Source organism: Ochlerotatus camptorhynchus, unplaced genomic scaffold (genome assembly GCF_037179485.1).
Source record: "Ochlerotatus camptorhynchus isolate MF236.1 unplaced genomic scaffold, CSIRO-AGI_Acam_v1.1 ptg000274l, whole genome shotgun sequence".
NCBI lineage: Eukaryota > Metazoa > Arthropoda > Insecta > Diptera > Culicidae > Ochlerotatus > Ochlerotatus camptorhynchus.
Genome location: NW_027040763.1, coordinates 2290797 through 2362885, shown reverse-complemented (window position 1 = coordinate 2362885; position 72089 = coordinate 2290797). Strand labels below are relative to the sequence as shown.

Genomic DNA, 72089 nt, shown 5'->3' with positions numbered 1-72089 from the left:
GGAAGATCAGAGAACTTCAATGCTGATGTTACAATAAATTCAAGAAAATTGTGAGAACACTTAGAAGATTTCGTAATATTCAAGAAAGTCCAGAGACCTTCAAAGATGATTAGAGATATTTCGGTAATCTTATTATAATCAGGGAAGTTCCGAGCGCTTCGAGGATGACCAGAGAACTTTACAAGAACTTTTAAGGAATTTCGAGGAATAATGGAATATTTAAGGAATGTTCCGAAAACTTCAGAGAAATTGCGGAGTCTTCGAGAATGCTTTATGAATATCAGGAAAATTTCTGGATCATTAGAACATCCCCCAGTAATCTCTTTCTCCCGGAATTATGTCCTTGTTTCTTTCGACTGTTCCAATTAATTCTCCCAGAAATATCATTCGTCTTCTTCTGGAAGTTTGACCATAAACCAAAGGTATTTTTGATCGACTTCTATTGGAAGGTTTCTCCGAGCATCTTCTGGCTTTCCCTGGAAATGGCTTCCTTTGTATGTGACATCCGATTTTTTTTCCGATAGTTTACTTAAATTTTCGCCACAAGTTTCTCAATTCGTGTTTTGGAAGTTTCCCGGATGTTTTTCCAGTTCTTATCGAACTTTATTCAGGAGAGCTTCTTTCGTCTTTCTCTGGATGTTTTTTCAGCTCCATTCAGAAGCTTATTCAAACATTCCCCGGAGTTTCTTCCCAAATTTTCCGATCATAGTTCAAAAACTTTGCTTTGATTAACGGCTTTCTCAGTCTTAAAACACTGCAACGACTACGATATAATCTGCTGGACATTTCGGCCACAACCCATGGCTTTTTTCAAAGGAAAATATTGTTTGTCGTTGTTGTGGCTGATTTTCCATATTTTGGTTTCATTTAATGATATTTAATTGAAAAAAAAACTTGCTTGGTCACAGTTTTGATCACCACTTGAGGACAACGATAGTTTTAAAAATAAAATTAAAAAAATAAGGAATGTTTTAAAACTGAAAAAAATCCGTCAAACAAAGCAATTCCCCTCAAATTCCAGTTGTCACCATCGTTAAAATTTTCGCTTTCATAAACGGCAAAGTATAAAATTAAATAAACAGAAAATACCGATAAATACCGATTTTTCAATACGTTTGATACCGATAAGCTTTAAAACAATCTGGCAATGCTGTTTGGCATCACACATGGTGAAACAAAAAGTTGGTTTTCCATAAAGAAATACCGTTGCGGCGGTGAAGGACAATCCCTTCGTTTACGTCATGTGGCGACATCTACTATTTGCAAGTGGCTACGTGAAACTAAGGTTATCTGTCACCTTGCCGGGGACTTGGTTGAACTATTTAGTGTCAAATATTGAAAATTTAAAAATTGATTTAAAAATCGTGATGAATGTCTATGGGATCGATGTATAAAAACCGGTTTGTTTTTCAAAATTAAGCAACCCAATTAAGGATTTACCAACCGGTGGAAACTAACGATTTTAAATTGGCTCACTACTTGCCTACAAGGTTGCAAAGACTCATTTCAGCTAAAACAATGTTTTTCTAAATTATGAAATAATTAGATGCCATGATCAAATTTTGAATTGGTAGGATACAAGAAGAGGTTGCAAAGAATATGTTTGACATATTAAACCTGTTTATTTCACTTCATGAGAGTCACAATCATCGATTTTTCACAAACTCACTCACTCACTCACTCACTCACTCAGTGATCAGCAAATCGCTGATTGTGACTCATAGAAAGCAAAATTTACAGGTTTTATGTTTCCAACGCATACTTTGTAACCTCTTCTTGTAAGTTACAAGTAAAACATGCCATCATACCATCTTTTGGTTTTATTATTCCGAAAAACATTATTTTAGCTGAAATGAGTCTTTGCAACCTTGCTTGCCTAGTCTATTGGCCCCAAGCAAATCGCTTAACGTACCCCATTCTAGTCTTAATTCTAGTACTACACTAGGTTTGTTTTGATTCGTTATGAAAGTTTGACAGATAAAATGAGGGGTTCGTGGATTTTCCTATGTTTCGAGGGGTGCATCGATTAGCTTGCGACCGAAGAGAGTGCCAGAGCTGAGCCAAAACAGTTGAGCACGTTTCTTCGGGACCTTCTGGTCTCAGAGTTACCTCTATGGATGTACATTCTTCTTTAATAATTTTCGGGAAACATACGTTTGTCTGGTGACATCACACTTCCCGGATTTCCATTGCACAGAATGCCATTTCCGGAAAGTAACAATCCCATTTCCATACACAAACGATATCATAGATCATACCGCATAGAATTGGGATGATATCCAAGAATGTTTCATTTCCTGAAATGCAATTCTCCGGAACGTACCATTTTTTGGAATATACCAAGTCCAATATTTTGATAAAGAAGGGATTATTTCATTCTTCGAATATTTCAATTGAGGGGGTTAGAATTCAGCTGCAAACATATTCCTTGATTCGTGTGCCATTCTGGATGCCAGATGAGAACCTCCTTTACCCTAGCAGCACGCTTGTCACTGAAAAATTGTGGTTACTTGTGTGCAACCCATTCCAGTCACAATCAAGTTGCAGCAACTTATTCCGAAGGAAGTATGCTGCTTGGGTATCAAACTATGTGGCAGAAATAGCGCAAAATCTGTTTATAAAGCTGTGGCTATCAAAAGAGAAAGTCGATTATGAGAATCGATCAAAGTCACTTACACCCCTTTCCTTCTACTCCCCTCAAATAAGAAGGGAATAAGGACTGTTCAAATTATAAAACGGACATCAAAAATTTTCTGTAACATTTTCATTTTTCATTGTATCCGTATAGATTATTCAGGATATATAGATTATGATCCAAGCAAAAATGCAATGCTTGAATTTATGATAATTAAAGGCATAACTTTAGAGTGAACCATTTAAGGGGTTACGCCTACCTGCAAACTTTAAAAAAATCGATTTTTTTTTATATTCCTAATCGAAAGTATATAAAGTCTAGAATATTTCCTCAAAAGATCAAGTTAATCCGATGAAAATTGTGAAAGTTATGCGACGTACAAAAATATTCACTTATAGTGGACTAAACCCAACTTGAAACTTTAAACGCGGTTATCTCGGAATCATATTTTCAAAACAGGTGCCAAAAATTTCTCGAAATGTATACATTCGATTCGTCCGATTCGTTTTGATTTCTGTTCAGTACTTTTTTGTGCAGTCCACGATCGTTCGGATTTCGTCTATCATTTAATTTCGGTTTTTTAAAGCCGATCAAAGACAAATTTTAAGGATCAACAATCGGCACTTCAACTTTGCAAGGCCGCCATTTTGTCAAAAAAATTAAAAAAGAACCGAACGATCAAGGACTAGTTTAACACATGTTTAACGATTTGGCATGTTTTTTTTTTTTTTTATTTCAGATGATTACATAACAAACCGCAGTTGGCACCGCAAAAAGCGTTTTTTAGAACATCGTCCACGGGAAGCAGCCGTGCGGGGCACCAGGATCTCGTTTTTACAGCATCGACTGATAAATGTACCATTTAATGTGTGTTCAATAAACGGCAGAAAACCGATTTTCAATATGTTGCGTCGTTTTCGAGAAAAAAAATCCAAACTTTCGCTTTTTTTTTCGGTCTTGCAGGTAGGCGTAACCCCTTAAGCAAGTATTCTAAAAAAATGCACTTGAAAAATACTATAAAAGTAAATTCAACATTTCCATTTTTTGCTTTCTCGCGTAAACAAAGTTAATTTTTTTGACGTAGAACAACGTCTTTGTCGACTATACTGGGGTGCAAATTAAAAAAATATGTGTGATGAAATAGTGTTAGGTTTTTAACGCTTGTTACTTTGCCATTTATTGATGAAAATAAAATCCAAATACACCAATCGATTGGATATTACATTACGAATCTGCTGAAATAAATGTTCTTTTTTTTTAATGTTCCATTAAAAAACATTTTACAAATGTATAAATGATAATTTTATCTCTGTTTTAATGAAATAAACATTTTTTCCCAAACCCAGTCATCAGAACACAACCCTTAATTTTTTTCTTCTTTGGAATCCTCTTTAAACACTTACGTATAAGCCTTAAGGTAAAAAACCTTACTCTTTTCACATTTGTCACCAGACATGGAAAATCATTTGCATTCATTTCGTGCATTCATTTACATTCATTTGTCCCTAACTTTTTTCAACAACAGAATTCCGCAAAATAATGTTTGAAGTTTTTGTAGGTTTTGTTATTAACTACAACTTTTGTTAACAACTTAAATCAGTATTCATTATGCATGACGAACCAGAGCGAACCGAAGCCACTACTGTTTTTCAGTGAATGTATTTTACATTCACTGAAAAACAGTGACAAGTTCTGCCCGCTCTAGTTAGTGATGCATGAGAGATACAGATTTGAGTTATGGGCAAAAGTTGTAGCTAATAACAAAACCTACAAAAGTTCTGTACATCATTTTGTAGAATGCTGTTGATGAAAAAAGTTAGAGGCAAATGAATGTAAATGAACGCATGAAATGAATGTAAATGATTTTCCATGCCTGTTTGTCACATCGTTTAATTAGAACAAAATATTGCAAAAAGTGTGTTGGTGAATAGTTAGAGCGATATTTTTTTGTATTTCAAATGTGTGTATTCAATTCAAGTCAAATTTAATGAAAACTGTCATTGAATAGCTTAAACCTACGGCATAAGAAAGAATTAGGATTTTAGAGACATTATTGTCAATTTTCCAAAGTTGTAAACGTGGGACGAAAAATGATACCGAAAATTATACAAAATCGTACAAACACTTTGTTCTACGTGTGTATCATCTATAAGAAGAGAGATCCTGGTGTTTTATAATCTATCGACATGAGTATAAAAATGGCATTAATTGCACATTTGATTTGAAATTTCGTAAAAATTACAAAGGAGAAATGGAGTAATGTCGGCCTAAATGCCCCTAATTTGGGCCCCATACATAATTTCAGCAATCGACTAAATTTTCAATAGTGACCAGAAATATCCATTAGTACCGTCCCATCTGGATAAAATTGATAAATAGCAGATTTTTAGCGATGGGTCCAATCTTCGATCCACATGCCAACATTAGAGCCATTTCCCCTATTAAATGTATTTCCGATACAGCCCTCAGAAATGAAGTGTTGTTTCATATTTATTAATTTAAATTGGTTGATCAAAGTAACAAACAAACTGGTGTTCGATTGCTAGAAAAAGAAAAATGTGCAGAGTATTCAGTAATATCTAAAGACGACAGCAGGAAGTAAAAATAAATCAATCAGACAATTTCAAAACAATAAGCCATGGTGTTTAAGTATACAAATGTCTTCTAAAGATATTACTGAATACTCTGAATAAATCACTTTACTTATATTTGACTCAGTATTCCCATCCAGCAAGTATTTGTAGATAAATTTTCAAATTTCTTTGAAGAACTCCTCTTTGAAGTAAAAATCAATCAAACAATTTACAAAACAATTAACCAAGATGTCTTAATGTTTAAATGTCTTGTTTAGATATTCTAGAATATTCTAGGCGAAGAACTGGAATGATTTGTCACTGGTTTTCCCACCATACATGGTTAAATTATATGTAATATCATTAATGGTTGTAAATTTTGATTTAAAAGTTAATTTAGCACAATTCAAGAGCAAATTTTCATTATGTCGTAAGTAACATTTGCACCAATCCGAGAAAAATTAAGTTTTGTTTTGATGACCGAAAAGTTATTCCTATTTCCAAGTAAACACATATAATCTCATAGTGATAGCAATGTTTAACATATTTAGCAGGGTTTTAATCATACAAATGCAAATCGCTAGCTTTCATGCTAAAAATACTGGTTTTTGAGTCAAAAGTTATTATACGTCGTTTGGTGGCCCCTATTGTTACTTAAGTCAAAGTGAATTTACCAGGATATTCGGGAGAATTATCAATTACGTCTCCTTACGTGCAGCCCATTCATCATTTTAGGACCACCGAAATCATCTTAGCAACAAACAGTTCGATTTATTCACTTTAATAATGAGAAAGCGAAACGACGAACGTACACTTTTCACGGGTTTCTGAGCGCTGTTACTTAAGTCAAACGGCATCTCCATAGAAATTGGGTGACTTAAGTAACATCGAAAACTATTTTGATCGGAAGGTGATTACGTCAAAAAGCAATTTGACTGGTAAATAAATTTAAAAATGGGATTTGATCCTATATTCGGACAGTATATAGTGTAATAGCAGGAGAATCGATTGACACTGATAGCTCGACTTTGTTTACCTTTGTTACATTCGACGTAATGAAAATTTGCTCTTGAATTGCTCCATTTACGCCGTATGCAATAGTTGATTTATGATGCATTCTGGATGATATGGTACTGCATGACTTCCTGTACTACAAATTAGTACATGCTGGATGGTATGGTACTGGATAACTTCAGTGACATCTATCATACTGAAAACATGTGCTAAGCGTCATCCAGATTGAAGATACACTCATAAAATAAATCACATAACCAGTGGAAAATATCCATGTGAATTTCACATAACTTTTATGTGATCCCATAATTGGAAATTGCACCACTAAATCACATGAACGTTATGTGTCCGATGAAATCTATATGATTTCTCATATAGAATTTCTAATGCTATGTGATATTCAGGTAAAAATCATTGTTTTTGTTTTTGGAAAAATACTATGTGCGTTCCTAATAGAAACAAAGTGAAAACTTTTTTCAGTTTAGTCTAGTAGTGACCGACCGTTTTGGCGTAGAATCGGTTAGCACAGCCTTGGTTAATTGCTCCTAGCGAAAAATTCACAAGTTTTATGGACTACTTAGAGGTAATTTTTTTAATTCGTACTGTTATTCGCTATATGGCGTGGATTTTCTCCAGTATCGTAACATTTTAAACACATCTAGCTTAAAACAAAAATATTCAACATGATATAAAATTCTGGCTTCCAAGAACTCTGGTACTGAAGATTTAAAAAAATGCTAAATTGATTGCTACATGGCCAAGTTAGGAGCTGTCTTTGCAAAAGTAAGAAATTTTTCAGTAAATAGGGGAATTTACGTATTCTCGGCAACCTAAGCAGCGACCTTCTTTCTATAGCCTTTTTCTATAAGGAACGCACACATATGCAGTATTGGTTTGTTTACAATCTTTTGCTGCCAGCTGCTCTAACAATTTCAGTTGAAAGAATTGTCAAAAACTGTTTTGAAACGCTTTTACAAAGCTCCAATCTTCTCTAGTGAGAGCGAGTATTGTCGGCAACCAGTTTTTCTTCGGCAACCGTTCCATTTGAACTGCATGTAAATCTGTTGTTCTATTATCGGCAACTCGAAATCAGCTACAATTTGTAGTGCGTGTGTTGCATTTCAAGAAAACCTTGCTAGATTGCTTTTTCTCAGTGGTAAAAATATAGTCAAATTGAAGCTGAAAGCACAAAGAATCGTTTGCATGCATTCAGCGAAGTGTTTTCGTAAGAAAATCCAGTGAAAATAGTGTTTCAATTTGGGTTGCCGAAAATAGTCTGTCATGCCGAAGCCGTCATTTCCCCTACTAATTTAAGCAATATAAAAACTTTTGAATTGTTTATCAGTATGTTTTTCGTGGTAGTTAACAATTTACGAACACGCTATACATTTCTCACAATGCAATCTTCGTCTCATAAACTAGTTCACAGTTCCCTACCAAAAATACAAACAACTGCTAAAAGAATGGCCAAAGTGCACTGAACCAAAATTAACGCTTTGCTCGATATGTTTATTGTTTTTCGGACAGTAAAACCATTACGAGCCACCTACCACCTACAGTAGCCTTTGAGCACCTTATTGCTGCAGTTAATAAACAAACATAACTCCATAAACATTCTCCCATCATCCGTCACTAAAAAATAACAGCACCATCATAAACAAGTCAAGGTCCGCTTCGTGTCCCGTTGAAGCAAATCAGGTACACCAACCATATTCACCTTCACCTTAATTGCAGTGGATCTCCGCACACAGACAGATTTTCGTTTGATCCTTCGACAAATACATGGACTCTGAAGGCCGCCTCCACTATTTGTTATGACCCCGCGTTGTTAATCTCTCAACTTGTTGTACAAATACGGAATGGCAATTGTAGTTGATATGGCTCATTAAACAATGTGATCGTTTAGCTGAATTGCTGTCACACTTCTTGAAGGACAATCATGACCAACGCACAGGGCGGGCGTTTGAGCTCATTAGTCGAAAATTCTCTGAATCGATTGCAGTGAAGGTTGTAAAAAATTAGGTGGAACCTCATTTAGGAAAGCTACCTTGGAGGATTGTTGAGACAGGTCGAAAATTTATGAGTTAAGCGTGGCAGTGCGTCATCTTGGTACTTCCAAAATCATGTCACGATTTAACCTTAAATGTTTGTTGCTCAATCAAGTCGGAACTGCCTCTCCGATTAACCGTTTCCGATAAATCCATAACAAATCGAGCAAGTCCTGAGCAGACCATCCGATCATTTCACTTCTCGGTATCGAATTGCATATCTGGCAGAGCTTTGATTCACACCGCACCCGAGCAAAACAGAAAAGCTCTTCCCACAAAGGAGACCGTCCATCCCCCCCCCCTCCCCCCACCAGTCCACAGTGCTGTGCGTGTAGACGGCGGCCAATACAAGAGTGGAGGAGCAAAATGTTTTAATGTTATCTGAAAGCCATTATTTCATGCCTCCCTTTGCTGGGTCGTCTGGTTTTATAATAAAGGGATTATTTTCCCCCGGTTATTAATAATAATCTGCACAATAGCAGCAACAATGACGAACGGCACAGAAAGAGGGACGCAATTTGTGTTGGGTTGTGGTAATGGGAAATTGAAGTAAATGAAGAAATAATTTAATCACTATTTAACCTCGGTTTGAGTTGCTCAATTTTCAGAAGGAGTGTCAATTTTTGTTTAGTATGATTCAAATCAAATATGCGTCATACCACATGATGCATGGATCATACGAAGTAATGCTCTGTGGCTTGAAATATTTCAAATTATGATTTAAAGTACACATCAAATGTATACAACTTACAAACAATATTACTCTAAAAATGCTTAGAAAATGGATCAGAAGACACCGATGTTGCTTTACAGAATGGTGTCTAGCGTTTGCCGAATGCCATAGGCCGAATTTGGTTGAATTCCGTTTGACTGAATACATGAGAAGAATTCATCCATTTTCGATCAACAAATACCTGATTTGAAATATGAAATTGACAAAATCGACATTGCAAAATGTTAAATATGGTGTATTGACTTGGTATTACATTTCTTGCATTACAGATTTTTTTCCTATTTCTGATGATATTTCAACCACACCAGTAAGGAAATTTACAATTTAAGTAAAGTTCCACCTACTGGAGTGCAAATTGAACACTCCTTTCGTGACACCTCTTCGTTACTTTTTAGTACAGAAAGCGAACGTTACGAACTATTTCAAATTTCAACCTGAACATGTTTACCAGGTGCACTAGCTATTTCTAATTTTCACCCAAACTTGTCAACCAGGGGTGCAAGCCACTTGAAATTTGAAATTTTTATTTTTTTTTATCGCAACTTGTCTACTAGGGGCGCTAGCTATTTAAAATTTTAATTTATTTAAAGATTTTCCAGATTCAAATTTTTTTTTAAATTTTTCCCTGAACCTATATTACTATATTAAGGGCGCTATCCTCTTTAAACTGAATGGTTTTAATCATTTTAATCCTGCTTACCAGGGGCGCAAGTCATTTCAAATATATCCTTTTTAAATGTTTTTCAGAACGTGTTTATCAGGGGCGCAACACATTTCAAATTTTACGATTTTGATATTTTTTCTCTGAACTTGTCTACCAGGGACGCTTGCCATTTCAAATTGACTGATTTTTAAACTTCCTTGTACATGTATATCTGACGCTATTTTTTTTTCTTATTTAATTATTTTTCAAAGTTTTTCATTGAAGTTTATTGGGGGCGCAAGTGTTCAAGGGGACTGACTTGGGTGCAGTGTTTTTTTTTTAATATTTAACATTTGCGGTGAGATTTTGCTCTATTTGGATTGCTATATTTTACCTATTTTGAAAACATTTTTTTTCGGTTTGCAGCTAAGTAATCGTCAATTACCCGCGACTACCTACAACAACAGCACTAGGTATTCCACTAAGTCACCCACATTCATCAGGATTAGATCATGCAGTTAACTGATCGTCCAGCAAAACTTTCAGGGCTGCTCTTTGTTCAGTAAAAATTGCTTGTACTGGAAGCAGTTCAGTAATCCATTTTGCTGGAACTGGAATTCAATTTTTGGTATGTACTAATCGTCATTATGAACTGCTACAATTATGCGTTCCATTGCTCCAGAATGGCGTTGACATTCTTCTCACACTCCTTAAGATTTCTTACGATTTCTGTCCGGAACTCCCTGAGAATTCTCCTCATAACTGCCATGGAATTTTGTTTTGAATTCTCCTCTGAATTTCCATGGAATGCTCCTAAATGTATCTTTAATTTCCTTCGTTTCAGTGGAACAGTCTAGAAATTTAAATTCATTTTTAATTCTTCAGGAAATTGCCTTGGACCTCTAATCCAAATTTCTTTGAATTTTCTCCGGAATTATCAATAAATTTTATTTGTAATTTCGGTTGCACTTTTAAAGATGAAAATATTTTTGTTTGTTTATTATAGAGGTTTTAAACCTGATAACAGGAGGAAATAAAACTCATCTTCTCGTAATTCAAATTCGAGTTTGTTTTCCAAGCAATATTTTACTTTGCTTCTCGTAATCCAAATTATATTTTGCTTCTCCAAGTAAAATTTGGGTTTGCTTCTCGAAATCCCAATTCGATTGCGCTTTTCCAAGTAAAATTCAACTGAGTTTTTTCAAGTAAAATTTGACTACACTTCTCGAAATCCAAATTCGATTGCACTTTTCCAAGTTAAATTTAACTTCGCTTCTCGTAATCCGAAATCGAATGCGTTTTTCTCATCAAAATTGACTTGGCTTCTCGCAACCCAAATTCAACTGCGCTTTTCCAAGTAAAATTTGACTTCGCTTATCGTAATCTAAATTTGATTGCGGTTTTCCAGGGGAAGTTTAATTTCGCTTCTCGTAATTTAAATTCGATTACACTTTTCCAAGTAAAATTTGCTTCGCTTCTGGTAATCCAGATTCGATTGCGCCTTGGCAAATAAAATTCAATTTTGCTTTTTCAAATAATATTTAACATCGCTTCTCGTAACCAAAGTTCGATTGCGCATTCCCAGGCTAAATTTGATTTCGCTTTTAGTAATCAAAATTCTACTGCCCTTTTCCATGTAAAATTTGACTTCACCTCTAATATCCGAATTATGCGCTTTTCCTAGCAAAATTTAACTTCGCTACTCAAAATCCAAATTCGCTTGCGCTTTCCCAGTTAACATTTAACTTCGCTTAGTATCCATCATACAGACGATAATTTATTTCATGTGAAATTTGTTTCCATCATTATTTTTTATCAATAACTGACAAAATATCAAGTAATTTTATTTAATTGACTTTGACTGTGCAATGCTTGGTTCAACAGTTATGATTTTTTGAAGTTGGTTGTGTCCGAGAAAATCGAAAAACTTTAACCAAGGTTTTCCGGAAAAATTGACAACACTGATTTTTTTGAAATTTTAATTTTGTAAATGGATATGGATGATGGAACTCTATCTATGAGCGAAGTTTCATAAAAATTGAAGAACCTTCGGCCCAAACCTGTTCGATAATTTAAAATATCATTACTTACTTACTTACTTAACGATCCTGCGCGACTCCAGGGGTGCAAAGGGCCTTTGTGAAAGATTTCCAGCCTGAGCGATTACTAGCTTTGGCCTTGACCTGTGCCCAAGTCAAATTTCGGTCAACGTTCTTAATTTCACTGTTTAGGCTCCGCCACCATGAGCCTATGGGTCTGCCTCTGCTGCGATGTCCTGCTGGATTCCAGTCCAGTGCTTGCTTGCAGATTTCGTTTCCGCTCCGTCGTAGTGTGTGGCCGACCCACCTCCACTTCCGTTCACGAATTTCTGTCTCTATCGGCTTCTGATGGCACAAACGATGAAGCTCGGAATTTGAGATGCAATTGTGGGGCCACCAGACACGAATTATGTACCGCAGGCATCGTTTGATAAACACCTGCAGCTTCTGAGTGTTCTCCGCTGATACACACCATGTTTCACCGGCGTATAACAGCACAGACTTCACGTTCGAGTTAAAAATTCGGATTTTGGTGTGTCAACTGATCTGATTCGCTCTCCATACAGTTCGCAAACTAGCAAAAGCAGCCCTAGCCTTCTTAATCCGTGCACCTATGTCGCTCTTTGTGCCACCGTCCGACGCTATCTGGCAGCCAAGATATTGGAAGCTTTCGACTTTCTCCACTGCCTGCTTAGCTACCGTGAAATTGGGACGCTTTTCCATGTTGACATCCAACGATTTGGTCTTGTTGCGTTCCACAAGGTCGTCGAGCTTACTCTGCATGTCAGAGCGCCGTTGTGTTGATAACGCAACATCATCAGCCAAATCGAAGTCGTTGAGATGCTCCATGGTAATAGGCTGCCACAGCAACCCACGGTTCGGTACACGGTCAACGGCTCCAACCATGATCTCGTCGATTACGATGAGGAACAGTAGCGGTGATAATATACATCTTTGCCTCAAACCCGCGATTACCCGAATAGGGTCAGACAAAGCTCCGTTGTGCAACACTCTGCATGAGAAAGCCTCGTACTGCGCTTAGATGAGGTTGACGATCTTATCAGGGACTCCCTTGCGTCTCAGAGCGCCCCACAAGTTTTCGTGGTTTAGTCGGCGAAAGCTTTGACAATATGGTCCACACAGGATCTTCCAGCACGGAATCCTTCCTGCTGTCGTCGGAGAGTCGCGTCGATCTTCTCCTGTATCCGATTGAGGATAACTTTACACAAAACTTTGAGAACAATACACAGTAACATGATGCCTCGCCAGTTGTCGCATACAGTTGGATCTTGGGGATTTTTACCAAGTGGCCCTGCATGCAGTCAGCCGGAAAAGTCGCGGTGTCCCAGATATTGACGAATAGTTGATGCAGCATTTATGAGGTTAGCATGGGGTCAGCTTTGAGCATCTCTGCTGATATGCGATCGACCCCCGGGGCTTTGTTGGACTTCATATTTCGGATGGCTGCTTCTATCTCCTGCAATGATGGATCTTCAGTGTTGAACTAAATTGGAATTCGCATCTAGAGCAAGTCATTAGTAAAGCAACAAATGCTCTTTGGATAGGTAAAAACACTTTTGGTAGGAAATGGGGACTAAAACCTAAAATGATCCACTGGATTTATTTGACGATTGTAAGACCCAGAATAACCTATGCATCATTGGTTTGGTGGCGTAAAACCAAATGAAAAATCAGCTCAGAAAAAGCTGGGGAGGCTGCAAAGACTAGCTACTCTCTCAATAACTGGTGCAATGAGTAGCACACCAAGTATGGCACTAGATGATCTACTTTATCTGCTTTTTTGCATCAATTTATTCAATTAGAAGCCGAAAGGAGTGCATTAAGGATCTGACGGTCACATCACTTCTTTGAAGGTCATCTTAGAGGACATATGAGCATCCTAAAAATGTTCAATATTGATTCTGTTATGTTACAAAATGAAGATTTTTTTTTTTTTTTTTTTTTCCTTTGGTTTGTTTTTTCCGTCGATCTTGTTTCCCTTGCTGAGCACCAATGCTACCGACGTGCCAGGAAGGCAGCTCCCACACCTGGACCCTACCTATCGACCCATCAACTCATGACCCGGGGACCAACGGCTTTACTTCCCATCCGAAGGAAGGCGTGATCAGAGATGTTATGGCTCAGAACATCCCGGCGGCGCCGACTGGGATTGAACCCAGGCCTGCTGGGGTGAGAGGTAATCACGCTTACCACTACACCACCGGCGCCGTTGAAAATGAAGATTGGATGAAGAAAAAATATCACTTCGATCGTATTTACAATGTAGCAGATGCGGATCACGATTTGTGGGACAATGGGGAACGAAACATTCGTCCAGGATCAATTATCTTTTATACAGACGGCTCTAAATTGAATAATCGTGTAGGAGCAGGGGTTACAGGTCCAGGTATAAATATCTCAATATCTATGGGCTACTGGCCTACCGTGTTCCAAGCAGAAGTCCAAGCAATTCTTGAATGTTCTAAAATGTCTACGCAAAAATTATAGACATTCGAATATCTGCATTATGTCTGATAGCCAAGCTTTGAAAATTGGCAAAAATTGGCCTGCCAAAACCAAGTGAACCTATTTTGGGTTCCTGGTCACTGTGGAATTCAAGGGAATGAGAAAGCCGACACACTAGCTAGGCTTGGATCATCTCAACAATTTATAGGACCAGAACCATTCTGTGGAGTTTCTGCTTGCTCTTTTAGAATGGAGTTCAAGAAATGGGAAAAAAATGAAAGTGGAGACCAATTGGAACAACACTCTCATTGCTAGGCAGTCGAAACGGTATATTAATCCGAGCATTTCAATGACTAGCAAAATTCTTGAGCTATCAAAGAAAGATCTCAGTATGTACACTGGTTTAATAACAGGGCACTGTTCATGTAAATATCACTTGAAGCTAATAGGAAAACTTCAAGATGACATGTGTCGATTATGTGGCATAGAAAAAGAAGACTCTGAACACCTGCTATGCTCTTGTACAGCAATCTTCAATGAGAGGCGTATTTTTCAGGATAAGGGGCTGACAGAACCCTTTGATATTTGGAATTCAGTTCCCAGCCAAGTAGTGCAATTCATTCGAAATGTAATACCTGACTGGGAAAATGCTTTCGGTCAGTCTATGTCGGTCGCTTCATAAAATGGTGTTACGACATGCTGATAAAGCAATATTAAAACGGGGAATATATCGCAATAAATCTAAGTACTGGTCGCAGTGATCAAAATACCCAACACGGAGAAAAAAAAACACCAACACAGTGAGTTCTTCCATAATTTTTCTTGTCTATATGATATACGTTTCACATCGAAGATGCGTCACACATACCAAAACGGCCATACGTCATTTAAAGGGGCAGGATAATTAAAAAAAAAACACGGGTCTGTTTAAATCAAAGATTTAAACGCGATGCTTCAGAATCAAATAAATGGATACAACGTAGACATCTCCTACCGTACGTTCCGTTTTTGTTAATTATATGATTGATTGGTCGTTGAAAGCATCTAGACTAGAAAGGTTAAGCGATGCTCCATTTTCCTATGACAGCATGAGCATTAACTCCAGACCAACAATTGAAATACGCGGAACAACCAAACGTAAACAATGGCTTTAAACACAAAATTCTCGAGAATCAAAACACTCCCACGCAAACTAACAATGCCATTCGATGAAGGAAGTTTGCTCGATCAGATGATGGTGTTAGGTTGCATGGATGTGCTTTGATTCTCGAGGAATTTGCGTTTAAAGCCATTGTTTACGTTTGGTTGTTCCGCCTATTTCAATTGTTGATCTAGAACTCTTGTCCAGGGTTGCTTCCACTCACTTGCTATAAAAAAATATTTTTGGGAATTATACAATCATTAGATGTTATAATGCTATGTTGCACTTGTAATTAACAAGAAGAGGGTGTAAAGTATGTGTTTGACCCATAAAACCTGTCAATTTCGCTTTGAGAGCGTCACAATCAGCGATCTTATGATTCGTGAGCGTTCACTCAGAGTGAGCACTCACGAGTTGTAAAATCGCTATTTGTGGCACACTGAAAGCAATATTGACAGATTTTATGTGTCAAACATATACTTCATGACCTCTTCTTGTAGCTTACAAGTACTAAACTATTTCATGATTACATAATTCAGAAAAAAACATTTTTTTATAGCAAGTGAGTGGAAGTAACCCTGCTCTTGTCCTAGCCTTTGATGGTTAATGGTTATAGCACCATTACTCACTTGCTTGAAATTCTCCTCAGAATCTTATGAAATTATCCTTAGGATTCCCATGAAAATGTCTATGATTTCCTATTGAATTATCTTTAATAATATAATCTCACTCTCAATCTCCTCAGGATTCAAAATTTGTGCTTCCTAAATTTTCTTGAATTCTTCTCAGAATATAGAGCTTGTCGTAAACCGACGAGACTTTCGTGCCAGATCACACATTAAACAAACGTTTTCTTTTCTTTTACACTCCATCACTACACATCTCTACAGTCTATTCGCTTCAATAAATATTATCAGACTGATCGAATTATTCAAAAGCGCACAAGCCGAAGCTAAGCCCAGTGTTGCCACATTTTTTTAACGATTTCAATCTGTATTTTTACCGAAAAACATCTTTTTAATCATCTGGCTGACAAAAATCTGTAAAATAATCTGTATAATTTCTTTATTATGATCTTAGTGTGGATTTTCGTAAAACTCCCTTCAAAAGTTCAGAAAGAGTTTTTCCAAAGTTTCAAAGTCACAAACTGTCTTAATCAATTTGTGGGTTGTTAAACCGGTTGTTCGTTAAATAAAAAAAAAATGAATTAACTATAGTAGCTTTGACTACTTGAATGAAAATCTAACATCCCTTCAATCAGAATTGTAAATCAAAACATGTGAACATCATCAGAATTCCGTTCAACATTTAAATAATATTATATTTAGTGAAAAATGCTATTTGAGTTTGGTAGCTGCTCAAAAGTAAGATACGATTATTTATCGGAATGCATAAATATAATCAAGAGTTGTTAAAAATATATTTCGCTTATTTGAAAAAAATCCAAGCGGGACAAAACTAGTGAAATCGGTGAATTTCAATAATTATTTCTTTTTTGTATTGATTCGATAATCTTGAATGTGTTAAAACTATCGAGCACCGTGCTGATAAAATTTTTAGAGTGTATACGTTAACTGTCACTTTTTAAGCATCTGGATCTAAAACAAGCATGGTTTGTGATTGTTTCATGTTTCCAATCATGGAAATAATATCTCAAATTTATTGATATAGGTCGTCTAAATTACTGGGCCAATTCCAACGTAATATGTACGCGGAGGGTGGGCTTACAGAATTGACGACCGAACCATTGACGCTGATTTTCACTGGATGCCTGAGCTACTGTGCAAATCTGTTGAGTAGGTGTTTGAAATGTTCGTTTATGTCCTGGAGATTTCCAAGAATATTGATTCGGGACTGGCTAAAGAAGATTGCTTGCACTTGGTTGCAAATTGTATAAAAAATGACATTAAGTGGAAAAAATGTTTGCACAACGTTTTTCGAGAAGATTTTGCCATGTTCCTATCGTTCCTATAATCAAAAGGTGGCCATATTGTTTTGCAATGTCATATAGAACATGTCCAGAGTGTGACGTTTACACATCCTTACTTCAGAACTGCGGGAGAATGAAAGAGATGACTAATTCACGTTCCTAGTCCAGTTCTCCAATATCGATAAAATGGATTTGTTCTAATAAAAATCATTTAATAATTTTTGGAAATAATTATTAAATCTGGGACTCGGAAATTTTATCCTTCTCGGAAAAATCAGTATATTTTCAAAAAATCTGTAATCTGTATATACAGATATGTGTTTAATCTATATCAAAATATTGAAAAAAAAAATTGATTACAGATAAATCTGTATATGTGGCATCACTGGTCAAGCCTCGATCCAATGCTTGTGTGAGTGTTGCGCTTTTCGTTTTTTGCAGGACTTCATATCCGCCATGTGTGAGTGTGCGTTCATTTAGATGACACAACACGCTGATTTCGTTTCACTCAAGTTGATTGTAGGATGACTTAAAAAATATTTATACATGTCAACATTATTTATATGCTTGTGATTTATTTTCAGAACTAGGAAATATTCAAAATATTCCATGTAATTACGGGAGAAGTTTTCTGGTATTTTTCAACCCCCGTCCTGCAAATATATTACTAAAAAACCGAACCCACGTCACCCATAAAAAGATCTTACATTGAATATTTATATGTTTTGCACAGTGTCGACAAAATCATCAATTAATGATATTTTTAAGATCTCATACCCTTTCAATATCACGCGTGATATTGGAACAAAACATTATGCTTGATATTGATTTTCCAAACCTCTTTGATATTGCGATACTATTTCTATCAATCTTTTCTGTTCACCGATGGTAGACACGAAGCTACTGCTGCCCAATAAGGTACAGAAAGAGGTGAAGCAGATCGTGAAATATGATTGTATTAGTAATCCAAAAAATCTACGTAAACGCAAGTAGTGACGTCACTAATTGCTTGTATCGTACAGGGGTTTTACTCACACAACATAACCGATTGCTTCACCTCGGTAATCCAGCTCATTGACTGCTGCCAGCAGTGACGGTAGTTTCTTGTCGCGTTTGGATGTAAACAAATCACGAAACTCAAACTCACCACGGTTTGGTTAGAATAGTAGCTGGTGAGTTTTGTTTGCTTTATATTCCAAGCTACACAGTTGCTTGCTTGTTGATTTTTGGCTACAAAATCAATCGTGATCAAGGGCATTACTTAAATTTGATTTTTTTTTCTCAACACTGGTTCTGCATATGATTCATTCATGCTTACGTTAAATATTTCTCAGACCTCCTCCATCGCTTGTAAGATAACGTTAAAAAATATCAAACAGCCCCACCGTCCTCTAAATGCTTTCGTAATTATTTAATAACCCCTACCCTATCCTTTAATATTAAGTATAAGCTTGCATTTCTTCAGGCACAGAAAGCATTCTGAATATTACTTATGATGTAAACATCGATGCAAATAAACTTGTTTTTCATTCCATGCAAACTACGAGCTTGCAGAAAACGTTGCATACAAAATTTGACAATTTCATGCAATATTTGATATATGTTATAAAATTTCTCATATCATTACATAATATATAATGTAAATTTGGGTTATTTATAATGCTCCATTTATGATCATCATGTTTAACAGAAATTCACACTACTTTTTCTACACAGATAAAAATTCTGAATTTTAATTGTGATGTAAACATTCATTCACGTAAACTTAAATTTAATTTCACACAACTGAGCAACTTATAAACAATGTTGTTTACAAAGATGGGCTTTTGTATACAATATTTGCTACATTGCATGAATTGTGCTAGAACTTTACATGATATATAATGTAAACTTATATGATATATGACGCTCCATTTATGTGCATCATATTGAACAGAAATTTACACTACTTTTCGAACTGTGTAGCTGTGTGGATTATATCAGTATTTATTTTCCAAGGATTGTGAATAATGCAATCATTTTAATATCCGGAGCCTTTGTTTTTTTTCTTTTTTTTCTTGAAGTTCGACATCTTAAAAACATATCCTTGCCCCAGAATATTGATAAATTCTTTAAAAAAAAATCCCAAAGTAGTCCCAGAATCTGAAAAATCAAATTTAAAACCGCAGGATCTTGAAAATTTCATTAAGTTACACACTGTTCGAAAAAGTAGTGTAAGTTTCTGCGTCAAATATCATATAAGTTTACATTATAAACCGTGTAAAGAACTGAGACTTTTTCTTGAAATGTTTCAAATTTTGTATACAAAAGCCCATCTTTGTAAACAACATTGCTGCCAAGTTGTTTGTTTGCGTGAAATGAAATACAAGTTTACGTGAATGAATATGTACATCACAATTAAAATTCAGAATTTTTTGCTGTGCAGTATCATAAAAATGTTCTTAATAATTTTCAAAAATTATCTATGCCGGAATTTTGGAAATTTGTTCGTAGCATATATACACAGATCTAAAAAGTAGTGTAAAAATCTGTTCAATATGATGCACATAAATGGAGCGTCACATATCATACAACACCGAAAAAAATCTGAATTTTACTGGTGATGTAAACATTCATGCATGTAAACTTCCTTTTCACGTAAATTATCAGCTTGCAAGAAATGTTGCAAACAAAGGTGGACAATTGCATACAATATATGGAATATTTCATGACATGTCTCATAAATGTACACGATCTATAGGGTTAACTACCCCATTTCCGGCCTATTAAGCATAACCCGCACTTAGTCTTTCTTAATGTAGCGCAGTTTAGCACCAAACGGAATGTTATTATTAAAGATTGCTTTCAAATTTATTTACCTTTCCGTAAGATTTTATAGAGAGAAACCAATCGTTGAGATATTTTCAAAAGTCTAACACTGATTTTTACGCCAAAAATTGATTCGGTCGGTGCAAACCTTCATACCACGCGTTCTCATTGACTTTGTTCCGTAGTTTATTAACTAAAGTATCGTACCAAACGCATAATTAACTTTATATTAAATGGGCGAATAGGCCGAAGTAGTTCTCTACCCTAATGTTAACTTGAATGATATTTGACGCTCCATTTATGTGCATAATAGTAACGTAAATTTACAATACATTTTTTAGCTGTGAAGCTTACATTAAAACCGTGTAAAGTTTAGGGTTATTTCATAAAAAGTTGCAAATATTGTGTGTAACCGTCGATCTTTGCAAGCAACATTTATTGAAAGTTACTAGCTTTTGTGAAATGAAATACAAGTTAACAGTTACACGCATGAATTTTGAGATTTTATTTTCTGTGTATTTTCATCAAGTTAAAAAAAAGTTTAAAAGAATTCGACCCAATGGCTTTAAATATAATGTTCATTTTTCAGTAACTAAGATAATATCCAAATTATCAGTTTATAATTTAGCGTGTGTTTATTGAGGGCTTAATATGTTTTCTCTATTCCAGTTTTGTCTTATTGAACTCTGAAAATGTATAGCCATGCACTTAGAAAGCGCCTCCGTCGGACGCTAGGATCACCAAAAACCATCATTGCGGCACAATCTAAAGAGGTGAAATCAATCAACTTTCTTCCATCATCGGACAACAGCATACTCCTAGAGGCCTCTCAAATTGACCAGTTCGACGGGATCATAAATTAGATTTACCACCCCATAAATCCTAGCATTAATTCGTGGGACACAAAACATCACAGCAAATTGACCGCCCAACCCAATCACAGTTGACAAACGTGTTTTATTTTTCAACTAGCATATTAGTGAACAGTTTTGACGACAAAAAAGAACAGTTTCAACTAATTGATCATTCAGCCCGCGGCACGCGAAAAGCCTTGACCATCAATCGAAATCACGATGGCGTCGATCTTCCTTTGCCGCCAGTCAGCCAGTCACACTCGCACACTATAATTAGCATATATGCAGATAATGATTTAATAAATTGACGACCAACGGCGCTGTCTCTCGCAATCGTCCGTCCTTTTCGGTTGTGCTTGGTTTCTTCTTCTTTTTTAGTCACTCGCAAATGACAGCTTAATCAGATTTTTTCGCCCCTTCAAATATGCATGCACTTCAAAATGTGTGATTAGTTTTTGACAGGTTGACTGTTTGTTTCTTGTTCCGACTAATTGAATGTAAAAATGTGGCCGACCTACCGCAGTTGCCTGGTGGCGCGCTCAGCAGACCAACACACAGTCATGTATATTTTTATTCACATCGAGTGGTTAATTTTGAAATTATACAATTATAAAAATAACATCTCGATTTGGTGGGTTTTGGATGGCAAGAAGCCCGCCGCGTACGTACGGGCTACGTCAACATGGGTGGTCTACCGATCGCAAAGGATTGTACCTACACGTTCTCTTTCCGGGAGGGGGTGGGGTTTCGAGAGAAAGAGTGTGAGACGAGCGCTCATCGGTGATCGCGATCAACGGCGAGCGAAATCGAGAGAATGGGCCCAGAAAAATTTCAATTGAATAATAAAGTTGTATTAAGGTGCACGGCGACCACATACCAATCTCGGCAGCATGCTCGATTGTGTGTACGAAGCGAAAGAGTGGAGGGAAAAGAGAAACAAAACCGCATACTCAATCGATGTAAGCTGGTGTTGGTGCGATGAAACAAGTTAATTCTCTTCGATTCGCTCATTGCACTGCGTTTGGACGGGCGTGTCCAGCGTGCCACGCCTACTGCGCAAGGGAATGCACCAATACTTGCAAAGGGTAATTAGCTTGGAAATATGTTTGTGTTGATGAATTTATTTGCGCTCGGTCTCGCTTCCACATGCAGGGGTGACATAAGAGGGTCCCGTTTTAGCATGTCTGATTGAGTTGGAGATTTCATGGTGTGCGTTGTGTAAACTAATCATCTTGATTAGTGCCTACGGGTTGGAATGGGAAAGAGCTATACGGGATGTGATGTGGAAGGGAGAAAGACTGAGAGTTAATAGAGATACCAGGAGAATCAGCAGCCGCAGCAAAAAACAAACCAGTCAGTTTGGTTGAGCTCTCACTCAGCTGTCAGTCACAGAGCCTCAGATCACAGGTGACATTTGACTATGTCACATCACAATTTATAATAGAGGATAGAGCTCTCTCTCGGGCTAGCGCGCGCGCGATCGGATCATTGGTCGTAGATAGTGTTCATCGCATTCTTTCTTCGGTGGTTAATTGTGACGAGGTTTAGGGCCAGGAAAGATTCCATCATTGCGGTGGGATCAGCCGGGCGCGTGTTTGTTTTTCCATTGACCGGGTAGTGATTTTTCTCGGACACTACACACCCTTCGTCACACTTCGTCGGTGTCGGTCCTCGTGGAAGCACATGAGTCCGCTCCCTCCTTCTATTGACGTGTGCGCATTCGACTGTGAAGTGAAGTGAATAATGAATGACAAGTCCCCAAGTGACGATTGATAAGCGTGAAGGTGTGCAAAAGATTTTCAGGAAATAATTCAAGTGAAAATCAAAACAATTTTGTAAACAATCTGATAACCTTGAAGTGAAGTGAAGAGTGCGAATATTTTTGTTTTAAGGAGACATTCGCAACATCAGCAAGCATGGCATTGGAAGATCGTTGCAGTCCTCAGAGTGCACCCAGTCCGCCGCATCACCATCATCATCACCACAGCCAGAGTCCGGTCAATTCTGCCACCGCAACGATGATGACCCAGCCCGCAACGGGAACTACGCGAGTTTCGCCTACTACCGAAGAGATGTCGCCACTGGTACCGATCTCTCCGTTGCACATCAAGCAGGAGGTCACTGATCAGATACCTCCGCCTCCAGCACAGCACCAACCCAGCATTACGTTTTCGATCCATAACATCCTGAGTGATAACTTTGGTAAAATTCCGGTTCCACCCACTGCCACCCAGCAACCACCCAGTCCCATGGCCAGTCCTCCATGCAGTTCAGACTCAAACAGCCCTAACGGAGCATCTGTGCACCATCGGAGAGACAGTCTATTCCGGCCGTATGAAATCAGCAAGTCCCCTCGATTATGTTCCAGTAATGGTAGCAGTAGCCACAACCCTTACCACACGGACAGCGAGTCACAGGACTCGACCTGTTATGAACCCCAAACTACTACATCAACTGCCACCAGCATGCTCATGTTCAACAATAACCACTACCACCCGCGAATTCCAACTCTGTACGACTTCAGCACCAAAACCATGCCCAGCATAGATCCTCGGGCAGCGCTTCTGAACGGCTTCAGTGCAACCAGTTATCCAAAGCTCCATGAGGAGATCATCAACAGCCACCGGAAGTTCCAGGCGAAGCTCCTCGAGAGCCAGGCCAAAGCTGCAGCAGCAGCCGTCATCCATCCTCACTCGATGCCTCCACTGGGATCTCTGTGCAAGACCGTCTCGCAAATCGGGCAGCATGTGGCCTCCAACCCGGCACCGATGACGATAGGCTCGACCAACGGAAGCACCGCAGGAACCCCAAACAGTTGCATCAGCAGCAATACGTCCAGCGCCAGTCCAAAGTCGATTCCGAAACCGACGGCCACGGTGGCGTCCAGTTTACCGGGGAACAACGGCAGTGATAGAAGCCATGGAGACGGAAGTGGAATGGCGAATGGCAGTCACAACAACAACAACAACAACAATGACGGTGGAATGTCCTCGGATGATGCCCGGTCGGAAACGGGCAGCAGTAAGGATGGCGAGGGTGGCGGAAATCTGTGGCCGGCCTGGGTGTACTGCACCCGGTACAGCGATCGACCGAGTTCGGGTGAGTTTTCTGATGATTGTTTTTTTAATTGATGATGGAAGTGAGGTTAAGAGTGAGGGGAACGGTGTTGCTGGGGTGAATTGATATTGTGGAATTATTAGAACACTGATATGAAGGAAATAAGCATGTGGTGGTCAATGTGTCGAGTAGAAATAGGTATGGGGCTACATTTTTAATTGATTTTTTTTTTAAGCAAGTTGCACTAAATTTGGAAGACATTTGAAATCAAATGATCAAAAATACATACGAAATAAATCAGAATTGAGGGTCATATCACATCACATTAATTATAAAATATGATGCATTAATCTAAAGTACTGTTAATGCATTATATTTTATAATTAATGTGATATGATGTGACACTCATTTCATTCACCCTAACCCTAATCGACCATTGATTTGTTTGTTTGTTTGAAGAGTCGATTGAAAGAAATTGATTCCATTTTTGGAAAAAAAAAATCAATATTTATAATGATTAGGAATTTAAGCACAATAGAAAATTAATAATTTATTTGTATACTCACATATCGCTGTAATCTCCTTGATTATTACCACTACTTTTGTTCAAGGAGAAGTTTACTACTCAGGAAAAAATAATTACGTTTTGATTTATCTAAAAATATTGGAAAAAAGATATCAAATATCTAAACAAATCCGTTTTTTCCTATTTTGCTAAAGATTTGCAAAAACCATTTTTTGTCGTCATAGCATTAGGTTGGTCGACCTTTGTTCAGTTTTGTAGATGGTGTAATTTTTTTTTTCCACGTTGAGATAGAAAAACATATTTTTTACATGTTGATTTTCGTAGAAATATAAGGAAAAAGTGATGGATTTTTGATCTGTGTTTTTTTTTTTTTTTTTAATTAAATAGACTTTTAGCCTTGCGCTGGATTTTTGATATCATTTTCCAATATTTTTAAACAAATCAAAACACACAAAACCATTTTATTACATTGTTCTATTGAATTCTTTAAACTTTATTACTTGGGGGATCCATCCAGAGCGTTCAGAAACATATGAGGTGAACCAGCCCTCTGCTGAATGTCTTTAAAGAATACATACTAACATAGCTAGATAACAGATCAATTTAAAATTATCATGATAATTGTAGAAAAAGAGTAAGTTAGAACTTATGGTAAGAGTTTATTTGAAAGTCAAATATCATATAGAGGAAGTGTGGAGGCATGTTAAATAGTAGCAGGTAGACGATAAATAAAAAAAATCAATTACCTTGAAATGAGATTTTGTAAATATTCCCAGTAAAAATTTCAAAATGAAGATTTCTAAAAAACTCATTTTCACATAGTTTAAACGTTTGAAAAATTGAAGGTAATTAGTTAGCAAATTTTTCTTGAAAATTTTAACTAGATTTATTTTTCGGTAAAAAGAAATGACTTATTCAATTTTTTTGATTAAAACCTCATTCAGATTAACACTCCGAACACGATGCCTCCGGTAAAATGTGTAACGGTAAATTGGCAATGTTTGAAAAATTATTACTCAACAATTTATCAATAGATTTTAAATCTATTGATACTGAATAAATCTTTAAAGTACGTATTTTCAAATGACGCCAATAGCTTTAAAATTTGTTATTAAATGCCGGAGATACGATTTTCCAAACATTTCAAGTTTGCCGTCACACATTTTACTGGATACATCGTGTTCGGATTGTTAAATACATTGATTTTTGTAGGAAGTTTAACATGTAATTTTTGTTAACAAATATTCAAAGTCCGGTATCTTGAATTTTGAATCTTGCCTCACAATCTTGAAAAGTTTTTAATACTTTGAAACTTATCGCAAGTTTCTTAAGGATTTCTTAGGATCATTTCAAAATGTCGTCAGAATTACAATTACTTTCAGGATTATCCTCAATAATCTTATGATTCAGCTGGTATTATCTAGCAATTGTCTCCATAAAAATGGGTGTTCGTGCAGAACACTTTAGGAATTCATTCAAGTAAACTCTTGAAATTCACTATTAATTTATCTTTGTCTTTTTGAGAATTTTCGAGAGAATTTGCAATATTGTTTTTTCATCATGTTCTTTTCAATTAACTGGGAATATTCCTGGAAACCTCTTGGTGTTTTCCCAACATTTCCTAGGGTTTATTTCAGAATACCATAGAAATATTACTCAGAATTTCCTTGAAATGCTACCCAAAGCGACTTTGAGATGAATCACTTGGAATTTTCTTGAATTTCTCCTTAGAATTCGTTGAACATTTTGGAGAATCTTCTTATAATTTTCTTGAAATACTTCTCAAAATTTCTAGTCAAACTCCATTGAAAATTTCCTCAGAATTGCTTTATAATTATCCCTATAATTCCTCTATAATTATTCTCAAAACGCATTTGGCATTGTCATCGGAATGCTTATAAGTGTCAGAATCCTTAAATGTTGTCCAAGCCCAAGAGCCTTAAACTGAGATTTCTAAAATTCGCCTTACTTATTACTTTTTTCCAATAACATGGTACCGCTGACAAGCTAGGCACACTGAAAATAAACCTTACTTAGATAGTGAATCACTTTTACCCATTCGTATGGAGAAATTTCTAAAAGCATAGGTTATTTAGGTGCTTAGTGACCTCCGCTTTTAGAAATGTCTCTATACGAATTAGTAAAAGTGACTCTCGACTGAGTAAGTGACTCACTGTATGAGTTAGTTACGTTTTCAGTGTATTTATTTTTACTGAGATCTCAGCAATAGACTTCTCTAACTTTTGTAAAATGTACAAGTATTAGTACAGAACTCGGGGTAAATTATACGTATTAGTGCAAGAAAACCTTTGAATTTACCCAAAGTTCTGCACTACTTCTTGTGCAATTCACAAACGTCAGAGAAGTCTATACTCTCGTTTATAAGCTGAATCTCGACATGTTTTTTACTGAGTCCCAGCATCATAAAATGCCGAGCTACACTGCACTGAAAACGGAACTAACTCAGAGAGTGAGTCACTTTTACTCATTCGAATGGATAAATTGCTAAAAGCGTAGGTCACTCATTGCATTTTTTTCTGACATGTTCCTTATTTCGATAAAATCAACATTTTCCAGTTGTTTCCATACAGAATGAAGCGTCGTAACTTTTTCTCACTAGCGACATCTGTTATAAAATTTGACAAAGCGGGCTACTCCGTTATTGCCAGATCAGCAGTAATAATACAGAGAACCAATAGACGATGCTTGCGGCTGGCATTTATCCTCAATGTGTAAAAACTGGTGATCTCAAACTAGGAAACACCAACGCCGGCCACGACCGAATACAGGTCACGAAAGGAATGGGTAGGAATGTGTTGACGTGGCACACGATTAGATGGAAACCTCAGGCACAACATCTACAATTAATCAAAAACAAAGTGAAATTTTCGACGATTTTTATTTTGAGTTGTGACAGCATTGCTTGAAACCGATACAATAGCTATTGGAAGATTCAGTTCACTCACTAGGTGACACCAACTTGAAATTTGAGTTCAAATTACTTGCTGTTTCTAGTAAAGTTATTCAGATGGAAAAGACCTATTGTATACTAGACAGCTCAGAATACTCATATCTCATATTATGTACCAATTGACTTCTGATTGCTAGCTTTAACTAGACTACCCTGCTTCAAAGAAGGTTGCTGTCTTTGGAAAAGTTGTTCAGATGAATACATCAAGTTCCGAATTTGATTGTTACGTTCCAACTGAAACTATGCGTCTGTCTTCAACTTTAATTTTATTTGACGTTTCTTGGGAAATGGTGACTTCACAAAAACACACATAATTTTACATAGTAGAAGATGCTAAGCGCCAAATAACAGACTTAAAGTGGTCATTTTACACGATACAGGGGAAATGACTCTAATGTTGGCCTATGGATCTTAGATTGGGCCCATCACAAAAAATCTACTATTCATAAATTTTATCTAGATGAACGCGTCATTGGGACGGTACTTATGAATATTTTTGGTCGCTATTGAAAACTTAGTCGATTGCTGAAATTATGTATGGGCCCTAATTAGGGGCATTTAGGCCGACATTACATCTATTTCCCCTATGAGGAGATGAAAGTATCCAGCTTTCCATGCTCGGTAATGGCGTCCTGTTTGTATGAACAAATCTATCCTTCACTGTGCTATCTGGAGGTTCGGATTTTGACCCTTCTCTTTCCCTCTCTCAGGAACAGAAGAAAATGGAACAACATACGCCCTCCAGTTAGTGTCAAAAAGCACAGTGAAGGATACATTTATTCCTACAAACAGGCCGCCATTACCGAGCATGGAAAGCTGGATAGAGTTGATAGTTCCATTAGAGTACGGTAGTGTGAACATTTTATATAGAGAGTAGAAAGCGAGCAAGGACAACTTTGAGGAAGGTACCATCCCTCTCCAACTGGGGAGTTTGGTAGAAAGAGATGATCAACCCGATTCGTACGTTCCTCAAAGTTGTCCTTGCTCGTTTTCTACTCTCTATAAACAATTTTCACACCAAATGACCACTTTAGGTCTGTTATTTGACGCTTAGCATCTACAACTATGTAAATCGTTAACTTCACGCAGAAGTAATTCAAACAAAATAGTTCTTTCTCGAAAGAAAAGAAAATAAATAATAATTAATGTTATGACAACTATTACTATAACTAAACCTACATGCAGGCATGGAAAATCATTTGCATTCATTTCGTGCATTCATTTACATTCATTTGCCTCTAAATTTTTTCTTGAACAGCATTCTGCAAAATAATGTATCAAGATATTAGCTACAACTTTTATTAAAAAGTCAAACTCGTATCTCTTATGCATGACGAACCAGAGTGAACAGAAGCCACTACTGTTTTTCAGTAAATGTATTTTACATTCACTAAAAAACAGTAACAAGTTCTGCCCGCTCTAGTTCGTGATGCATAAGAGATACAGATTTGAGTTATGACCACAAGTTGTAGCTTATAACAAAACCTACAAAAGCTCTATACATCATTTTGCGGAATGCTGTTGATGAAAAAAGTTAGAGGCAAATGAATGTAAATGAATGTATGAAATGAATGCGAATGATTTTCCATGCCTGCCTACATGTTGTATATATGGGGTTTGATCCATTTTATTGGAAGTTTAATATGCTACAATTGAAAAATTCGATCACAACGTTTGATATTTCTCGCGTAACATTTGAAAAGGGCCTATCCTCGTTGATCGATTCTCTTCGTCGACTTTTTCTTTGGTTAATAAACGAATTTCTCGCTAAGCTCGCAGCACAGTTCGACAGAAGATGATGTTAGCTTGCGCCTGAAACAAAACACTCAATGGGAAATTCATTTGCAGTCGGGTTATTCGCGAAAGAGAAAATCGATAAAGAGAATCGATCAACAATGATAGGCCATTTTCTCGTGTTGCGCGAGATTTTTCAGATTTGAGTATAGGGATAAACTGAACTTGAGTTAACTTAAATAAGCTTCAGTTGAAAGCCACATGTCTATCATAGTTCTGCAGCATAAAGGTGTACTTTGATTTCTAAAGTTGTTTTGCCATGACTAACATTAGTATGTTTCCGAAAGGAGGGTGAACATGTTTGAAATCTAATAATGAATAACAAAGGAACTGAGTTTTCAATTTCAATAATGGAAGCTTAATTTTAGAATTTATTCTAAAACCACAAAATTTCAAAAAAAATAACATTGAATTGTTGGATAAAGTTAAATGTCTAAACCATTTATTTTGTTATGAATATATTATTGAATGGAGCAGCAAAAATAAACTCGTTGTCCTACGTTCACAATGCGGTCGTGCTTTGGACACGACTCTTAACTTTGTTTTCTCGAAGGATTTTGGAGTAGTTCATAATTTCAGGGATAATGCCAAAGTATTTTTGAGAAAATAAAATGGAGTTTTGGAAAGGCTACAAGATTTTAGACTTTAACTCCAAGTCAATTGATGAATTGCTGCAAACAGTGCTGCCAGATGTCGCTACTGAAAGATGATGATGATTGTGAAAAGGTACGAAGAAATACATGCAATTCAGCATTGAAATGTAATGTAATATTCTTAAGATCCGCACAGATTACATTTGATACAACCATGTAAGAAAACTCTTTTCCAGAATAGAATGCAAATGGATAAATTTCATTTTAGATCTTATCAATTAAGGTACGTGAATTTATAAATGTTCATTTATGGGAGGTTATTATGAGTGATTTCTCATATTATTGCATTTTACAGCCAGTATGAACCAAGAATAACGTTTCATTCAATACATTCAATTGGTTTCCGCAAAAATCGCACTAAAAATCATAAATTTTCATCGTTTTCCGGGAAATGATTCGGAGCCAAAATTAACATGAGTGAATGGATCTAATCTAATTATGAAATGTACACCGTGTTATAAATATAAAACCATTGTGGTATGTTCCAATTGATTCGAATCGATGTTTTCTAACCCAATGCAATAATTTTCCTCATAATAAAATATTATGAGGAAAATAACGTTTAATTTAGCTAAAGAAGTATTTTGTTTCTAAAAATCAGTCGCATTGTGAAGGAAATTTGTATCATTTTCACAGTTACCACTTCAAAATGTAGGTGAAGAGCGATCGCAAACATTTCGCTGCAATTCATCAATTGTGTGAGTACAGAGTAGAATTTTTAAGGAAAATTCCACGATTTGAAAAATACAAGTTGATGGTACAATTCCAAAGGAATACTGACAACAATTTTAAGGGAATTCCGAGGATAGTTCAAAGGGCATCACGAAAAGAATTTCTATAAAATTTCAAAGAAACTTTGAACCTTAATTTCAAAAGAAATTATAGGAGAACTCCAAGATCATTCTGTACAATTCTACAATTCAACAATGCTGAGGTTGTGCTTCGGAATTCCAAAGAGAATTCAGGCGAATTTCAAATAGTTATAATTCAGAGAGGAAGCTTCAGAAAAAGCTTTGAAGTTCGATGCAAATCTAAGGATGAAGTTCATCCTGCAGATGAATTTCTGCAGAGAATTTTTGGAATGTTATATAGAAAGTTTTTAGAAGACCCCCTGAGAGAATCTCAAACTTTTCTTCAGTGTTCGGAAAAAAAACTCAAAAGCTAAAATCTCCTGCGTAAGTTTATTCGCCTATGAGTTTTGCCATGCGAAATCAAACTGCACAAAAATCACCGAAGAATTTTCAGATTAAAAAATTAATTGCTTTTTATTTTTTTGTTATTCATTGTTTTGGTCCTGTTTTTGCATCAGTGGATGGAAAACTAATAAAACATGTATGAGCACGCTATCAATTGACATTTGAGTGGATTTTATGAGGTCTAAGCTGGTTTGATTGTTTGGCTTTGTGAGTGTGAGAACGTGCTAATGCATGAGGATCTCAAGCGTGAGATTTGTTTGCCAGATTCTCTCAGGGAGGCTCAACGAATGATTTTCCGAAGACTGCTTTTCTTTGAAGAATTCTGAAATAAAATCTGTGAAGGGAAATTATTCTAAAAGAAATGCTTGCGAATATTCCATTAAAATCCTGTAGATAGTTTTCGGCTGCCTTCCAACTCAGCTGATTTTCTCTAGGTGACAGATGACTCTAAACAAAGACAACATATCAAGATGACTGGCGACTCTTCCATTTTCTCGTACACCGCTATGAGACAGGTACAATCGCGTCATCTGCCGCTTAAAGGTAAATGCTTCGAACGAATTTGATAGCAAAGATTACATCCTCAGAAGAAAGGTTTGTGTATTTGCTCATTTCTCTATGCGTTGCTTCCACCTTCGCTCAAGCACAGTGCTACTGTATCTGTCGCTTGGATTCTGGCAAAGTTGCCAGTCTTCTTGATATGATGTCTTTGCTCTAAAACACATACAAATAATCAGCTCAATTGGATGGAGGAAAGCTGAGAAATTGCGCTTCAAGGGATTCCTGTATATCGAAGAAGCGGGAAAATGTCCAACATTCCGGATCGGAAATCGAGAAAATGCTAATCGGGATTCACTGGTCACCATGATATTCATAAGTTGCATAAAAAATGGATCAGAAATCCAATGTTTCACCAATATTGGAGCACTTGACCTATTTAATAAATAAATACGATCATAATTGCTAAAACTACCATCCAATCGCACCCCCCCCCCCCTGCCCCCGCCTTGAGCTTCCGAACTTAGACGTATTTGGTTCTTGTTGGCACTTGTGAATAAATTATGAGATTAAATTATTTCTGGCATATGACGGCTACCCATGTACCATTTGTGGTTTTATTATAGTCTTCAAGTCCATGCTAAGCCTTATATGACTTTTCAAAACCATAATAAAACCAAGAATTTTACTTGGGAGGTACAGTAAGTTTAAACACAGTATTTGATCAGAGTTGGTTGGAAATGCTATCTAACATGAAGCTTTAGCGTGATAATTTATTAGCTAGAGAAAGGTCTGAAGAGGGAAGATTGATAGTTCCGCTAGAGTACGGCAGTATGAAAATTGAATAGAAGTTGAAAATGAGCGCTTGGTCATTGCAAAATGACAAGAAAGCTCATGATAGGTAGTTTCGTCTCGTGATAGTGAGAGGACCTGTTTTCTCATTGTCACATGATGGCCGTGATATTTACCAGCTCTGGCTGTACCATCATCAACATTGTTGATGGTTACTCTCGCCTTGAGTTGTTACATTCAAAGTGTTTTTATGTTACTTCATACGTGAAGACTACGATTTTCAGAGTTGGTTGGGATTGTTATCTAACAAAAAGCTTTAGTGTAATAATTTATTAGCTAGAGAATGGTCTAAAGAGGGTAGGTTGATAGTTCCGCTAGAGTACGGAATTATGACAGTATTTGGTAATACTAACAGAGGTTCGCATTTGAACGAAAGAACTACTTTTAAATTTTTGAAAAATGTTCCGCGCCGCCTTGCACTTACACCCAAAAATTATAAAACATGTTTTTAGACTTATTTACTCTATTAAATTGCGCACCACTTAAACATGTTGTCAGCCCAATTGTTATACTAAACAGATTGTGCTTTGGCTCTGATATCAAGCAAGGAATTTTGCTTGCAATTTACTTTTGCTGTTAGTATATTTTCAGCATACGGATTAAAACCAATCCGAGAGAAATAAATTTGACTAACGTTATAGGTGCTTAGAGAATTTTTCATAACTGCTTTGTTTAGCTAGAATTTGATCATGCATTAAAACCTACAGCACTACCCACAAGAGTTGATTTAATTACAAAAAATGCTCCATGGAAGTTGCAATGAAATTGCACAGTCCATTCCGATCTTCAAAGCTATGTTGAAGTACCCTGTCTCAAAACAATTTCAAACTTCTGTTTTCTCTATCAACCTACCTACAGGCCGCACCAAGAGGGCCTTTCGATCCAAAGAAGCTCCGGCCGATGGGGGACAGTTGCAGTGGATCATTCCTGATAGTTCATGTAAATATCATAAGTTATTCATTTTGGACCGAATTTCGGTTTTGGAATTATCAAATTTAATATAAGAAATGGCATGCTGCGGTAGGATCATTCAAGGCATTTGAATTTTCTATCATCAATTGTTAGTAAAAATTCAAAAATTGTTTAAACATTTAATTTATACTTAAACAACAGAATTTTTTTTACTAAATTGTGATTAGAGATCAAGTGCTTTGCACAATTGGGTTCTTCAATTTCGAAAATCAAATCAGTTTTTATAAATCATCTGAAAGAGTTTTCTGAGCACAACGATATTTTTTCGAACCCAATTTTTTTAAATCAAGATTCAAAGCATAATAATATCTTCACTGTTTCATACTAAACTAACAACTTGACTGCTCGCTCCCATACAAAGGTCTCCCGAGGGGTGCTAAGATGGTGATTTTTGCAAATGTAATCACATTTATTTAAAATAGTTCCGGTGCTCCAAAATTGATGAAATTTTTGATTTCAATTCCATTTGACATTCAGATTACGAATATGCAATTACCTCAATACCAATACCAAGAACTCAATTATTTTTAAATTGGAATAAAACGGAGGATATAATCTTTAAATTTGACAGCTAGTCGTAAAAAGTTCCTCATAACCGTGCACTATTTTGGTGTATATGACCATTTAAATTTCTATGTAAATGAATATTTTTCAACTATGGTTGTTGATTTTTTACAAAAATAAGCATGCTTTTATTTATCAAAAAGAGGTTGGGATTAGAGTTATTAGTTTAATAGTATTTAAAGCATTTCAATTACATTTATCCTACCTTTGTACAATCAATCTTAAAGTAATTTCCTTGTTAATTCTTCACCCAACAAAAAACACCAATTTGCAATTTTAAACCACGTTCGAATCAGGTTCCATCACTGCAAGCATTTTCTTTTCTTTTTCTAAAAACAAAAGCTCCTTAGCTAGCCAACTATTCCCGATAAATTGATCAATTTAAAGCTACGCCACGTTCGTCCGATCGGTACTCAATCTCGCTTGCTCTCACCATCGGTCCCCGGCACGGGCGTAGGAAATCGAAGGATAATGATGATCGTAATCTTTTCTATAGGATCCCCCTGCCTCCCTTCATCAAATCACCCCTCGGTTCCATATCGTGTCACCCCTTCCAAAAACAGGTTCCCGCACTCATTTAGCTTCTTCGAACAAAAATTTCCACTTTTTCCACCGCGCTCCTGCACGGCTAGCAGGCAGCCAGAGTGAAATAAATAGCCGATTAATTGAAGAAATAAATAAATTCATTTGCGAGTCCAGCAATCGCTTCCTCCTCCTGCTGCTCCAAAGAAGTTGGAAAATTGCGCAGTGAAATTGACTGCCAGTCAGCAGATAAGCAAGCGAATGGGGCTCGGTCTCCGCCCTGTTGCCGGCACAGAATTGCTCTATTTCTCGGCTCCTGGTGCATGAGAGCGGACAGAGGCGGGTCGGTAGGAACGACGACCGCCATCATCCCATTGAAATTGAAGTTAATTAATATAGTATCGATAATTTAGTCGAACGTAAATTGTTTCAGGGCAGCTCTAGCCTGAATCCGGAGCTCTAGATCTAGATATGCGCAGGGCTGGTCGGATCGCGAAACCCTAAGCCCCGCGTACGGCATAAAGTCGGCGAACGTTTTAATCGACCGTTTCTTTCTCCAAATGTACACTTTTATTACGAAATAATTAAAATTTATTAACTCACAAGTCACAGTGCATTAAGTGCGCGTTAGAATCTTGATATCAGAAGAGCGGGTAGTTTTACGATCGGTCTGCTATTCGGGAGTAAATTTGTACGCGACACGCTTCCCTGATTTGTTTCTTTTGTTGAACATCAAGAGTCCCACTTCTAGTTTGTTGATTTTTTTTTCCGTTCATTCGGGAGCGATAATTGGTGGGTATTGGGAAGAACTCCAGTGGCGGTAGTGACAGCGGAGGCATAAATCGATCATCAGCAGCCATAAAATCCGGCTCCAACGTGGTTCCAACATATCATCGAACATATTAATTTCCTGAAAGGGAAAAAAAAAAACAGACGAGGGGACATGGAGAAGAGCGCAGGGGGGTCTTCCAACAGCAGCAGCAGCACCAGCGGTTGACATCTGTTCTTGCTGTTTTTATGGTCCCTCGTTGAACTATGTCATCGCTTCTGTCTGACTGCGGTCCCTTCTCGTGGTGTCGGATGTGCTTATTCTGTTTTGTTTTCGATTTGGAAAAGTTTAAAGTGGAGAAACGAAAATAAATAAACACGGAGGGTTTGGTGGGATTGTGAGACTGATCAAAGAGGATTTTCACCACTAATTTGGATAAGTGTTGACAATCACGCTCTGTCAAATTTCAGTTAAGTGGATCAAGTGCAACGAGTGTTCGTTTCTACAGATTCCACTCAATTATTTGAATCTCGATGAGCCGACTGAATTCAGTATAGTGGATCAAAATCAACATTCATTTTTGAACCCAACTAACCTACAATCTTCCCAACAAGTCGATCATCAACCGAAAGGTTGTTTGGCACAAAGATGGCGTGACCGACGTTTCACCGACGAATGTGTGCAACTCATGGAAGAGAAAAATATAAAAAATGGGAACGCCCCTCCACTCAGCCGGGGCCAGGGTCTGTCAAAACAATCAAACCTTACTTCGCTTGAGTTGGCTAGCCCTGTTGTGCTATTGTTTACAATCGTGTAAGAAAGCTGCCCACTTGCAAGTGTATTGATTAGGCCACTATTCCCGAGGAACTTAATTGCCTCCGCCGACTCATGAAAATCTAATAAAGTCATAAGCAATATATACAGGAGCATGCAATGGGCTAATCACGCGACATCGTTCCTGATGACGACGACGACGACGACGAACGGTGGCAGTTATGCAAATGTCAAACGCATGCACTACGAACGCGAGGGACAATTATGTCATTACGCTGCACTGGAAGACGCAGTCAGTGGTAATTATCCAGAAGGCGTTCTTTTGACTAACTACTTCCATCCAAGGGTGTTTGTTTACGTTCTGTTGTGAGAACTTTGACAGTTGCCACAGCGGGCGGTGTGGCGCTGGCGTCGCCAATCGATGAAGACCTCAATCAATCAAGAAAAGCCGTGTGCGATAATCGCTTCGGTCTCCATCGGTCGTGGCGGTTGTGACAGAAATGGATTATCGCACCATGTGGATCGCAAATCTAGCTCATCTGTCAAAATTCGAGCAAAAACACGCGCGATCGCAGATAGCCACGCATGGCAAAAGGCGAACCACCAGCGCCATATTTGTCCGCAGATAACCTCAATCTCGCTTGATACGGCGCGGCTGTGGCGGTGGCGGCACATAATTGTTGCCGAGGATCTTTATGGACCGATGGACGATGGGACGTGCTGGCATTCAGCAATTTGTTACCTGCGGATCGCGCAAAAGTTTTTGTAACTCTCTCTGTCAAATGGCGGAATGTGCGCCAAGTTGCGTGCGGGCGCGCGCTCGCTTGACATGCCAAACAAGGGAGTCCCGCGGTAATTTGTTCACCGGGTTCCGATTGCTTCGAGAAGGATCGCCAAAGGGGTGCTAGAAAAGGGCAAAATTTGATTGCGGGTTTGATTTATCCGTGGCTGATGGGTTCATCTGAGAGAGAAGAGGCGATAACCAGCATCAGCACGGGTTCTTATCCGGGAGGGTGATAATTTATTCATGGCCCTCATATTTTTCGATGGTCGTTGGTTAAGTAGGGTAATAATCGGCATTTGATTTATACGGTTCCTTAATGAGCGTGGAATCTGAGAATGTGAGAACCAGGGGCCTCATTGGGGAAGTCGAAACGAAGCGTTTTTCGTATGAACGCTTGTACGAAAACAGTCGTTTCTACTTGGATCCATAATGTGGCCCAAGATTCGGCGTTTTGGAAGGGTGTCAAATTGGTTAATCTGATCAGGGATAAGGTTGATTGTCGTTTCTTGACTGGATACACTCCAACTGATTTCCAACGCCATTTCTGTTGGCCTTGGATGCCCTAAACTTTTGACAGCTTGCAACATTCCTCCACTGCGCTACTTTTCCTCCGTTTTGTATTGAAATGTCAAATTAGCGCTTTGCTCGGTGCGCAACAGCCACCAACGTGTAACTCGTGATAAATATTCATATCCACAAGACAGGTTGTAAATACCACAAAGCTATGACAGAAGTCAATAAAAAGTAAAAAATAAAAACTTCTACCTGTACAGCAACTTTGAGCGCACGCCATCATGGCTGCCCACAGGCAAACTCTTGCAAGCGAATTAATTATCGAACTAATATATTAATTAAAATAGAAAAATATATTAATGTGTCTACTTAAAAGGGGAAAGAATTGCTTCCTCTCTGCCCGTTAATTAGAATGCTTATTTATTTTGATTAATTTAAATGAGCTATCTGAGCGCCCCTCGGTGGGTGCAAACTCGCACCCGCTGTCGACAAAGCTTCAAAATTCCTTCGAAAATTATCATACCGAAGCTATTTAGATTGCGCCTGGTTCTAGCTTCCTCTTCGGAGGCAGAAAGTTTGACGGAGAAATATTTCCTGCCTGCTAATTACCTCCGTAAGAAAGCCCCAAACAAAGAAGCGTACGCTAACCTCCCGCAGGGTTGCGATAACCGTCATAATTTTTGGTAGGAATGTGCAAAAATCACGTTCTTCGTCAAGATGGAAGCAAGCTCTACGTGAAGCATTGGGTTGAGGTCTAATTTCCGTCATACCAGGCACAATCCGCACGTATACCAACCGGTGGAAACTAACATAAATTGGCTCACTGCTACTAGCCTATTGGTCCCAAACAAATAGATTAACCTACCCCATTCTAGTCGAAATTCTAGTACTACACAATGTTTGTTTTGATTCGCTATGAAAGTTTGACAGATAAAATGAGGGGTTCGTGGATTTCCCTATGTTTCGAGGGGTGCATCAATTTGCTTGGGACCGAAGATAGTACCAGGAGCCAAAAAGTTGAGCACGTTTCTTCGGGACCTACCTATATACATTTACCTCAATACAACCAAAACAACCCAATTGATATAAAAATTCATATTATGTTTTGTAGCTTTTGAATTCACGTATCGGGTCAAAAGTATGATTGATTCTGCTCGATATGACGGAAACACGCGCCTATGCCAAAGTAGTTCTCGACCCTACTTGAAGAATTGTGTGGCAGTCAAGTGCGAACTTTTGACCGCGTAGCAAGTTTCAAAATGGCGTGGCGTTGCCCACCCCTGCCGAGCACACAGAGGAATTCGTTCGGGAATGGGCTCGTTACCGCTCACTCAATATATACGATCAATATCGCAAACGGGCCTTAATTGAATTAGATAACAAGCATTAATAATTATTTATTCTTGCACAGCGGCACTGGTAACCAGTTATATTTTTTCCCGCAAACCGTTGTTCCTCACTCGTTGCACACCACCAGAGCGCGCACGGCTCCTGTCAGTGACATTTTTATTAATTTCAACCTTTTCGTTCGCTTCTTCTCCGCAGGTCCCCGCTATCGGCGAACAAAGCCTCCGAAGCAGAAAGGCGAAAGTGAGGAAAAACGCCCCCGCACCGCATTCACCACTGCCCAGCTGCAAAGACTGAAGGTAGGTTTATGGCAACCCTGCATCTGACAGTTATTTGTTTACATCCAAGTGAGTGGAACCGTGATCTAATTGCTCCTCTTCGCCCTCTGCTTTCTCTCAATTCACAGAACGAGTTCAACGAAAACCGCTATCTTACGGAGAAGCGCCGGCAAGCGCTGAGTGCCGAATTGAACCTCAACGAGTCGCAAATCAAAATTTGGTTCCAAAACAAGCGGGCCAAGATCAAGAAGACTTCGTCGGAAAAGAATCCCCTGGCACTGCAGCTGATGGCCCAAGGGCTGTACAACCATTCGACGGTGCCGCTGACCAAGGAGGAAGAAGAGCTCGAAATGCGCATGAACGGACAGATTCCGTAGGCTACTTACTGCGTTGTAGCGCTGAGTTATTGATCTTCTTGTAGATCAACCGAGGCATAGCTAGGACAACACGTGTAACATTTTGTATCGAGTGAGTGACGTCCAACGCTCTGTAACCTCGCAAGCGCTGTCAGTCACAGCGCGAGAACACTAACAAAGCAGGCGAGGCAAGCCTGTGCGATCCAGTGCTGCAAGTGTGTCCGAGGGGGTAGGAATCGAAAATCAACAAACCAGAGTACAATTACATTTAAATAATTGAATTAATGCCCCCGTTCCGTTACTCTTTTTTTCCGTCTGAGAGACAAACAAATCCCGGTGATGAACTGAATAATGCTGAAGCGAGCCAAGTGAGAAGCTGCATATGTAAATACATAAATATTGAACATTGAAAAATGCTTCCTCGCTCGCCGAGGGGAAGGAAACTTTCTCACGCACATCCCTGCTGCCTGCGCACAACAAGTGCTGTGAGGAAGTGAAAAGTAGAGTGATTTATTTTCCGAATGTTTATATAAAATGGGAAACCGGAAAATGAGTAGACCGAGAGTAGTTGACCGCGGTAATGGTTTAATGGATGGACTAATCTAGCTTCACTTTTGAAAAATTGTTATGTAAACTTGTTTGTCAAAGTTATTGGAATAAAAATTGAGTGCAAATTGATTAATCCATCTCAGCTGGCGGTGCAATAAACTGGTCATCTACTCTAAGTTGGCTCGTTATCCCCTACCTAACCGTGATTAGGATCAACCGAAACCGAATAGCAATAACCCTAGGCAAATTAGTAAGGCCAGCTCACTCGCGAGGAATCATGTAGAAATAGAATCTAGGACTTTGGATGAGTGAGACGAGGCATGTAAATTATTCCCTTCGAGCGTTTTAATCTTAGTTCAAACTTCACAGTTGAGAAACAAACAAAAAACTAACAGAGCACTGTCCAAGAAGAAGGCTATCTAGGAAGCAACAAGAATCTCAACCTTACTACTCACGCACACAAATTTATGTAAATAACCCCCGTGCCTGGCTCGGTCTAAAATCGAGGGGAAGTAAGGTTGAGTGTAAAAAATTAGCTACTAAAATTTAATTGAGATTAACAGCGATCAGGCAGTAGGCAGGCAGAGCGAGAATGGCGCAAAAACCAACAAAACAGATAAGGCTCCTCTCTACTGTACTGTATAGTAGGCTGCGATATTCCCACGCGGAAGGCCGCTGAACAGCAGCCACAGAGATACAAAGTTGATACATAATTAATACCCGAACGCAACGCTGAGTCTGTCAGCGAGCGAGGGCAGGTTGTTAGAACCAGTTTCGCCCATATCCAAATCAACCCGCGCGGAGGAGCAAGTGAAGAATCGCTGAAAGCCATCCAAAGTAGGTATGGCAGGCAAAACGCAAACACAAAACAACCGTAGGAGTGTTCGGTTTTGCGATTAGCCGCGCTTTCCCTCCCGAACCCAGCCACCCCAGCCCCAGTTAGTGCGTAACCAGTGTGCTGTTGTTTACTATCTAATCTAAATTATGTTTAATTATGCTTTGAAGAGCGATGCGCCGTGTTGTCGACTTTTTTGGATCGCTTCCAACTTTTCTTCTGTAGACACTTTGTATCCAAGATGGAGCACGCAGATACTTTGAGCGAGTATGGGATCATTTTATCATTTCATCTGTTCGAAACACTGCTGCCTGCCTGACGTTTGAAGTTGAGATTGCTATTCTTAATATTATTATTATGATTAAACTGCTATTACTACTATTATAATTATATTCCTAGCGGGTAAGATTAAAAAGCTAACCAGCAGACTATCGTAGATAAGACACAAACAGAGAGAAGACACAACCTATTATATTATTGTAGCAAATAGAAATGAATGCAAACCAGCAAAAGAGAGCGTAATAAAATACACTCATGTGATATTCAAGAGATAAATACAAATAACATTGTTTTAATCGTCCGGTTGAGCGTGATATCACAGATCCAGGTTTGGCAATGGACAGGCGAAAGTCTGCGGGATTTTAAAGCAAAATTATATTTACGCGGGAGCCACACGAGCAAAAATATTTTTTTTTCCTTGATTTGTTTTCCATCGACACCCGGAAGGCAGCTCCCACACCTGGACCCTACCTATCGACCCATCAACTCATGAACCGTGGACCAACGGCTTTACTTCCCTAATCACGCTTACCACTACACCACCGGCGCCGCCAGAGCAAAAATATTATTATTATTTAGCTTTATTTAGGAGGCTTTCAGCCTTAGGCTGGTTCGCCTCCACGAGCAAAAATATTGTCATTACTCAAAAGTTATATTTATTGATGCAAATAATGACGACAAATATTGATGCCATATTGACCCTACACCATTGCTTTCACCATTTGACAGCAATCGTATTGTCAATACATTCTATATTGACGTCAATACATTGATATTGACAATATTTCTGTGTTCGCATCGTCAATATTGTTGTCAATAATTTCTCTTCGCGTCAATATATTGATACGGGTGGGGCTCGCTAATTTTCCCTTACTCTTTGACCAGATCCTAGGCATTTTTTGCTAGGGAAGTTGTCTTTCGTTTCGGAATAGTCCATCGAATATAACAAATTTAGCGAGGAGCAGCCCTGCATTGATGACCCACCAAAATTATTGATGAAAATATTGACGTAAACATCGTGTAGGATCTACATATGAGATAAATAAGGTACACAGAGGCAAGAGGAACCGCAGGTAAGTCGTATATATTTATTTATTTTAAATCTGAATACTGAAACATGGGTGGGATAAAACGGAGTTGTCCGTTTGCGAGCCTTTTGAAAACCGTATGTTCTACATCAATATAGAGCAAATTTACTAAATTTTTATAAAAAAAAATTTCTGTTGTATTTTTTTTTTTTCAATTTGAACCAAGATTAATACTAAGTACTATTTACATTGTATTCATGCCTAATATCACTCAAAACAGCAGTAAATAATTTGGACCAGGTTTTTGTCCTACACGCTAACCAAAAATGTATGACATTGAATGTTGGTTCCATTTCCTATCATCCTTCGCAGCGAATGGTATAAGTTGACCATGCAGACGATGATACGATTGTTTTATCATTTTGATTTCGTGTTATGTCTACGTTTTCGACTATACCAGCAAGCTTTTTATTTATAACATTGAAGAACGACGAACACACTTGCCTCGACTCTCTCCAATTCCCGTTCAGCAGAAAAAGCATGCGAAGTCGAGTTTGAGAGGAAATAAGCACATCTTATTCGCTTTTAGCCTATCCATATTCCGAAGCATCGAGAGCAGTGGAGAAAGCACAGGTCTGATAATCGCAACGTTCGTGGTTGGAGTCCAGTCAACCACCTTTTTTCTATTTTTTTCGACATGATTCATTACATTCACTAATACAGTTCACATTTTTATTCCTCCATTTTCTTGCATTAGACCGCAGCTCGGTATATTGTATCCTCCGTTTTTGCGGGCTCCAATAACATCCTGCCATGATGAATCCCACATAATTGTATGCAAATCTTACATCCTTCAGTGAGGTGTAGTTACTGCTCTGTGGAACGTTCAAAACTCTGAAGGCAGTGTGATGACTGCCATAGAACAAATTTTGACGTAGGACTACGTCTGTAATTTCTATATGGGGGTACACTTTGTGAAAACCGAAAATGGAACATGTAACGAAATTATGAAAGATTTTGAACGTTAATAACTCAGCTTCCTCTGGACCTGTCTTGTAAGCGGTCACGGTAGTCGACACATTTTCTGTGATAATCGACTGCTTTTGCTTCCGACACTTGGAAAACAAGCTATCATAGTACAGTACCAAACTCAAATGTCATACGACAGGCTCTGTCATATGACACTGCCGACGAAGACCGTCACGAATGTATGTATTTTAGTTTTTCTCATAATAAGAGCTGCTGATGTTGTGCTTGTGTGAATTCTTAATATAGCAAGCAATGATGTCCTAGGAATAAAATTTCTGATCAGAAATGGTTTAATTTACACCAAATTGAGGAATTAGAACGAAATTACTCATGTCATATGATAGTTATTTGATAATTTTCTTTTCTCTCGAATGTTATTCTACCGGTTGTGTTGTGTGAGAGAGACGACGGTCGAGCATGAGTGTAGGAATAAAAACAGACTGTCGCGCACGACAACGTAGTGAGTGTAGTAAAAAACGTCAACAGTTTCAACCCCTGCTCTGGACCAATTTCATTAATTTTATCACCAATCGATCAGAAATATTTGTACGCATCGATATAAATGCTTCCGACTGTTGATTTTTTAACAAGAAATTATTGAAAAAGTGGAAAATGTCAAGCATCAGGGTGTCGACTCAAAGTCGAAAAAAAAATCCCTGACTTTCCCTAACTTTCCAGTCGTTTTTCAGAAAAATTCCAGTCAACAAAACTTCGTTATTTTAACCTAAGAAGCTACAACGTGATGTGCTTTATTATACCGTAATGCAAATTAAGGTTAGTTTAAAATGAGCAGCAGGGTAAGCTTTCGAAAATATCAAGAATATCATACTCATGGCACGTACAACAGAACTTAATACTAATACAATTTTTACAGAACATATGGTTGACTACCTACAAAGGATGTGAATAGGCCTAGGGCTATAAACACATATTATAATATAATAATGAATAACTACTGCTCACAACTAGGCTTACTATTCATTACTAAGTAATAATAGGAATATTTAATCAATGTCACCAGTGATGGAAAAGTTCATCAAAGTTCCGTATGACTCGCGAACTTTTCCCTTGGTGAACTTCGTGAAATATCGCGAACTTTTCCAACAATGAATGTCACCAAGCTCTGAATTTGTGTTCATAATTTCACAGCTAAATAAAAATCAACCCGTAGACGATCCTTTCTCTTAACCAGTGTTGGAAAAGTTCGCGATATTTCACGAAGTTCACCAAGGGAAAAGTTTGCGAGTCATAGTAAATTTTTGCGAACTTTTCCATCGCTGCTTTTAATATACACACTTATCCAGTCCGTAATTTTTACCGAGTTTTTGAATTGCAGAACTGTTCGGTAAGATTTTAAAAATCTGCGAAAAATTCAAAGTTGAGAAAATGTGTTACAAAAAATTACAGACTTACTTCTGTTAACCCCGTTTAGCTTGAGCTTGAGCTTGAGCTTGATTGACCGCCCACGGTTGCTACTCTGTTACTGCCAGATCAGCTGTAATTACAAAGAGAACCAATAGACGATGCTTGGGACTAGCAATCATCCTCAATGTGTAAAAACTGGTGATCTTAAATTAGGCAATACCAGCGCCGGCCGCGCCCGAACACAGGTCAAGAAAGGAATGGGAAGGATTGTGTTGACATGACACTCGCTTTGATGGAAGCCGAGAATGACACTCGCTTTGATGAAAGCCGAGAACACCTCTGCACTTCCACGAGGAATCACTGGGATATTGGATAATAGGGTTGGGTTTGCAGCAGGGTTCGTTTTGGTAAACGATAAGCTGAATTGATGTCCTAACGATCATATAACGCGAAGGAGCTTGGGACTAAACCCACGGTCTTCTGCTCAGTAAGCAAAAACGTTTGCTCTAAGGCAGACGAGCACCTTTTTAATCACCGAGTTGCTGTTATTACCATGTAGTCATATTAACAAATAAAACGATTGACGAATCTTGAATGTGGATGGGCCTGAGATTAGACTCATCTGCTCAGTAAGCAAAAACGGTTGCTCTAAGGCCAACGAGCCCCTCATATCACATAATACCGTTGCTCAAATTTGTGTATCCATTCAAACCCGGAACCAACGACAACAACGAGTTTCGCAAAATACACGATACACAAGCGATTTTACCATAAATCTCTTTGATATGTAAGGACCTGGGACCGCGTTTTTCTGCTCAGTAAGCAGGCCGCTGTAACCGACGATCTTTCAAATCCGAAAACTAAAAACTACGAAAAAGTACTTAGGCCTTCATAAGGTTCCACTTTCACGCGACGTTCAATGGCAGGGTCCTATTCAGGATTACATCTGAAAAATCCAAATCTGGCCAACGCCCACCCTAAACCTAAACCTGTTCTAATCCACCTGAACTGACTAACGAATGGAAGACTTTGACTACCCAGCCATGCAATAGTCTCATTCCGTGCCTTATGGCAACTTGATGATTCTATTGCGCTCATCTTTTGGAAAAACCCAGGGGAGACTTGGTCCTGTACCCAATGCTTAACTTATCTCCATTCCACTCAGCTACTCGCAATTTCTTGTGATATAGTGGGCGGAATATTATTATATGAGACAATTCAATGTAGACGTCTTTCCAAATTTGGCAGATCGACAGGTAATCGGTGAGTTACCACGATAGTTGCTATTCAACAACTCGACAACGTCCCATCGTCAACGCCTGCTATGAAAATTTCCCATTGCAGACGCCAACGAAATGACGTCATCAAGCTATCGATCAACTACCCTGGTTATCGCCTGGTACCTTATAGCACGATGCTAGGAGGCGAACCGGAAGAATCGATAAGCTACCTCTCCCCCATTACTTCTGTTAACCCCGTTTAGTGATGAAAAATAAAATTTGTTGATTTTATCGAATCTTTACGAATCACGGTCATTTGAATTTTAACCGAGTTTTTCAGTAATTCAAAAACCCCAGTAAAAAAATACTGACTCCTGTAAAAAAATCTAAGTGTGTATAAATTATTATAAAATGACAGAGCAGTGATTATTCTTCCTTTGGCAACCGAACCTGAGGATGCACTGCTCATTAGAGTGATGCAAAATTTGTAATTTTCACTCCACAATACTTAAACGATTCCAAATCAGATCCTGACTAACCTCTCAAAACTTGAAACCATTTGGTGAGAAACTGAGATGGCACAAACCATTTTAAGTTTGTATGGAAATTACTATGGTAAAACCAAGATTTTTGTTCATGTCTATCTAATAATTCACCATATCGGTTTGCTTCAAAAACTTTCAACTGTTCTGTTGAAATTTTTCCAGCTACAACTTTGCTCAAGACCACTTTTTGATTAAATGCAAGGATCGAAAGTTATCAATGGTTCAATGCGCTGATGTCTTATGATCATGCTCAATCAACTGCTCAGCAGGCAACATTGGTGTTTCTGGGGCGTTGAATAGGAAACAAAAATCATGGCTACTATGTCACACTGCAAAATACAGTGTTGCCTACATAGCAGCTGCTTGATCATGTCATAAGTTTACCAATCTCTTAAATAATTAATAACTTTTTCCTGTCTCGTTTTACATAGAAACGATCTTGAGCAAAGTTGTAGTTGAGAAAATTTTCTATAAGAATGACTATCGAACTGTTTCGCAGCTCAATATGGAAAAAGACTAGAAGGCAATGAACAAAAAGTTGAGATTTCCCATAATAATTTACATGTAAACTTCAAATGGCTTGTGCGAAGTCTGTTTCTAACCAAATGAGTTGTAACTTTGGGAGGTTTAATCAGGACCCGTTTTGAAATCATTTAAGCACTGTGGAGCGAAAAAGTCAAATTTTGCATCAGTCTACTGCTCATGCATTAGTCAGTTTCGTACTCTCTGGAACTCCATAGGACAACCAGAGACAACCTGTAATAATTTAAGCTTAATTATCATTAACATTTTATTCTCTTTGTGAGTTCACATTACAACGGGAATGTGCAAGTTGAATATGTTTAGTTTCGGATTACTTTTAAAAATGTTTATCATTTGAGCAGAAAGATTTTCTCCTACAAACTCTCGGCTTCTTTTTGAGCACCTTGAGCTCTCGGGATAGAGAGCTTCTTTCATACGACGATCCTTGTCGACATGGAAAGCGAATGCGATTTTTTGAACTCGCTGAATAACTTCATTCAATATGTGTAAGTTCTCCAACCCGCCTGCATGAGTAACACCATCATAGATCTGACGTCGCGCTACGACTGAAGGCCCAAACGCAATGTAGGCGGAAGCGGAACGGAAACGGCAAGTTTGACTATTGTCACGAAGGACATCAAGATGCCTAACCGCAGTTGATTTGATTCTAAATAGTTTTCAGATCTACTCAGATCGGGTTTTTCCACTACCACTGCCGTTCCGCTGTCATTGCGCTTGGGCCTTGACTCTTCCCTAATGTTTTCAAAAAGATATTCTGCATTAACTGAAAAACCTCTCTCTGCATTGGCGTTGCCATGCGATAAGCAGCAAATAATTTTCACAACCAACAATAGTTCTGAATACGCTGACCAATAACCTGTGCCAAAAAAAAGTGTAGTCGTTCCTTTTTGCGATCATATTGATCAAATGTGCATTTACCTGTGCAATATTGTCTCTCACCATTTGAGACATCGTCTTGTACAAAAAAAAGCACCATAGGGTTTTCCGTCTGAAATTCGGATAGAATTGGCTCAACCTCGACAGCAACTGATTTGAAGAAAACTAGCTTAATACTACGTTCAGACTACAGAGTTATAATATGTTATAACGGTTGTCAAATAATTGCAACACAGAACCCACCATCATGTGGTGTAACATGTTATAAATTTGTAGTCTGAACGCAATAGCAATCAACAGCGAGTCATTCAAACTGTTTTTAACATCTTGTTAGGAGGCTGACGTTGGTTCGATTTTATCTTTCTCGACGCCTTGAATAAATTTTCGTATTTGCGGAGTAATTTTGATTGCCCTCTGAACAGCAGCACTATTTTCCAACCATCGGTGATCGCAAAACTTTAGCGGGAATATGGTAGATCCAGAATACATCGTGATAAACGCTCGTCTTGCTGGTACATCTTTGAAGATATTCTGGACACCAAGAAAATATTTGACAACATCCCAAGTGATACTGCGAACACTATCCTTGAATGCATTATGCAAAATATACAGCCCACAGCTTCCCAGATCTATCAGCTTCTCGCAACCTTTTTGTACCTCTAGCTTCAATTCACATTTTGTCCATTCATGGACACTTGCAGCAACTTGTTCGAAGAGATACCGGCAAGGCGTCCATAAACGCAGCAAGTTGATGTCCGGGATCTTCCCAAACACTTTGACGTCATGCACTGATAAAATTTCAAATAGGGGAATTTACGTATTCTCGGCAACCTAAGCAGCGACCTTCTTTCTATAGCCTTTTTCTCTAAGAAACGCACACATATGCAGTATTGGTTTGTTTACAATCTTTTGCTGCCAACTGCTCTAACAATTTCAGTCGAAAGAATAGTCAAAAACTGTTTTGAAACGCTTTTACAAAGCTCCAATCTTCTCTAGTGAGAGCGAGTATTGTCGGCAACCAGTTTTTCTTCGGCAACCGTTCCATTTGAACTGCATGTAAATCTGCTGTTCTATTATCGGCAACTTGAAATCAGCTACAATTTGTAGTGCGTGTGTTGCATTTCAAGAAAACCTTGCTAGATTGCTTTTGGTAAAAATATAGTCAAATTGAAGCTGAAAGCATAAATAATCGTTTGCATGCATTTAGCGAAGTGTTTTCGTAAGAAAATCCAGTGAAAATAGTGTTTCAATTTGGGTTGCCGAAAATAGTCTGGCATGCCGAAGCCGTCATTTCCCCTACTGTTTTTATGTGTCCCACACATGATTTTTTGCAATGTGATCAACCGATCAACCCTGACATACACGAAAATTCCCTGACTTTCCAGGTTTTTCCAGGTAGTCGACACCCTGAGCATTGTCCAAAAGCATCGAAATAACTAACAAACCCTTCAATTACGTACATGCATATGCTGCTTCACCAACACTGTCATCAGTGTTAGTAGACTTTAATAGAGGTTAGTAGACGAAACAAGTCGAAGTGGCATTCGCCTCCGATCTTCGGGCGTGTGCGGATAGGGAGGATGCATCGCCATATTCAGAACCACACGCCTCCAACGACCACACAAAATGCTCTCCAGAGTAGTAATCTTAAAACCAAACTTGGAAGCAGGGGTGTAAGTGATTTTGATCGATTCTCTTCATCTACTTTCTGCTTCGTTAATAACTCGACGGCAAACACATTCATTGATACGTTTGTTGTTCTGGATGATATAAGAGCATAGCAGAAATAGTACGAAATAGGCTAGTGAAACCATGGTCATCAAAAGAGGAAATCGATGAAGAGAAATGACTATCACCTCTCTGCTTCTATGCACATTAATTGAGTAGTCGTCATAGCAATGAAAACTAGCATAGCACCACTTTTGGTTTTTGGGCTACACTTACTGGTTGCAATTCTGCTGTTCAAAATTTTCGAAGGACCACCAAAAAACATGAAACTACACTATTTTTTAGGGATGCCTAAAAGTCCAATTAATCGATTAACGATGAATCCAGCTATTCGATTAAATAGTTATCGAATTTTCAATTATTCGAGCGCGTAACCGATATCCCTTCTTATTTCTACTCGTTTGATTGAGCGCAGTATAGAAAATAAATAAAAGTTCTAATTTATCTGAACAGGCCTAGATAAGAACCATGACGTGAAAACGATCATAAATTCTCCGAAAAAAGTGTTAAACGTCTTTCTGCTAAAGCCTAAGATTTACCAACTTGTTGAGAGAAGGAGTTTAACGAGAAAAACTAAAAAGGTGAGGAGTTTTAGCTGGGTGGAGACTGATATTCTGCGGGCTTTCAACCTGTCGCAGACACCAGTTCAACCCCTGTCCAGCAGTAGACGGGCCGAAACTCTTGCGAGTGCCCAAACATTGAACCGAAGAATATGGGATTGTCCGGTCAGATTTGATCCAGTTGCCTACACGTTATCATCATCTTTCAAAGGCCTGTACCACCATCGGCCCTATTCGGGGCCACTAACATTTTCAAAAAAAAAAAAAGTAAGAGGTTGTATCCAAGACACGACCGTAGATTTGACGTAGGATTACGAAAGGTAGTTTTGATGTCACAGCAAAAGTATAGTATGTATTAAATTGATTTCTTAACTCGTTATCAGAAAAAAAAAGTTCGATAGGTTGAAATTCGGAAGCAATTTGTGAGTTCTGTTTGTGAGGTGCTCTGTCGATGTTCATCCAGTACAAGACAATCCTGGACGGTATGTCTTGGAAACAAGCTCTTTAGTTAACTCTTTTATCAATCATGTGTGGTCCTGAAAAGGACCAATGGGTTATAAGCTTGGAAGCCAGTTTAGAACAATGTTGTGGAAATTTGTCCCCGATTCTGAGCCTACCGGACGGTACCTACATTTATGCTTTTTGATGCAAATTTGAAGCATCTTCTATTAAGAGAATTCGGCAAGATTTTTTTTTGCATAATTCTTTTAATAGGAGGGGCTTAATTTGCAACTAAAGGCAAAGGTACGGTCTGGCTAGCTTAGTGCTTGGAATCAATATTCGGCGACTGTGTTTGGGAGACCACTTTTCCCATCACGGAAACACCTCGTTTTCTAATGTCAATATTACGCATTTAAGTGCACAACATTTTTGGTTTATTCAATAGATAATAAAAAAGCAGAAATTGATTGATATTCCAGTGTAAGCATTTAGTAAGCAAACGCTTATTGGATCATTTGGAAAGTGTAGTTAAGTTTTCAACAAAAACATGGGTAGAAAGAGTAAGAAAAAAGTCTGATCCCCAACGACACGAAGGAAAGCCCTATTGAGAAGAAGGGCAAACGGAACAGTAGCAAGTCTAACCGTTCAGTGGATTTTCATACCGCTAACAGGTAAGGACAAGGTCAGAACAACAACCGATTTGCGATCCTCGCAGATGCGGAAGCCGACCAAGTCTCGCAAGCAAGACCTGCAGGCAACTACCGTGACACCGAGTCAAGCAAACATCATGGCGACCATCCGGAAAGCCTCTTGCAACAAAGCAAAAGCTGCCCCCTTTGGTAGTTAAATCGGTCCCACTGGACAAGCTTATGCGGACAATGCAAGCGATCGGTGTCACCGCTGAGTTCCAGCTCACAAGGATGGGGATAATAATAGTCACCTCAACCCGTAATGAATACAACAAATCCAAGACGTACCTGAGCGTAGAATTCCAATCTAGATAGAGCTGGAATTAGGGCCTAACAGCTTTTGTAAACAATGACTTCAATCGATGATTTCTAGAAACTCAAGGCTCGCCTACGCAAACCAACCTCCACATCGGGTAGGGAAAGACTTTCCCTATCCGATGGTTATGTTGGTTTGCGTGGGCGTGCCTTTAGTTCCTAGAAATCATCGATAGAAGTCATTGTTTACAAAAGCTGTAACGCCCTAATTCCAGCTCTATCTAGAAATGGGAGGCGTGCAAAGGCCCCAACCGGAGTGTCACGCAGTGCAAGCGCTGCTTAAGCTTTGGGCAAGGCACTCGGAACTGCAACTTGAAGCCAAAGTGTAACTTTTGCTCCCAAGAGCATCTCACTGAACACTGCATCCTCGAAGGAGCTTGTTTGAAAGTGCAAATTACATTTTTGATGAATAAATTTTAGTGATTTTGGAAGAAACATGTCTTCTTGTGATTATATCAAAACTGGAGAAAAATTCATTGGCCCGATCTAGAGATAATTTTTTTTTTTCGAAAAAGGGTCCAAAAAACTTAATTGTTTATAACTTTTGTTTAAATGCGCATTTTGCCGAAATATTTTGGGTTATTGTTTGTCATGGTAAGAGCAATATATAGACGTATTTTGAACGGAATCCAATGATTTGTGAAAAATCAGTGGTCCACTTCAGTAATTTTGACTCAGCGGTGAAGCTTCTTCCTCCTTCTTTGGTGAATGGACGCTCATGTGGGCTGCAGCTCGCTGCTTGCGGGCAGCCTTTCGTTGTGTACAATGTTCAACGCCACGCGCCAAAAGCACTGCTGCTGTTGATACTGACGACCGACCGGACACCACCACACACGGTGGTTGAATAAGCACCGTTCAGGGAGACAGGATCAGATTCGATTTTGAAATCTGTGCTAGGGAATGCGCTGTTTGCAGGCAATCGGTGATAATTTTGATCACTATTGCAATAGTTGGACATTTGTGTAATTTTTAGTGGTGACCTATTGAAAATTAATAAAGTGTTCAATTTAGTAGATGTGTAGCTAAATTTCTAATCGATGAATTAAAATCCATCCGCTATTGGCAGAGTTATGTGTGGTCAAAACCTGACCACTTTTCAAAATGCGGTCAATTTTGGTTTTTTTTTTAAATTGCACCCCCAATATGTTGCCGAAAGATGTCATCTTACGTCAAAAATCAAACTGGCCGAATTTTAGATTAAATTTTAATGATTGCCCATAACAAACAACTATGGAAAGTTTAAAACAAATCGGAGGAAGTCGAGTCTGATCGTTTCGTCATTTGAATCTGCTCACTTTTGAAATATTATATGTTTTTTCTACATTCACAGTTGTAAACCATAATTTTGTTTTATTTTTGACCCAAAATCTCGCAAATACCTCCAAGTCTAGGATGTTGAAATACTTTTGAGGGACGGGACAAAATGTTATTATTTTGATCATGGATCTTTATTTGCGTCTAGAAAATCATCTCGTGAAATTTTTATTAAAAATGCCTTCCGGAAAAACTTGCTTGTACGCTGCAGTCCATTTTTGCAGTCCATTGCAAGAACTGCCATTACATTTGTTGTATGAAACATATGCAGATGGTGTAATAAATCCTACCTCACATTGGATGTAAGAGATTTTTTTTTTGCATGATTATTGTCCACTCAGGCAGATGGAGGGCTTCTGGTGGAGGTTGTCTAAATTTACTCAAAAACTTTAGACGCGGTACCGTAAAGTAGCTATCCACCGTGTTTTTTTAAAGTAAGTTCTATAAATACTGTGAAATATTCTGGAAAACAACATTTATACCAGACACGAACAAACGAGAACTCTTTTGATCATTTTCGGTATATTTGTAGTATTTTGTACTATTTCTTAAGAGTAATAGAATTTACTAAAATAAAACATGGTGAACTGAGCACCTACGGTGACTGGCTTTTTGACGGTATATAGAGAGCCTTTAAACACAAGATAACTGGAAAAATCTTTCTGTCTGTTCAATTTAGAGCTCTTAAAGAGACTATTTTTGATTAGCAAATTTTTGAGATTCAAAAAATAGAACTTCAAGTGGAAAAGTATTGGCAGCATTCAATATTACTCTACATGCGACACAGCTGCTGAAATTCTAATTCCCGAAATTGAAACATCCCAGGGAACATCAAGCTCGCGTCAATCACTTTTTGCCTTAATTACATCCACTTCCTGCTCTATTTAATTTCCTGCCTAGCGAGCCCAAAGCTCATTTGCAAGAACCACTCCACTACCTTCAGGTTATCCCCATTGAGTCACGGGTGGCCGACCATTCCCGAAGAAAAAAAAACTCAAAACTTCACTCATATACAACAGGAGCAGGCAGCACCGGCGATGGCTTGGAACAAAAATCCACCAATTTTGCATACCACCCAAGGAGATGAATAAATTTCTTCTGCTGTTTCGGTCCCGCAACTCTCAACAGAAGTTAACTCAACCTGAAAGTCCAACTGGCAAAAACAGCAGAAAAAAAATTAATCAATCCTTCGCATGTTTGACCAACAACCAACGAGAGACACATAAAAAATATAAGCAAAAGCCACAACACAAAACATCAACCAACAAGCATCGAAATGATAAACTAGTAACCCTTAACGGGGTTCCTTCTCTCCACCATTGCCATTCCTCCTCTTGACGACGATGATGATGATTCACTTTCGAGTGTAGACCAGTAGCAAATTCTGATGAACCAACAACTAAATGGCCAGTCCGCGTGCGTGTGTGCGGGAACATGGACACTTGAGAGCCATCCAGGACCACCAACAACCACAAGCTGGAAGTGAAGAAATTTTAATAAATTCTCATTTCGGCTGCTGTTGCTTCCATCAACTACGATGGAACTACGATAGACGGAGGATTTGGTGGATAACCGTCCAACCGGCTGATGAAATTGAGATGGCAATTAATTATGGGAAAATGACTATGAATGGCGAAGTGGACAGTTGTAAATTATCAATGGTAAGCTATGAGGATGATGATGATGATGATGATGCGACTGTGTGGCTCTACAATCTATTAATGGGTTAGTTTTTGGTGATTCGTTGAGCCATTTTGAATTTTGGAAACGGGCTATGTTAAATTTCAATCCATGCCTCCATGGAATCTTGGAAAATCGATATTCAGAGATTCTAGAGAATTCTATTCTAAGAATTAAAAAAAATCACCATTCAACAATTCAGAAACATAAACTTCAGATAATCAGAAGAATCCTATTTCAGTGACGCAGGAGATTTTCAGATTATTTTTTATCCTGGGGTGCAGGAAAATTTCCTTTCCAATACTCTGTCAAATGTTTTAACAGAATCGCTCGCAAGAATTGAAGAGAATCCAATCCCAGGGACTAGCAGCTACAGTACTTTTCACTTTTCAGAATCCAATAGAAATGTATCAGCAGATTTCGAATGTTTCATCCAGAAATTCACCACCAGATATTCACCACCAGAAATTCACCACCAGATATTCACCACCAAGAAAATTCATCCAAAGGTATCCAATGGACAGGCCCACAAAAATAAAAGTTCTAATTTTCCACGGGTCTTTAGGTGAGAAAACCGTTCTCTGAAAGTTTTAGCTCATTTGGTTGTAGGATGAACTGGTGCTTTTAGTTTGAATTTTGTATGGGGTGCACCGTTCTGGTGAATGTAGGAGCATGTTTTATTGAAAATTTCTTGTGCAAAATTTGCATCGCCGTGATAAACGAAATGAACAGAAGATTTATGGTGGAAAACTTGCACTGGTAAATAAAGGCACAAGCTTTATTAAAAATGTAGCTATTCTGAAAATTTCTGGTGGAAAATCTGCACCGTTCTGGTGAACGGATGGGCAAGCTTTTCGGAAAAATTTTGGTCTTAAATTTGCATCCTTCTGCTGAATAGAGATACAAACTTTAATAATAATTTGCACCATTCTGGTGATTGGAGGGAAGCTGATTTACTGAACATTCTCAAAATATGAAAATAGGGGCAAGCTTTATTTGGTGGAAAACTTGCAACATTCTGATGATAGAAGAAGCAAGCTATATTGAAAATTTCTGGTGGAAATGGAAAAAGGAAATCTGCAGTAATCAGAAAATTTGAGAAGCAAAAAATTTTCATCGTTCTGGTGAGTTGAAATTTTATGGGGGCAAGTTTGTATTGAAAATTTCTGGTATAAGATTTGCAACAATCTGCTGCATGGAGAGGCAAGTTGAATTGAAAGTTTCTGATGTAAAAATTGCACAGTTCTGATGAATGAAGGGGAAAGCTTTATTGAACATTTCTGGTAGAAAAACTACAACGTTTTGGTGAATGGACGGACAACTTACACTTGACTTCCGAGAAGAGCCTCAAGGGTATTGAATTCTGAGGACAGTTCTAAAAGAAAAGATTTCTGCAGATAGTTCTAAGATAATTTCAAAAATAATTTCTTGAGAATACAGAGGAAATTCTTCTGAAACTTTAGGGGAATTTCAGTTCCAAGGTGTTCTGAGAAAAAAAAAGTTCTAAAATATTCCGAAAAGAACCTCAAGGATATTGAATTCCTAGGAAAATTCCAAAATTTTTCTGGGAAGTATTCAAAGAAAATTCTGCGGATAAATTCTAGTGCATCCTGCAGATAGTTTCAAGATAATTTCGAGAAGAACTCTGAGAAAATCAAATTTTGAGTGAAATTCCAAAGGGATTTTAAGCAAATTTTCAAGCGAATTCCGAGGAAACGGGAAAGCATTTCTAAAGGAATTTCAGTTATAGGGTGTTCTGAGAAAAAATAATGAGGAGTTCTAAATATAATAGCAGTGGACTTCTGAGAAGAATTTCAAAAGAGCTATTGGGAGAGTTCTTCAAAATCCGAGAAGAACCTCAAGGATATTGAATTCTGAGGACAATTCCAAAAGATTTCTGGGAAGTATTCCAAAAAAATTTAGCGGGTAATTTCTAGTGAATCATGTAGATAGTTCCAATATACTTCCGAAAAGAATACCGAGAAAATTAAATTTCGAGTGAAATTCCAAAGGGATTTTGAATAAAATGGCAAAGGAGTACCGATAATTTCTAGCTCATTCTGGGAATAATTTCTGGATAATACTGATGAAATTCTTCTGAAACTGTAAGGGAATTACAGTTCAAAGGTGGGTTGAGTAAAAGTCAAGAAGAGTTCTAAAATTAATTCCAGACGACTTCTGAGAAGAATTTTAAAAGAGTTCATAGAGTTCTAAAAACTTCGAAAAAAACCTCAAGGAATTCTGTGGATGGACTTTTTCGCAACTGTACAAAGTTTAAAGACAGCTTTTGGATTCCCTATTTGAAAAGAAGGTATAAGTTTGCCATTGAACCTTGATACACATACTTTGCTAGCTGACAAAATGGAGTCATTGCTGTATAATTATTCTCTTTTTGCAGCCTTCATTCAGACTGGATCTATTGATTTAAATTATTTGAGTTTTCTTCCAGCTCTTTGATGACGGAACATCACTAGATTTATACTGTAATGATTCACTCTTACAGCTTTCACCCTGGTTTTGTCTGTTGATTTGATTTGTTTGAATTGGTTTTCAGCTCCTTGGTGTTGGCAGTCGCGGGCGATCAATTTTGCTCATGCTCATGCTCTAAGTTCATTTTCAGCATTTCGATGATGGAACGTCTTCAGATTTATATTATAAGGGGGCTTATTACGGATGTCACATCACGGTGAAAAGTTGTCACTTGTCGTCACGGTGAAGTGATTCCCATTTGATTTGTACGGTAATCACGGCTCTTATTCTGAGTATCACTTTCTTATCACCGTGTAGTGACACCCGTAATAAGGCCCAATGATACACCATTTGGTTTTGGCTTCGGGCAAATCCAAGTATAATGCATGATAACACTGATTCATTTAAAACCATGGTCGCATCACTTATCAAGGTGAATCCTGATCCAACGAACCCAACTTACTAACAAAATCTCCTTTTCTGTGTCTTTTGTTGGAAATTTCAGGGTTACATCTTCCTCATTGGGAGCTGAGGAGACATAGAGCTGCATCATATTGTATATAAAATAATTATTATTTTCATTGCGGAATACCAGTTTTTTTTATCCATATAAATGTATTTTCATTATTACGTATTTTAATGTTCTGATATATTTCATTTCTCCATTACATATGTTTACTATATATATAAATAAATACTGGGTTGGGAGGGAGCATCAGGGTATCATTTGACCTGAAACTGGACGATTGGAGTGGTATGACAACCGGAGTCTAGGAGGGAATAAACACTATCATTTTCTTTATCCTACCGATTCGATTGTGATGGTGTGAATTCTACTCCAACAGTTTCAGTGAGATTGACGCGCCCTTCTTAACAAACCATCCTGTAGGAAGCTTAATAAGTATTGCGAATTGCGTTATTCGATTTGTTGGATCGTATCGTTGGAAGGAGATTCTTAAATTCCCGTGGATTTCGCGTAAGTGTCTCTGCTTACGGGTCCACCCCACCGTTTTTGGCCCTTCATACAGCGATATTGTGAATTCAGATCGGTAGCTCAAATTGATCTTGCTATTAAGTGGAGCTGCATACAAGACAAGATCTTCGAAGGGATGGTGGCTACCTTACATACATTACATACATACAGGTATAAGTTTGCCATTGAACCCTGGTTGATTGTTGTCTCACTAAAAATTCGTATAAGAATCTTTCAAGCCTTTTTTTACCGAGGTTAAAAATTTACAGCGGTTTATGTGCGTTGCAATAAATTCGGGTTTGTCCTTTATATCATCTCTAAAATATGTTGAATATTCGGCATCATTTTCTGTCACCCCAACTGGCGGTACTTAGGGACAGGGTTGACATGCTCAAACACTTGGCGGAAGGTGCCTAAAATAGCCAGTACACAAGTACCGTATTCAAAATGACATGATTACGTCGTTGCACAATGTAATGACGAACCGATCTTCATCGATATTGTCGATTTGATTAAATTGCCAATTTCCATTGGCTGTCTGAAGGTAGTTTGCATTGAAGAAGATGAACCACCATCGGAGCAAAAAATAAATAAAATTAGCTAGATTGAACAGTAGGGAAATAGTGGGAGGTGGACACTATACACCACGCACTTTGGAGTACTCCCCATCCCCAGATTAAATGCACCACAGAAAAAAAATTGCCCCTCCTTAATAAGATTCCTGTGCACGCTAGTGGTAGTAGCAGTAGTTTAGTAGTAGTAGTAGTAGTAGTAGTAGTAGTAGTAGTAGTAGTAGTAGTAGTAGTAGTAGTAGTAGTAGTAGTAGTAGTAGTAGTAGTAGTAGTAGTAGTAGTAGTAGTAGTAGTAGTAGTAGTAGTAGTAGTAGTAGTAGTAGTAGTAGTAGTAGTAGTAGTAGTAGTAGTAGTAGTAGTAGTAGTAGTAGTAGTAGTAGTAGTAGTAGTAGTAGTAGTAGTAGTAGTAGTAGTAGTAGTAGTAGTAGTAGTAGTAGTAGTAGTAGTAGTAGTAGTAGTAGTAGTAGTAGTAGTAGTAGTAGTAGTAGTAGTAGTAGTAGTAGTAGTAGTAGTAGTAGTAGTAGTAGTAGTAGTAGTAGTAGTAGTAGTAGTAGTAGTAGTAGTAGTAGTAGTAGTAGTAGTAGTAGTAGTAGTAGTAGTAGTAGTAGTAGTAGTAGTAGTAGTAGTAGTAGTAGTAGTAGTAGTAGTAGTAGTAGTAGTAGTAGTAGTAGTAGTAGTAGTAGTAGTACGTTGGATAACGTCTTTCGGCAACATACGGGGGTACAAAACAGTCATCAAAACCAGGCACTTGATTTTCGTTCAATTTGGAAAGGGGTGTCATTTCAAAAGATTACCAAGGTTGCAGTAAAGCCACACAAAAGGATCAAGCCTTGCTGGTAGAGTCTTCTAAACTCACTCTTCAGAATAGAGCAATTGCACGCCAAACGAAGAATCGGACATACTCGACCTTCTCCGATTTGCACGAAACTTCGTAAATTGTTTGTTATGGGCAATGATTCACATTTTTGCTGAAAGCTGGCCATTTTGGATCTTTTAAATATTTCAAAATGGTGCCTATGAAGTTAAAAAAAAAAACGGCACTTCTGATCAAAATGACGTTTATGTTAAAATTTTAAAAACTGTGGAAATCCTAAATAGGGGAAATGACGGCTTCGACATGCCAGACTATTTTCGGCAACCCAAATTGAAACACTATTTTCACTGGATTTTCTTACAAAAACACTTCGCTGAATGCATGCAAACGATTCTTTATGCTTTCAGCTTCAATTTGACTATATTTTTACCACTGAGAAAAAGCAATCTAGCAAGGTTTTCTTGAAATGAAACACACGCAATACAAATTGTAGGTGATTTCGAGTTGCCGATAATAGAACAGCAGATTTACATGCAGCTCAAATGGAACGGTTGCCGAAGAAAAACTGGTTGCCGACAATACTCGCTCTCACTAGAGAAGATTGGAGCTTTGTAAAAGCATTTCAAAACAGTTTTTGACAATTCTTTCTACTGAAATTGTTAGAGCAGCTGGCAGCAAAAGATTGTAAACAAACCAATACTGCATATGTGTGCGTTCCTTAGAGAAAAAGGCTATAGAAAGAAGGTCGCTGCTTAGGTTGCCGAGAATACGTAAATTCCTCTATATGAAAATTCCTTGTCTGATTTTTTAAATTTATTTTTGAAAAAAGCTCCTGAAATTGGATTGATTAAAATAAAAGACTGTACGTAAGAAAAAATATTTGATACATTTTAAATCGTTTTCTATGAAAAAATCCACAGAAGAGCGTCAGCAAAAAGTTGAAAAATTTGACCAAAAGTTCATGTTCTTCGATTTTTGTCAGTTTTAAAGTTTCGTTTCCATGACTTTAAACATTCCAAAAGTTAGCATTTTTCATTAAAATTCTTATGATTTTGTTTTTCAAAAATCTGGCAAAGACATTTTTATATATTTGGGTTTTTTAACATTATGCTTTGAATTTTCACTTAAAATATTTTATTTTATTTTTCCCAGAAAGGCATCACTTTTCTCAACAACTTTTTGTCAGATGTCATTTTGATCGGAATTTCCGTTTTCTTGCAACAGCTTTTTGAAAAATTACAAATGTGCCATATTGAAAAAAAATCATGCCCAAATTTTAGCAAAAATGCGAGTCACTGTCCATAACAAACAATTACGCAAAATTTCATACAAATCGAAAAAGTTCGATTCAAAATTTAATTCTTTCGCTAGTTTTACCTATAACTGCTTAAATACTAGATGTCCTATAAGCCCTTAAATCTTTCTTTTGAACCTCTCAGGATATATCGAGAAAAAACCTTGACCAACAGGCCCCCTGAGCAAACCAATAGGCTCTCAGAACTTTCCCTGGAAGAACACTTGTCATCATCTGGAAGGTCTCTGTACTTGCCCCGAAAGTTCAACCAATATGTTCTAAAAACCTTCTGGACATACTCAGAAATCCTTCTGAATTTTAACTAAAGACTCTATAACAAGCTTTCCTAAATATAGTCTAATGTGTCTGGCAGAGTGGATTCAAAATTAACTGTAAGACTCTCGCAACTCCCAAGGAATCATTCCCATAATAACAACAGCATTTCTCTCCATACTGCATGCGAAATTTCAGTGAACCCAAAATTAATGAGACCAGATAGAAAGCACCGGTCTCGCGAGAATTCGCCTCTTCCAGAACCATTTGCATTCTTGCAGTTTCGCGATAACCTCATCTGGGTCGCATTATATTTTCTAACCCCTGCAACAACAGCAACAAAAAGTCGGTGTCAAGAGACCATTTGCTACCTTGCATTTGTATTTTTTTTTCAACCTCAAAATGTGCGATTCTTTTATTTGTTCAGCAGCTATTTTCGCCCAGCAGAGTGTTGTTATTCTGGTGGGCAGAGGTTTTCGTTTCGTTTCGTTTTTTTCGACGTTACCTTGCTTGTGTGCTTTAGCTTGTCGTAAATACCGAATTCCAGTAGCTCACTTGGCGGCCAGCCTGTGGACTTGAGCTCGTGAGAGCTCAGGCTCTTCTCCCGGTCCCTCGAGAGCCACCGCAGAAAGGTAGAAAAATTTGAATATAAAATCCAAAGTATACATATTTCGAAAATGGGCAAAACAATTAATCAAAGTCTCGTTGCTACTTGTGTTTTTCTGCGCTGTTGTCTCTGGTCTCGAGGGTCTTATGAAATGGATGAGGGTTTTGGTTTTTTACAAGGCCTCAACCATCCACGCCGTGGTGGCCATTCAGGTGGGCTACCGCCTCTGCGTTTATCGGTAAATCACTTCAAATGTGCGGAGTATGTAAGAGTGTGTTTGTGTGAATGTATGTGCGCTAGGAAACTTGCTAATTAGCTCTCAATCAACGCACGGCTCATCTCGAGGAAATTCTAACGAGTATGAAGGGGAGTTAAATTTATAGCAGACCACGGTGATGGTTTTCCTAGAAACAGAATTTCCATTTGATCTTATGAGTCGTGAAAATATCTTCCCATCCAGTCCGTCATCATCGTCGTCATCATTAGTACCGGGTGATGTGGGGCGGTGGTGGAAGTTCGCCACCAATTACCTAGTAGCTATTCCGAGTAGGATGATGAACAACCGTTCGTTATTGCCACATTTTATGCATACTTAAGAGGAATCATGGCTTTTCATCGGTTTTTTCGTTGTTTAAATAAACAGCCAATATTGTGATTTCTGGTAATTTTAATTTTATATTAAATTTTGTAACTACCGGCATGAAAACCATACTTTCTTAGACTTGGAGAATGTTACGGAACGTGACCCTAGATTCTGCTTTCCATCGACTCAGGGCCTGTCTAAGATCTGAACTATGGAAGATTGAACTTAAGGTATGTAACTATTTCATTGATAAACAAAACTTACCTGCTTCAGCCGCTTCCTATCAGGCATGATGTCCCAATTGAGCGTTGCTGATCGTTCTGAATGCTCGGTTCTAAATTTATGAGCTTGTTAATTAGTGTAGTCAATACATGGGAATCGAGATGACAAATTACAAAAATTCTGAATCTGAACAATTGTATCTATTTTAATAACTTTCGCATAGAATGTCACCTTTTTCATGCGCTTCTAACTGAAAACGGTATAAACATTGCCAACCAAGAAATCAAGTTCTGGAAAATGGTTATTTGTTCAAAAACAGACATATAATTTGATTCAGTATAATTCAGTGTGAGCAACTTAATGATGAAAATCAATTAATTATAGTTATATGAAGCTTCACAATAAGACGTTCTTTCTGTTTTCAGGAGTCAAATCGTATGTGTACAGTTAATTTGTTTTTCCTTGATTTGTTTTTCCGTCGATCTTGTTTTCCGTGCTGAGCATCAATCACTAGCGTGCACAGGAATCTTGTTAAGGAGGGGCAATTTTGTTCTATGGTGCATTTAATCTGGGGGTGGGGAGTACTCCAAAGTACGTGGTAGATGGTGCTGTCCTCCTCCCACTTTTTCCCTACTGCTCAATTTTGCTAATTTTATTTATTTTTTGCTCCGGTGGTGGTTCATCTTCTTTACATTACATTGTTCAACGACGTAATCATGTCATTTTGAATACGGTTACTAGTATACTGGCTATTTTGTGCACCTTCCCCCAAGTGTTTTTAAGTGTTTTTCCAGCACAGGATCGTAGTTAGCCACCAACTGGGTGGCACACTTTCTGCTCCTTCCGACACGAAGTGGTCGGCTACCTTTGCAAAGTATGCGCACAATATCGATGAAATGTTCCATTATATAGCGATTTTGTAGCCGCTTTGCCTTACTAGCAGCAATCAAAGCTGTTTTTTTGGTGGTCCAGTTCTTCGTCGATAGCCTTCCTGGTTTTGAAATTCTTCCACGCTTCCATACTACCAACATGAGTATCACTGCGATTGTGTTTGCCCAGCAACTCGGTCGATTTCTTCCAATTTCTGAACCCTGTAGGAATCGTTGTAATAATGTTTTGCGGCATGTTCTGCTTTACAGGTTAAAAATACAAATGAAAGAAAATACTGGTACTGGTATCATCTTTTATTCAGTTATTCTGAAATTTTGTGCAGCACGTTTTTGTATATTTTGAAGACATCGTTACAATTTTTGACTATTTCAAGTAAATATTTTTGTAAGCCCTTATATGTTGTAGTCACTTTACTGTTACCGTTGCGAGTACGTTGAACTCGGTCATTTTCAGCGAAAATAGCAGTTTTAATATTTTTTTCAAATTTTTTAACTAAATGCCATGGCTGATCCTATTAACAGGTTTAAGAAATATATCACGATTGGACCAAAGGCGCACAAAACTATTTTGATAAACGAGTACAGAATTGTTAACGGAATGACGACTTGTGCGAGGGATTGAGCATGTCAACCACGGTAACAAATGACTTGAAATTTTCAGAGAAGATTCTTAGACAAATTCTTAGTAAGAGAACAATCGACCAAGGTTCAATGGCAAACTTATACCTACTTTTCAATTAGGGAATCCAAAAGCTGTCTTTATACTTTGTACAGTTGCGAAAAAGTCCATCCTCAGGATTCCTTAGGTTCTTTTAGAAATTTTTAGAACTCTATGAGCTCTGAGTCCACTATATTTACAATTCATTATTATTTTTTTCTCAGAACACCTTGGAACTGAAATTCCTTTAGAGTTTCTGAAATTATTCCCGGAATGAGCAAGAAATTATCCTCGGAACTCGCTTGAAATTTTGCTTAAAATCCCTTTGGAAGTTCACTCAAAATTTGATTTTCTAAATTATCTTGGAACTATCTGCAGGATGCACTAGAATTATCCACAGAATTTTCTTTGAATTCTCTCCAGAAATATTTTGGAACTGTCCTTAGAATTCAATATCCTTGAGGTTATTCTCGAAATATTCTAGAATTTTTTTTCTCAGAACACCTGGGAACTGAAATTCCCCCAATGTTTCAGAAGAATTTCCTCTGTATTCTCCAGAAATTCTTCCCAAAATGAACTTGAAATTATCCTCGGAATTTCCTTGAAATATTCGCCAACATCCCTTTGGAATTTCATTCAAAATTTGAGTCTCTCGATATTATTTTCGAAATTATTTTGCAACTATCTGCAGGATTCACTTAAAAATATTCGCAGAATTTTCATGGAATCATCCCCAGAAATCTTTTCTTTTTGAACTTCTCTTCAGAATTCAATACTCTGTAGGTTCTTCTCGGAAGTCAAGTTTAAGTTGTCCGTGCATTCACCAAAACATTGTAGTTTTTCTACCAGAAATGTTCAATAAAGCTTGCCCCTCCACTCACCAGAACTGTGCAATTTTTACATCAGGAATTTTCAATTCAGCTAGCCCTTTCATGTAGCAGATTGAATCTTACACCAGAAATTTTCAATACAATCTTGCCCCCAGAAAATTTAACACCAGAAAATTGTACACCAGAAAATTTTACACCAGGAAATTTCAATTGACCAGAACGATGCAAATGTTTCACCGTTAATGTTCAAGAAAAATTGTTCTCCAATCTTCTGATTGGTGCAGATTTCCTTTTTCCATTTTCCACCGGACATTTTCAATATAGCTTGCTTCTCCTATCATTAGAATGTTGCAGGTTTTCCACCAAATAAAACTTGAACCTATTTTCAGACTTTTCATCATAAATTATCAGTAAAGCAGCTTCCCTCCAATCATCAGAACGGTGCAAATTTTACACCAGAAATTATAATTATAGTTTGTTCCTCTTTTGAGCAAAAGGATGCAAATTTGAGACCAAAAATTTTTCAAAAAGCTTGCCCATCCGTTCACCAAAACGGTGCAGATTTTCCTCCAGAAGTTTACAATATAGCTTAATTTCAAATAAAGCTTGTGCCTTCAATTACCAGACCAGTGCAAGTTTTCCGCCAGAAATTTTCTGTTAATTTCATTTATCAGAGCGATGCAAGTTTTGCACCAGAAATTTTCAATAAAGCATTCTCCTCCATTCACCAGAATGGTGCACCAACAATTGTCAGTGAAGTTTGTTTTACCATGCACCTTTGTGGTGCAATTTTCAGGCTTTGCCTCTTCGTGCAGAATGGTGCAAATTTTCCACCATAAATTTTCAATGAAGCTTGCATTCATCAGAACGATGTAAATTATGTACCAGAAAAATGAATAAACCTTGCTTCTACATTCACCACAGTATTGCGAACGTTCCACCAGCAATATTCAGTTAAATGTGGACCTCCAAATTTTAAGCGTGATTAAATTTTTCCAACAGGGTTATTAATTTTGATTAGTCCCTCCATGATTGATGATATTTTTACACCATATATTCAATAAAAAGCTTTCTCTTCGATTTACCACCACGACGGTGAATTTTTTCAACCTTAAATTTACCCTCTACTTTTATCCCTCCATGAACCACATTGAAAAAAAATTTGTTTTTTTTTTGTATCACCACTGTGGTGCAATTTTTTGACCAAAAATTTCATTGAAGTTTGTCCCTTCATGCACATCTGTGGTGCAATTTTCAGACACTATCTCAAAGGAATTGATGCATTATAAGGTGCGTTTAAAGTGCCATTAAAGTATGAAATGAAGTTATTATACCTTCAAATCAAGTTATTTTATATCGTAATTTGGAAATGTGGAAATAAACCTCTTATTAATAAAAGGAGGGGCGATTGCCCCACCTTGCCTTATCCTGTGCACGCCAGTGACATCAATGCTCCCCAAGTAACACTTCTGGTTTTATAAGGGTTATGTAGATCATGATTTATACTAGTATTTCGGTTTCAGTCAACATGTCTCAAAGGAAAAACTCTGCTAAATCGTTGGCCGGAGACTTTTGCGTACCGAGATAGAGGGCCGGGATCAACCGGAGTTCCCGGTAAAGTAGGAAATGCCACTATTTATCGACATAATTTTAAACTTTACTTAACGTATAGTACTGGAAATTGATGGTACTAAGTATATGACGCATTTCGCGCCAAATCGTATTCGGAGCTGGCAGCACCCTCTCAGATTTCAATGAAACTTTCTGGATGTGTGCACCTTGACTAAATATGCCACTTTTCATTGCATTTGAGACCTACACTGAAAAAATCAATTTTTTAAATATATTTTAAAAATTGATATTTTTCAGTGTTGGTCTCAAATTTTTCAGTATTTTTTTTTTCGATAATTTGGTCAAAAAGTCCTAAAAGTCATCCATACAACATATTTTTGTTGGAGTTGTCATTTTTCCATAATATTTTTTTGAAACAAATCGGCAGAAAAAGTTTGGCCCTTCTCAAATGTTAGTCTAGATAAATTTTGGAAAAACTGAGTATGCAAAAGTGCTTATTTAGTCAAAGTCTACACATCCAGAAAATTTTATTGAAATCTGAGAGGGTGCTGCCAGCTTCGATTCGATTTGGCGCGAAATGCGTCATATATGGTGTAAAGACACCATATACGCCCTCAGGGAAACTTTACTGGCCTAAAGGAAGATCCGGAACGACCGATAAAGTGGCCACATTATAAAAAATGTCCTAGAACCTTGGGATTTTTTTCTATGTTGTTCAAAATCAAGAGATCAAAACGTATTTAATTTGGAAACTATATTTTGGGGTATATTGGCCATATTCTGGTTCTCCGGATAATCTGGATTGACCGATAAAGTGGCCGCATTATAAAATTGTCCTAGAACCTTGCGATTTTTTCTATGTTTATTCAAAATTTAATAAAGAATTGAAAAGTTTTGGGTAAAGTGGCCATATCCTGATTCTCCGGATAATCTGGATTGACCAAAAAAAGTGGCCACATTATAAAAAATTTCCTAGAACCTTGCGATTTTTTGTATGATTGTTCAGAATCATGAGATCAAAGCGAATTAAATAAAGAATTTAAATTTTGGGGTAAAGTTGCCATATACTGGTTCTCCGGATAATATGGATTGACCGATAAAGTGGCCATATTATAAAAAAATCTAGAACCTTGCGATTTTTTCTATGTTTGTTCAGAGACATGAGACCAGAGCGAATTTAATAAGAATTGAAATTTTGGTAGTAAGGATGTGAAATGGAAGCAGCACAATATTATATGAATAGCGGTGTAGAAGATGAAGGGGAAATGAATGGCGAGCAAGATTGCGACGACATGGAATACGACAGCACGAGATTGTGTGATTCTGATATTTACAGTGACGAAGAAGACAAGGAATGAATACCGTTTTATTAGAAGCCCGGATGGACCTAGATAAGCCTTTTAATTTTAAACGTATACCAATATCTAAATTGAATTTTTTTTTTCCCAACTTGTGCGGTAGACAAATGTTGAACAGTTTAGATAATGAGCAATTCCCTACGAATTCGCAAATCGGTTTATTTTTGTATTTATTGATTTGGTTGAAAATTTGCGGAAACGTTCCTAATGACCGACAATGCCATTTTGAATCTTCATATCGACATTATGAATCCAGCCTTATTTTTGAAAAGGGCATATCGAAAAATATAAAGCTTCAGGCCACTTTATCGGTCGTTCCGGATCCCTCTATCTCGGTACGCAAAAGTCGGCCAATGAGACCAGCACCAATCGATTCAGCAGAGTTTTTCCTTTGAGAATATGTATAACATGTTGACTGAAACCGTTTGGCAGCCGAGATATTCAATTTAGTCGCGGTTTTGTCAATTTTTGCGCACGTATCCAAATGTGACTAGATCTATGACTTCATAAAATCTGTAAATGGCAAAATTAAAAAGGTTGGTAAATGTCTGCATCGTGAAAAATATCTGCAACAAAAATAAAAAGTCTGCACGTTCACAAACGTGTCTGCAAATCTGGTATCTATGAGAAGAAGTACCAAAGCGGCAAGTTTCACACCGTTTCCTAAAATCATTATTGAAACAGAGCATTTCAAAACTTGCCATCTTCAAATAATCATACAATTCGCTGGAAGAGACGAACCAGCGTAAGGCTAAAAGTCTCTGAAATAAGTCAATCAAATCAGCTCAGAGCTCTTTTAAATCACGATTGATATTGACATGCTTGACCAGGCACCGAAAATTATTATAATATGAATTAGACCAATTACAGTTTCGGCAGGTAATACGTAAACCACCCTTCATTGCTCAATCCAAATCAATATCCAAAGACGGTCTCCAGGATCAATTTCACCATTTTCCAAACTATTTAGCGTGCAGCTCCTCTACCAGTACACGTCAATCAGGCTCGCATATGTCATCGAAACGAAGAGATCCTATCGAACTCGAACCGTTTAATCACTCTAATAGAGCTAATTCCTCCGAAAAAAAAGCACTTAATACGTCCCACCGCACACGGGAACAGCGAACGAACGAACGGTAACCACCACACGAAAAATGAGCACGCTACCCTGTGGAAGTTATCGCCATAAAGGGGACAAAAATGCCTCATCAATTAAATAAATGGTTCATAAATCAAAACGACTAGTCAACAAGCTTAAGCCGTTTGGTCTGCTGGTCGGTGGTCGATCTATCCATCCGGTGCGTTCGCCTAGGACAAGGGATGAAGTAGACATAAGGAAAAGAATTTCCATCAATTTAAGTGGAAGTCAAAATATTTGACAGTAGCAATGCAAGTCATGCTCTTTCGTTTGAAATCGATCTCCAGCCATCTATCCGGACTGCGGACGGGGTTATCCATTGTGCGGTGAGCTCTCAGAGAGGGGATAGACAAACGGTAGCAGTTCCTACACAAATGGGAAGCTTGTTGCTTGCAGCTGGTCAATGAATGTCCTTTGAGGCTACCACCTTATAAAAGTCGGCAAATGCGGAGAGAGCAAAACGAAACTCAAAACGCAAAGCCAATCTTCGAGAAAAATACCTAATCCCCGATCAACTGATGATGTATCTCTAATCGGGTTGCAGCAAGCACGGCTCTGCCAAACACTGAATTCGAGTAGCTTAGGCAAATGTTTACTTTCCCAGTAGCAATGGACAAAAAAGGCAGCAGTAAACAGTGGTTTTGTCATAGATTTTTTTTTCTTATTGATCACCCTCTTGAGACCGACTCCGAAATAGTCGGTCGGACACCATCCACGGTGCAGAGCGGATCGATTTCAATGGGAGGCTCATCGGACACTTATTGCCATCATCATCATAATAACGTTTCGAGCCATTCGAAGGAAAAGTGAAAGGAGCTACCGAATTCGTTTGTTGCCTATTTTTTTTATTTATTTATTTGAGTTTTGCGAAGTCTAACTTCAAGGCAGTGAGCGGCTTGAAGAAATTTTTTGGACAACGAATGAATTGTTAATTGAACAGTCTTGTTTGGTGAGACCTTCGTTAAGTAGCCCACCAGATCTTTTTTTTTTTGGGCTCGAATAGATTTGGCGTTGGTAAAATAACAACGCATAACTAATCAAAACATGGTGATCGCTTTATTATGCAAATCGTGATGGCTTGTATGAGCCATTATTTGAATTGTTTGGGTACATGCATTCGAGTGCTCAATTCAAAAGATTGACAGTAATTAAGATTAACATATTTGAAAGAGGTGTTTACTTACCCTGAATTAGCGCTGATGCTTGGTATATTGTTCATCAGGCTAAAATAGTGTTGATTTTGCTGAAGTTATTGGTATGAACATGTAGTCTCAGTCAACTAATAATTTGGTTAAAAGGTGGATCAATCCACTAACAGTCAAAGAAAATTAAGTGGGTCTGAAATCATTGTAAACTTAACCTAATGGCAACCAAACCTGTTATAACAACACTTAAAAATTGGTCAAAAAATGTGATCTACAGATAAGCCGGAAAATACTGTTCAAATAACAGCAAACGTATAATAAAGTCATTGCGCACCGGAAATCAACCATGACCGAAACACTTACCAAGCCACGGTTACCAAAAACATGCCACCATCGTTCGAGTCTAATTCGTTCAGATTAATTAAATCTCTCACATCATCATTCTGTGATCGTACCGCCAAAACTCCCAGAACAGTCGCGTTTCACACCATAGAGTCAAGAGAGGAAAAAAAATTGCATTTATAATGCCGCTCATGAATCAAACGTTTAACTCCATTAATCATAGCAGCAGCGAAGTTTAACACTGCTTCACGATTTCCCATGTTCGAGTTTTTAGAAACGAAGGTGGTCCTCCGGATCGTTGCGCTTTGAAGCAAGGTGTTGAATTTTCGCTTCACTTGACTGCCAAAATGCGAAAATTATTTGCTCTTTTTGTTTTCCATCTGTAGCAAACAGCGATTCTTTGACGTGAGGTACGAAGAACCCGAGCTGGAAACCGTTGTCAGTGCAATTTATATGGTCTTTTTTGCTTTATTTAGAATTGCTAAAAATCAACAATCCGAAAACAGATTGCTAGTAACGGGAGGGGCAAGGACTGCAACATAAAACAAAATTGCCCGAATAGTATGGTGTGGTACCGCACCGCAAAAGACGGGAAGCTCATCATGGGAAACTCGAGGAGACATAAAAGAGCACGAAAGCATCTTCGTCGTCGTCGTCGTAGTCATCGTCATCAAAATCATACGGGAGAGCTGATTAGTAGAGAAGAATGAATGCCGCCCTCGGTTGTTGTGGGGAGACTCGAAATAGGTGGTCCAATTAGAACATCTTGTTAATTAAACGGTTAATCATTAGCACAGGCCAACCGACGATGGGTCTCCGTTACCGTTCGGCGTGATGTTTTCCTTTAATGTTTAATCCATACACTTGGGCTGGGTGAAAGTGAGCCGAGGGATGGCAGTTGGCACGCATTCACTGTGGGTCGGTTAGTTGAAGGCTAGTGTTTTAAAAAGGGGGGCACTTCTTTGATCTCTAAAAGCAGATTAACTACTTTGGAGCCGTTTCCATCATGTCAGCAAATCTTCATCTTGGGTTTATTTATAAAAAAGGACAGTCTTTTTTGGGTCGATTTTTTTACATAGGGTAACTGTCGGTTTCAGCACCCATTGACTATTTTCGGCCACCAAAATTTAAAAGTGATTTTCATTGCATTTTCTCACCAAAACGCTTAGTTTGATATTTTTGCAAAGCTGATTATATTAAGATGACTGAGCAAACGTATTTTTCCAGATTTTTCATGAAATGAATCATACACTGAGGCAAAAGAACGGCAAACATACTTATGCATATATAAATTAATAAATGCTCCTTAAAAGCACCAAAATGATCCCTAAAATTCCGGTAAAAATTCTTTCAAAAGTGTGAATGATCCATAATTAATTTCCGTATGTTCCATAATTTATGTAAATTTAGCATCACAATTGTAAAAATGCACCGCTAAATTTTTAAAAATGAGCATTGAAATTGTACGAATTACCCATAAACATATTGCAAATGATATATAGAATGTACAACATAGAATCAGAAACTAACGAAATTAAATCATAAAAAATCTAGTTTGCGCACTAAAAAATAAAGGAATGATACAAAAAAAAAAATGGGATTGAATCCACAATATTATGCTCAGTAAGCAAAATCGGTCGCCGCTAAACCACCGAGCTCCTTTCATCACAACAAACCGTTAAGGTAAAAGTGGATCAGTTAAGAATGACTCACTTCATCGATTTTTTACAAAATAACGCAGCGCTCAATCGAAAAAACTCTTCCGTGCCAAATTAAAGAACTAAAATTGCTTTCTTCAGCAATTTTTACAATATTGATTCATTGTTTAAATTTTATGTAAACCATTTTCTAAGTTCAATTTTAGGACCACAATCATAGTGGTCGCTAACTTTGCTCATCAATTACACAAGTATTTCGTACGAAAGGTCATTATTCTTTCAGATAGATCGTTTCAAAATATTGTTAGGAACATTTCCTCTGAAGACAACATATCTGTAAAATGCATTATTTCAATGCATTAGATTTCGTTTGTCTAAGCAATCA

General features: G+C 37.9%; 1 protein-coding gene across 1 annotated transcript; it reads left to right on the top strand.

Moving 5' to 3' along the window:
* The first annotated feature begins 22259 nt into the window (after window positions 1-22259).
* On the top strand, window positions 22260-40713 carry en (engrailed). The gene is made up of 3 exons (XM_065227545.1): window positions 22260-23983; window positions 38875-38975; window positions 39083-40713. The coding sequence occupies exons 1-3, from the start codon at window positions 22801-22803 to the stop codon at window positions 39329-39331; spliced, it is 1533 nt and encodes a 510-aa protein (XP_065083617.1). The 5' UTR covers window positions 22260-22800; the 3' UTR covers window positions 39332-40713.
* The last annotated feature ends 31376 nt before the right edge of the window (window positions 40714-72089 follow it).

Excerpts from the sequence above, each read along its gene's own strand:
- en (XM_065227545.1), top strand. The coding sequence starts at position 22,801 with ATGGCATTGGAAGATCGTTGCAGTCCTCAGAGTGCACCCAGTCCGCCG. Across the intron at positions 23,984-38,874 it reads CAGCGATCGACCGAGTTCGG|GTCCCCGCTATCGGCGAACA; the intron begins GTGAGTTTTCTG and ends TCTTCTCCGCAG. Across the intron at positions 38,976-39,082 it reads CCCAGCTGCAAAGACTGAAG|AACGAGTTCAACGAAAACCG; the intron begins GTAGGTTTATGG and ends CTCAATTCACAG.